We start from the raw sequence: 71,454 nt of genomic DNA on the forward strand, positions 1-71,454 counted from the left end.
AAACAAATGTGGATTACTTTTTTCTTTTGTGAGATACTTTCCGGTTCATATAAACTGTCAGGTTTCGTTGCTGTTGGTTTTAGGCGCAGTATGTTTTCTGCAGTATTGTTTCAGCTTTCTGGAAACTCACTCCAAGGAATATTTAGGATTTTGAGTCAAATCTTGCTGTTACATGCTCTCAAGATCATCTGATAATGTATACACACTGCTGAGCAACTAAATACATTTAATTATATGCACTATTATTTACACATTAAAAGAAAAATAGTGGACCTGAATTGCTGAACTTGAGCTATCTTACTGCGTCTAATAATTGTCCGTTTTATTGAACCAAATGTGCTTTAAAAATTTATAGCCAAAAGAAACACAATCACAGAACAGTGAAAGTGGAACATTTCTGGAACATTTACACTTTTGGAACATTACACCCAACAAAAGAGATTGAAAATTAACATTAAATGAAGGAGGGAAAAAAAAATGTGGGGTCTCCTGAGCCAAAGTAACTAACGGAAAATCCCATGATGTCATAAAGTGAAATAACAGGACCAAACAAAAGTACAGGACTTTACACAAAAGGATGGGTTAAAAGTGGTGGAAGTTTCCTCCAAGCTTCCATAGTGATGATCGAGAGAAGAGCTGACAGAGACACCAATTTATGACGTTATTACTTTGCAGTTGCTCTTTCACCTCAATGTTGTGGCTTCATGACCCAGAACTTGCAATGTGTACTACCCCCATCAGGCCATTTTTTTTTAGCTGCAGCTCAACACAGCCGTATTTTTAACCATCAAGACTTTTAGCCACAATAGATGTGGCTGTTTGAGTCGAAATAAGAGTTAAACGTTCGATTTTAACACGTTTCCACTCTGTGTGTCCTGCTTCTTCACTCGTCCCTTCTTCATTCAGCAAAAGAGTACCTGGATTCGGACCCGTCTGGTCGCAAAGGATTGGCCATCACCACCATCAAACAGGGAGCAGAGCCTCCAACCTTTACTGGCTGGTTCCAGGGTTGGGATGCCAAGATGTGGGACACGGATCCATTGGAAAGAATCCGGGCCAATTTCTGAACACGACACTCCGCCCCCCCCCCCCTCACCTCTAAGCACTCCCTGTTTTGCCTTCTTACATTGTGGTACATCTTGATTCTAATCCCCAAGTGCCAAAACCAATGATGTCACTGTTATCAGACTGAATGACGGCCTCTCTGCCTTGATCCCCGTGCAGTGCACCGGGCTTCATAAAACACATCCCATCAGTAGTCAAGTGATGTCCTCTCGGGGCATTTTCTTTAATTGGGAGAAATGCGTTATTGATCTGTTGCCTTCACATCTCAAGCAAATGCCCCACTGAAGTCCTCGTACGAATAGGGAAAAAAAAGAAAGAAAAGAAAACAGGAAAGCCATTTCAGACTGTCCGAGAGATTCCAGATCCTTTACTGAGTGCACTTGTGTTCAGAAGAAACCACAATGCTTTCCTTTCTATGATTTACTGTTTGCTTTTCCAAGATGAACTAGTACAGCATGGCGAATAGCTTGCACCCCCCCCCCCCCCCCCCCCACACACACACACACACACACACACTGACAGGCATTCTGTTCATGCATCGGTGGTGCTGCAGGACTTTGCACTCATTAGAGGTAGCATGCTGCATGTTTTTGTTTTTTTGTTTGTTTTTAAATCATATTCTGTGCTTGTGAAAAAGACACGTAGCGTGTCATTTGTGTCAACTCTTTCGTAAACAATCCAGAAATGTTCCCATGAATCGCTTCTCAATAAACTCTTCATATTTACGACCCGGAGTTTTCTAACAGGATTTACACAGATCTGCACTTCACCACCAGCATGTCGACAACTTTTACATACCGTCAGAGTGTGTATCTGCCAGATCTGAGCCCCTCTCCTCTCTCAGGAAGAGAGAATGGGATGTTGTCGTGGCTCAAAGCATCTGTCGAAGCCCGAGGATGACATGAAAGCTCTGCTCACAGCTGTGGTGTCCTCCCGGACGTGCAAACGCAGGTTTTCTCAGACTTTCTTAGTTTCCAGGTGTGCGTTGCTGTTCACTATATGCCTTCTAGTTTTTGCAGTATTAGCAACTGATCACTTCAGCAATCCGTGTTGATGAAATCTACATTAATGCACAGATGTAGTGTCTGATGCTTTTAGATTCAAACAACCATTCTAGAAAGACAGCTCTAATATGCAATTTGTTATGTAGAAGTTTTTTTTATTAGAAAATCTTTGAGGGCTGTTTTTTAGAGTAAAAGTAAAGCCAGATAGAGATACACATGGATTGTTTTGGGCTGCAATCATTCATCTAAACACGCCATAATATAAATCAGTCTTTCCTTCTATGACATCTGTTATGCACACTTGGTACTTTAGCTATTACTGACAATATCATGTTGAAAAGTGAGAAGAGACTAAAAACAACAGTTATACTTCCCTCTTCTATACCTCTTGTCCACTTGAGTTGTTGGGGTACCGGAGCTGATTGCAGCTGACTATAGGTAGAGGCAGAGTACACCTTGGAGAGAGCAGCGGTCCATCACAGACATACAGAGACCGACAAACAGACGTTGAGTCACAAAATAATATCAAACACATGTTTATGGGAAGAAACCGGGAAAAGCCAGACATGCCCAGAGAGAACATGCACATGAACAAACTCCACACGAAAAGGTCCAATAGCTCAGACTCAAGACATTGACATGAGGCCAGTGTGCTAACCACTCTACCTTTGTACACTCTAAAGATATATTATTAGGAATAGCATCATTTATACTGGTATGACAGCAGCAATTGATAGCAATGCAGTGAAATCAACTTTACGAAGTCAGAATCTATATTTAAAATATTGGGATTACATGAACATGAAAACAAAGGGACCTAGTGTTACAAGGTAATTTAAAATAAGAGAAAAAAATGACAGAGTCAGAAGCCAGAATACTCAAAGTAATGAAACATCTAACAAAATAAAACAAAATAAAGTAAATTTTCAGTTTTAAGGCTCAGTTTACAGTTGCTGATGTGGGAAGTTGTAAATGTTGTCCCAATTGTACTAAAATTACTGTTTATAAGGCAGGGCTGTCAAACTAGTATATAATTATATACTTTATGATATACTTTACTACATTACACTTCATAATCAAATAACAATAATGTACATTGAGCTATCATTTTAAGAAACCTGAAAATTGAATAAAACAGCTGAAATGTCAACCTTAAGCCTCAGGTCATCATTTACACATGCGCTGTACAACTTATAGATCACATTGGACATTTATTACACTATTTACAACTTCAAAAACAAGAAACATTTAGCCACATCTAGCTGGAGCTGAAAAAATATGTTAGGCTGGTTCATATTATGATCAAAATAACCGGTTAAAATCTCGAAATTAACTATAATGTAGACACATTTCTACATGTGCGGAATCCTGATCACCTGAACTGATTATACATACAGCAGTACAAGCTAGAGTGCGCCCCTGGTGGTCAAATAAACGCATTGCAGTTAATGTCATAATTTCGTCACGGCTGGCTAATTTCATCTTTTGGGCCTGATTGGACTCTGGATGGACCAGCACTGACCTGCTGGAACCTGTTTGGTATCCCTGATCTAATCACTTATTCAGATTTTTTATTTTTATTTTCCCAGGGAAGAATTAAATGCAGCTTTTAACATCTTGGCATCCAGTCTGCACTCAGTCCACTTTTTTTCCCTTTCAGTTTGGACATTTTGTTTGCAAGTTTGCAGGTTTTTTTTTTTTGTATTTACTGTTGGATGCACCACTTTCTACATTTGCTGCTGAAATGCTGGAGAGGAAAAGGGACAACACAATGGAGCCACTCTTTCAAATAACCTTTGTTTTGTAAACCAAAATGTGCCGTCATATTGTGTACGGTTCATATCTGTTATTGCAGCATCGGCACCTGCGTGTTCTTCCTCCCCTGGTTCCCGAGGACAGGCCAAATACTGGAGTACGGGCTAAAGACACACTCAGCCAGAAGAAAAGAACGCGACCACAAGGTCACTCTTTTTGATGCTGTTTTCTTTTTGTAAGCCTGTCAAAAACATGAAAACTCAAAACTGCAGTGAAATTGTGTTTAGTGTAACCCATGGCTCCTTCTTCTCCCACTGAACTGAGGATGGGCTGAATGCTGCAGTGTCACCACAATATCTTGATGAACAAATATGTGATTATGGCACTAAAACTAATATACATTTATTTAGGATTATAAAGCTGTATGGATTATGTCATATATTCCTTTTTTTAAATTTATTTATGATAATTTTTGGGGAATTAGAAACTTGTAATGCTGTTAAAGCCCTTAAATCCTGATATTAAATCATACAATATTACAGAGTATGATATTTGTTACAAATCGGCATCGTAACAACCTGCTGCTTCTTTATTTTCCTTAAATGAGAAAAGCCTGGGGTAGGGGGCTGCACAAACAGAGGCAAGTGGAAAAATCTGGAGCTGTCAGGGATGCTATTTCTCAACTGGATTAAAAAAAAAAAAGTTCCCCTTGAGAGGAAATCCAGAGCGCCACACAGCGAGAAGGTTGTGGGTTGAAATACTGGCTGTGTGGAGTTTGCAAGTTCTCCTATAGGTGCTCCAGTTTCCTCCCACAGTCCAAAAAACATGCATGTGAGGTTCACTGGTGGCATTAAAATTGCGAATGGTTGTTCCTGTGATAGAATGCAACCTGCCCAGGGTGTATTCTGCCCTCGTCCATTGTCATGAGAGCCATGGGGCTTTGTGGCTGGGTGGAATGTGATTTAACCTCTGTGATGGACAGGGGAGGGGGGGGGGGGGGGGGGGGTTCATCCTTGAATTTAAGGACAGACGAGACCAGACTCCAGTCAAACAGTGTTACAAAATTAGGCAGATTAACCTAATCTTTTCGTGACGATACTTTTGTGTCATCAGAAGCTGTAAACCAGTGTCAAACTGCATTTTGTAGTGACACCCCTATTTTGAGTCGGATTAAGTATAGATTGTGAAGGACAATGCGTTGACGGTCTTTAAAAGCACCAAACATGAGATGGGACTTCTAAAACCTGCCTTTAAATAGCTCTGCAGGCACAACAGGGGCGCTATTATGAGGCGTTCAATGACACGGTAACCTGCATTACTCCATTGCAATGCAGTCTCTCTCTCCCTCCCTCTCTCTCTCTCTCTCTGTTCGGGGATAAGGCTGAGCGCTGTTCGGTCATGTGATTCCTGTTTTTTTTTTTTTTTTTTCCTTTCCTCCTCTCTTTCCTCCTTCGAAGTTGAAAAGCAGGAGCAGAGCGGCAGAGGGGGCCCAGCTTTTGCTTTCCTACTCGCTGTGGATGCAGCCTTGTCGTCCCATTTTTTTCCGCCACATTACTGTGTTTTTTCCCCCTGTCTCGTTCGGCGTGTTATCTTGGACTCCTGCGTCTCCTTCGCCATGGCGGGGGCTATCATTGAGAACATGAGCACCAAAAAGTTGGTGATAGTGGGAGTTACTCTGCTTTTGTTTCAGGCGTTTACCTTCATGGTCGGCGGTTTAATTGGTAAGTTGTTTTTTTCCCCCAATTCCTCCTCATCGCCCACTTTTGGCTTACCTTGTTTCGCACGCGCGCGCCTCTTTGCGCGTGCGTAAAAAAGCAAAAAAAAACAAAAACGTTGTGCGTAAAAAGTGTTCGCGTGGTAATGGAAGAAAAGTTGTCAATTGTTGGGATGCACCTTCCTCGCGGCGCTTCTGGTCGCTTCACCAGACACAAAGGACGGTGGACGCCAAACTTTTTTTTGGAGCTGTATTTTATTATTTTTTTTAACCTTTTCCTCGGCCTCGCGCTGGGACAACGCAGCCTCAGTTGCACCTCGGATAAATCACTGCTGTTCTATCAAGGTGTTTGCTCTCCGCGCGCTGGCGTCTATAAATAACGCGGGACGGCGCGCTTTAATGGCTCAAATGTGGATTGAGGCTGCAGGCAAATTCCTGCAACCTGTCGTGTTTTCTTCTTCTTCTTCTTCTTCTTCTTCTCCCACTTCTTTGATCCAAACTCGACTGTTCCTACCCCCTTTTTTTGTCCCTCCTCCCCATATATATATATATATATATATATATTGTATAAAATGCCTGTCTGCTGTGAGGGGCCCCAGGCAGCATCTCTACCTTCCTTTCACTCCTTCTACCTCCTCCTCCTCCCCCTTTATGTCTCTCCCTTTTCCCCCCAAATCCCTATTGCCTGGCAGGCAGAGGCGTTCATACCCCCCCTCCCATTCCTCCTCCCCCCCCCCCACACACCACCACTACTCCAATTTCATTTGTATTGAGACAGACAGTGATGCACAAGAACACACACACTGCTGTCAAAAGTAGCATTTTTCGCCTGGAGGTTTGTGTTGGAGTTGCTGTCAAGTTTCTTCAAATCCGCCCACGCACAGTCGGCAGAAGTTGAGTTCATGCGAAAGATGTCTTGTGCCTTTCTTCCAGGGGGCTGAATCTGGGAAACGATCCACCAGCCGGGTCCCCATCAGTCCCTCTCGCTCCCTGCAACGGCTGATAAATTAGCTTGTTTGGTTCGTTCTTGGCTGAGATGGTTTTAATGAAGCCGGATTCCTTTGTGTTTGCTCGGTGGCCAGGGGCGGCGGGGGTAATTGAGTAGAAAGGGGTTTTTCTCCCCTTGTTTCCCGACAAACCCGGGAACACGGCATGGGGTCAGCGGGCTGAGGGCTTGGCTATTATTCTGGACACACTGCGGCGGAGACTGGAGGAGCCGCTGGACGCACAGGGTCACTTGATAATTGAACTCCGAGGGGTTCCAGATAACTAGATTTAATTCCGTTTGATGTGTCTCCTTTCTTGTTTTGTGCCTTTTTTTGTTGTTGTTGCTGCTAAACCATTGAAATGACTGCCCCAGTTTTTAGTTTCATGTTGCCCTCCTATCTTCCCTACAGGTGTGTCAATCTGTGGCATCTGCCCTTTAGCTCTCTGTTCTGAGGAACAGATACGATTGGAAGTTGAGATAAGAAACACGGTCGTTCAGATTCTAATCTGCTTACTTGCACAAGATTTTTGATGGTTGTTTCTTTAGGAACATAAAAAAATCCCTCAAATCTTTGGTGTCTCTTCTTGTTGCTTGCCGGTGGAGAAGCAGTGACGTCGATGGCAGCTTTAAATCTTCCTACACGTTACTAATCCTTTTCCTGAGCTGGATCTGAAAACTCAGGGCTTTCATGTACACCACCACCCCCACCCCCCCCTTTCCCGTCCCTGTGAGCCTGTACACTCCCTACAAGTACCCTCGACAATGATTACAGCTTATGGAGTCTTCCTGGGTGCGTCACCATCGACTTCATGCTGAACTCATTCAGAGCTGGAGTGCTTCTTCCATATTGCTCACAGGCTGTTTCATGCAACTGAGACTGGCAAATACAGATTCTCTTTCTCCGGGTTTAAGGTGGATGTGGCCATACGAGGACTTCCACATGCAGGTTTTGAAGGCATTTCAAAGTTGTTTTGCCAGTATGAGTAGAGTCGGTTTACTGTTGACGTGCACCATTATTCCAATCACAGGACGACAAGGACGTCTTGTCTTTTGTTGAAACTGTCTCGGTGTGGTAATGTTGTGCGTCTGGGAGCAGCCATAGTTTCTTTCCTTTTCTATAGAGTGTCGAGTCTAATCTCTACTCACAAACTCCAGATCACTTCCATTGATGCCTGTATTAGGACTGCAACTAATACTCACTATAAATAGTGTGGGTTGCGATTTCAAACCAACAAATAATTTGCCCCATACCAGCACTGAATAAATGTATTTTAATGTTTGTATTTTCTTTATGGCTTTTTTCATGTGGACTAAGCTGCAAAGAAAATGGATGGATTATGGCTAGGCCTCTTTGCATTGCAAGAAGAGTCTTCAGGCTCATGGCACCCGAATTTGGATAAATTGGGTGTAGAAGATAATTTACAAGTCTTACTCTGATTCGTTTTGGTCTGAATGATACCTGGTTAGACTTGGTGCCATGTCTGTTATCCCCGACATCTGTGACAAAGGATTTATTGGAGTGAAACAATTTAGCACATCGCAGCAAGGTCTCTTTACAAAGAAAGGCCGAGACATTGCAAATGGTCTTGGAGTGATGCATGCAAGTGTTACCTTGGATATTCAAAGGTTAATATTTCAACAAATTCAGTTTGAGCTTCCAGTTGTAGTTTTTAACCCATGTTCGGCGATACTCCCTCATTTGTTTTCTCATGAAAGTGATTTGTGTGACGAATCGGGAGAGCATGTCAAGAGTGATAAGACTCAATCAGGAAGTAAACATGGGTGTCGCTTTTAGAGGTTTTATCTCGACACGTAGAGTTTTCAGAGTGAATCTTGGGCCGTGGCTTTGAAAGCGGTGGCGACGCGGCAAAGGTCGCGCATTTAAAAGTTGCTAATGAATCACTGCGGCGACAGTCTTCAAGCCTGTCGGGTGTCGTTCACACCAGACCGCGAGCTTTCACAACGGGAGACCAAAAGTTTTTGTCTTCTCATGATGATTACAGATCAGATCGCAAGCGTTTCAGGGGAAAAAAAAAAAAAAACCTCCTGTGAGCCCGAGACTACAAACGACCGTCTCGTCAAGCTCATGAATCTCAATGCGTAAACAGTGTAATTGGTGCCTGAGAGCTTTCGGGAATTTTCCCTCCCCGTCACTTCAGACTGGGAGAAAGGGGGCGAGCGAAGGAGCCTTTGCTTCCAGGCATTTCTCTAAACAGTGTTAAAAGTAATTGCCAAAGTGTTTGGATGGATTTTGGCACCAACTCCAAACGGTGACTGTTGTTAATGGTTGCTAAGATATTGATATGGCCAGTGCATACTTCAGTCCACAGCCCAAAGTTTTATTTATTGATTCTTATTCCAACCTGGAAAGGGAAGTTCGGTTTGGCAGGATCTTGAAATGCTTCGCTGCGGCATTTCAACATCACGCGCCGGCTCTTATGTCTCTCTCACCCTGTGTCTCGTCTCGCCAGCTCCCAGCCCCACCACGGCGGTCCCCTACTTGGCCACCAAGTGCGTAGACACGATCAAGCACCGGCAAGAATCAAAATGGTTCATGCCTTGGGGTCCCAACCAGTGTGACAAGATCCGGTCCTTCGACGAGGCCATGGCCAAGAAGATCGAGGCCAACAACATCGTCTTCGCCGTCCACATCCCCCTCCCCAACAAGGAGATGAGCTCCTGGTTCCAGTTCATGCTGGTCATCCTGCAGTTTGGACATCGCATTCAAGATGTACAACCAGATAGGTGAGGACCAACCACTTTTTCCTCTTGGGTTTTAAAAAAGAAAAAAGAAATGGATTGTTAACGTGGTGAACTGTGACTCTAAAGTGCTTCTCCTTTGCTCCTACCGTCCTCGCACAGCTTTTCTCCATGGTGTTTAGGCCTGCGATGCGTCAACATTTTTGTCTCTGTGGTATTTCTTGTTTCACAATGTTAAAGGGAGTGTTTGCAGGGATTCCTTGTGATCAAGCCAGCCGCTGACTTATTCACATTCATTGTCACTTTTAATCACTCCCATCCTAGAACAGATAGTTTCAGTTGGCCAACAATGCTTAACGGTATTTGTCTTTATATTCCCATTTCTTTGCAAATGTCCAGACAGGGACATTGCTTGACGGTTCTTTGTTTTGAATCTCACTCAGCCCAGTGACGGCCTTTGGGAATTCGTGGGCCTGGGTCTTGTTCAGTAGATTGGGTTTTCTGTTACCCTGAAAGGCAGCAAACAATGATGGATGTCCTGCTGGTTGTTCTCTATAGGCAGATAGACCTCCGGGGTTTTGTCAGGACCGGCAATGTAAGGAGAGGAGAATTGTAACCTGGACTCATTCTGTGTTAATGCAGGAAAATTCACTGGTTTGAAGGCAACCGGGACTTGCAACACTTTGACAAAATGTCAGATATACGATTATCTTGATTATTCTTGCAAGATAAGATATCTGCTTATCCATTATCTGCTACTATCTGGCAGATAATGGATAAGCAGATATAAGATTCTCTCAGATGTTTTTTTTTTTTTTGAACATTTATTTGTTTTGCATATTTCACTGTGCATCATTTTGCTCGTGAAACTGTAAAATTGGATTAGTCGAAGTGTCAAGCATGTCGTCATAATGTTGGTCTATACATTGTTATGTTTGTGCGCGTTTGTGTGCATAATTGCTCAGTGTTTGATGTAAACATGTGACGTCAGTTCTAATCTAAAGCTTTGAAGAGTGTTGCCACGTTTTATCCCGGGTTATCTAAACAGTCACGGTACAATGGCAGCCTACTCATCTTCAGCATCCTTTTTATTTGTTCTCATTTCGGGGCTTTTGTGGGAAAATGTGTCAGAGGTGCTGTGGGTTGTTTACTGCCCGTTTGTCTGTCTGTGGGCCACGGTGAATCACACACCCATCAGTCTGACGGACGTGTCTTTGTGGCAGATGCTGCCGACTCATTTTCATCTTTCTGCACTCCATGAGTTTTTTTTTTATTTAAATAAGTGGATGCTGGGGAGAGTCGAGTGCTCTAGCTGTGATTTATACAACATGTGTAAAAGACAAATATCCTATTTCCTGATTTTCATTTCATAACTATCAAATACCTTTGCATCTGGCTGTGACTTCATGTAATAGGAGGATCAAATTCCCAATGAAGTGACCGAGAGGTGAGAGAAGCGAACTTGGAGCGCACTCTCCATTGACCATTGATGGTAGAAAGTGGGCGGGACGTGAACTTCTAAACCTTCCAGGTGGACTGTGGTCTATCAAAGGAAAGTGTGTGCAGATGTGTGTGTGTGTACGCACGGCTTTACTGATCCAAATGGTTTTTTGCCGCACGGACATTTTTAGCAGGACTCCCGACGCAATGTTTTATAAATGAGTCCCCCCCCCCCCCCAGAGCAGCTGCGTCTCGGTGGATAAAGAAGCTCTTCTTCCTTGATCACACCTTATCTGTGGGACGGTTCAGGAGACGAGCGTCGCCCCTATCAAACACCCCGGGCCTCCACCCTGCACCAAGCACCCCTTGGCCTGAGTCCAGCAATAACACAGCTGCTGAGGAGGCTTAGTTTCTGTGGTGATGGCGGCTGGACTGAAGTGGAATGTTTGCATGAAGCGAGTTGACATTTGAAGGGCATCGGGCTGGACCAATGGCAGAGAGGAAGGCATTAACAGAGACAGTCTGCTGCCAGGTTTTCATCTGGTTCCCTCCCCCCTTCCTCTCGCTCACGGCCTCTTTTTTTTTTTTTTTTTTCTCCCACCTCTTTTCTTCCAGCACAGGCCACTGGGTTTCTTTCTCTTCACTCCAGCTTGTTTCATAACGGCAACAAGAGGCACTCTGGAGAGCTGGATGAGAGAACACTTGGCTTTGTAATGTGATCTAAAGATGCAATTTTAATAGCTTGGCTGTGGATCTTTTCTGTCGGATTTGCCGGGCTGTGCTGTTTAGACGCCAGCTCAAGGTCTTGTCGAAGTTCCCGGCGAGCAGAAAAGCAACCTAGATTCAGTGGAGATTTACATTTTGAGGAGTAATCCTTTTAGTGCTTCAGGTTCAGACGAGTCCCAGAGAGCGGCACCTCATATTGACGCGTTGGAGGTAAATTAGCATCTGAAATACAAGCGCGTGAAGAGGAAGATTTGCAGACGGTGGTGGTGGATTGGTGTTCTCGCAGTGCTCTGTTCACCGGTCTTGCAGTGAAAGTGCTCGCGACTGTCTGTCACCGGGACTTAATTTGGCCTCGGCGCTAGCGTTGCAACAGGCTGCAGGTTTTGTGAAGCACAAAAGGAATAAAACACATTTAAATATAAGCAGATTAATGCATTATTCAGTTCCCCTTTGCCTGGCATACCATTTGTTACTTTGTGGGTTATTTAATTGTGTTTCTGCATATTGCTGCATATACAGTTTTCTAGCTGGAGTGGTTGAATGTAATACTGATTTGATGACCCCCCCCCCCCTCTCCCTCCACAGAGGATGGATCAATGGTCACCATTGACGTTGGCCTGGCTTACAGAGACGACACGGTCAGCGAATGGACGGAGATGGCTCATTCTTTTGAGCAGAGGAGGCTCAGCTGTAACTTCACCACCACTAAGGTAACGAGATGACACCTTGTGCCTCGACGTAACTCGTCTTTTTAAACATTCTTGGAGGATTTCACATTGTGTTATGATTTCTGATGGATACAGAATCACTAAACTTGATTTCCCCGAGTGTGTGATTTTTTTTTTTTTTTGGTCCATAGTACTGGGAGCCCAGCTTCTTAAAGACCTTCTCTCTGGAACAAAGTACTGACTATAAATTAGAATACAATCACCTAGTGGTGCAAAGAAGGAATGCTTATTTAGTCTTAATTAAAACGGTTGAAATGATTCCGAAATTGCCATTTGTGACTTTGCTTGCAGCATTTCAGGCTGTGGTGATGTCTGAAATTGCCGGTACTGTGCAGAGGTGATGCTCAGCAGCCACGTTTTTGGGAATATATGAACCTTAAGTGAAAGTTGTACATTTTGCTGCATGCAAGAATGCCAGATGGAGTGGAAATCAAAACAAAAAAAAACTGGACCAAAGGAAAGCAGCTTAAATATAACATTTGAGGAATATGATAGAAATATCAAAACTTTAAAAGCGCACAACTCGTCAAATCTAAATGGAGTACACAAAGAGGATTAAAAGGTTGAGGTCAGAGGTTTTGCACTTCCCACAGTCAGAAGTTTTTCAGTTTTTTTTTTGGGAGGGGGGGGGGGGGGGGTAACATGACATTAGGGTTTAACTCTAATAACCTTGATAATATTGGTGCTTTGTTTCAGCTTGATCCACATGGAAATATCTTCAACTCATTCTGTGTATCTCCAGAAACTATTCTAGATAACATTATACATAGAACACTTTCCACCATGTAGATAATAGGTCTGTAATCTGTATTAGTCAAATTCATACAACCGTGGTGTAATTTCATGTTGCGCAACAAGAATTTCTAAAAAAAAGCTCCCGACTGGTCTTTATAGACGTTATCTACTTACTTCCCCAAAAACAAAACAAAAAAGTCTCTTGTCTGAAAACATTGGCTCTGTGCAGCCTTGCCTTTCCTCTCTGTTATCAGTCATGTCCCGGCTGGTTGAAGACCCCCTGCTGGTTCATGGTCTCGCTTTCTCAACCAATAAATACCATTTCACCTCTGATTGTCTCAAGCTAATGGGACATAGTGTTTGTTGAAGGCTGCCAAAATCTGAGCAGTACCAGATTGTTTTAGCTACATTATGTTGGAGCATTGTATCTATTTCTATTGGACTCCGATGCATTTTCACATTTCCAAGATTTCTTATACCTTGAGCAATTCAGACATCAAACATAAAGACACGGTTATGTAACTGAAACCTGTCAGTTTTCCTGTGAACATTGCCTCCTATTAACTACAGGTAACTTTATTTATGATAAATTACATAATTTCCGATTCAATGCAAGTCGATTGGAATTCTGTATTATAACATTTCTCTGAAAGCTGTTTCATTTGTTTACACTTTTGTAAACAAACTTTGTCAAACATCGTTAGGGATGATTCTGAAAATGTGTACTTGGGTACATCTACTGTTACTTCCTTGAAATTATACTCTTATGAGTGAAAGTGTGAAAAATACTACGTACTGAAACGTACTAAACAGTCTGCTTCCGAAGTACTCGGCGAGCAAGTTACTTTTTAACTGCATTTCCAACAATGTGCTCTGAATGTAAATATTTTACAAGGTACATACAAATGTAACTGTGAATTAATTTTATAAACGACAGAAAATGTAAGCGAGAATGTATTTGTAAAAAAAAAAGATATCTTGCTCCTGTACTTGTGATTAAAAAAAACCCAACAAAGTAGATGAAATCGTGTATTGACCTGTTGTTGTTTTCTATCATCTTTGTCCAGACCTTTGAGAACGAGGGGCGCTACTACGAGTGTGACCTGATGCCATTCATGGAGGTGGGGAGTGTGTCGCATAAATATTACCTTCTCAACATGCGTCTGCCTGTGAATGAGCGCAAGAAGGTCAACGTGGGGATCGGAGAAATCAAGGACATTCGCCTTGTTGTAAGTTTTCTTGACCGCCTCTTGTTTACTGTTTTGAGCACAGAGCTGAGAAGCTTTTCCAGGTTTCACAGTGGGGAAAAAAAAAACATGGAATGTGGTACAGTTGTGTTGTATTTGTAGATATTAAATGGAATATTTAGTGTCTGCCTCCATTGTAAATATAAGTCTTAACTTGTTTTTTTTTTTTTTATAAATGCATTAGCGTTGAAAATATGTGCAGATATTACAGCACATATAAACTTGGAAAGATGTCCGTTTGTGCATTTTGGAGTGAGTGAGTGAATGGAAACTCTTGACTGTACACAACAGAAATACTTTATATTGACATGCCGTTTGTTTTCATTTTCCTCCAAGAGCATCCATCAAAACGGAGGCTTCACCCAAGTCTGGTTCGCCATGAAGACCTTCCTCACTCCCAGCATCCTCATCATCATGATCTGGTACTGGAGGCGCATCACCCTGATGAGTAGACCCCCTGTCCTCCTGGAGAAGTAAGACCATTATTACAGGATTAAATGATTTTTGATTTTCTAGACTTCTGAATCATCCACGGATTCATTAGAACAATTTGCTCAATCTGACTGAAGGATAGTTGACGGTTCAGGTGGATTAACTCTAGTAACAGTTGTGCTGGAATGCACAGTGTCTCTTTACTACGCCTGCTGTTTGAAAGCACTTATTAACTATAGATGAAATCTACAAGTAGGTCACGCTGACTGTGTGCAGCACAGGTCACCAAGATCAGAGGGAGTTGTTAAAAGAGACGTCCGTGGAGGAATGTTATCCAGGGATAAACACCAGATGACATCCAGCTTCAGTCACTGAGCAGTCAATTTCTATGCTTGGGGCACAATTGGTGGTTACAATCAAAAAGTCCCCAAAATCCTCAGACTCAAGACTATTTGTGTTGTAATGAAAGTTCCAAAAAACGAAAATTCAAATCTGTCTATATTCAGCAAACTCTTGGCAATTCAAGCTCAAACGCAGGCATATGTGACTGAAATGGTAGAAAATCTGTGCTGTAAAAACTTCTAGCTTCATTCTGAGCCCAGTGTTTGTCTAACCCCCTGCTGTGCGGGGGACGACGGATCTACAAGAGCCAGTGCTCGGCGCCGCAGGAAGCGCCTGGCGAAGCGTGAAACCCGTTACAAAATCTCGACTGACACATGCTGCACACACACAGGACAGAAACACGGCAGCGAGCAAGATGCCACATTTATACACAGACACACACACACACACACACACTCAAAAGTCTCTCGCTTTCATTCTGCCTTTTCCGGCTCACAGCTTTTATTCCCAGATGACCGGCGAGCTCTCAGGAAGTGCGACTCGAAACCCTATTTGTGGACAGCGGATGATTTTTTCATGTTGTAAAAGCTTCGCTGGAGTCTCTCGTCGCGCTCGCACCACAGAGGTGTCCGAATGGCGAACCTCAGATTTTTTCCTATAAACCTGGAGGACGGGGGGGGGGGGGAGGGGAGGAGGCAGAGTGAATTTAGCTCAGTGTGGCGTGACTCATAAAGTGAGGAAAATCACTGGACGGGACACTGTGTTTACCTTGTGAAACAAACATAAACACACGCAGCGTGCACCGCAACTGTCTGCAGCGAGAGAAGTCTTGGCGGGATTAAAAACATTTGCGACGCCTCACTTCACGTCTGGGAACGGGCTCACCCGCATGGAATGCAGACATGATCCATGTTCTTAAGTTGCACCTTTTCCTGCCGTTTTTACGCCAAAAATGTCGAATTAAAAAGGATCTCCGTCGCATTGGCTTTACCGGTTTTCAGCGTTTTTAGAGTGTCGTGCCCACGCAGACGGACTTGACGGAGAAATGTGGCGGCCCCAGTTCTCCCGTCTGTGTCTGACGGCGCTCGGAGCGCATTCTCCGCATACCATTCAAATGTGGTTTCACTCTGCGAAATGCCGCTGACGACGCGTCTGAAGTGGATTAGCCTCGAATCTGTACTGCATTACTGAAAAGGCCTGTGCTGACTTGTTTGAAGTTACTTTTATCTTTTGCTTCTTTTCTCTTATGCCCCCTCTCGCCTCTATAGTTCCAATAACCCTTTGATCTGCGTGTGGCATGTAGGGACCTGCTCGCGTTACCAGAAAGACGAGCGCCATTATTACTTTGAGCCGCTTGTTTTTTTTTCTTTTCTTTCCAAATGTCATAAGGGGAAGCAAAGTCGTCTTTAGCAATAAGGTCGATGAATTCTCTCGAAGTGGAGGAGTCGGTCTTCTGTGGCTACTTAATGTCCTCGTTGCTGAATAGATAATTTAATCAATAACGTCCCGAGAATCTAATGAGCCTCCTTCAGAAAACACAGATGTTGCCGTTTTCCTTACAACGTTTATTGGATTTGGTGAAAAGATGTCGGGCCTGAATGAAGCTCCTGCATGTTCTAAACCTACAATGTGGCCTCTATTGAAATCAACAATTCACATGGATCTAAACTTGTTTAGCGTTGCTGGTTTATACAAGACCTATAAATGGGTGGCGAGAGTTGTGCTGGAATTTTAAGCTATGTAACATCACTATCCAATGTGCTGTGCAAAAGGTTTGCGCTGTTGTGTCATGAAAGAGCAATTATGAAAGATTTTGAATTGTTTTTAATTTGAACAAAAACGCTTAATGGTAAAGAAATCGGTATTTGTTGTGACGACCCAAAGAGGATCAGCTCTTTTCAGCAAACTTTGCACAGTTTTTGAAGCCCAGATCTTCTCGTGTGTCGTCTCTTCATGGAAATCCCCACAGACTAGATAATTTAAATCACTTGCAGGACCCTTTGTTCTTCTTTACACCAAAGGTAGTGCTTGTGAAAACGTTGGATTTGGGGGATATTTACTTAAATCTGAGGCCTTCCTGCTGATATTGAACGACAACAAGTACGGCTGCTCAATGTGTCTCACATTTCTCGTTATCCTAATTTCAATCTGAGCAATATATGTACATTTTGCAAAAAGCTGAACTTGCTGTGTTTTATTCATTCTCCGCGGTCAACATGGTAGACGGAGCCCAGTTTCCCTTGCTCCCGACCTTTTGTGTTGACGCCAGTGGCGAAGATGACAAATGTGTACTGTGAGGAAAAGCGACAGGACAGATGAGCGTACATGTTGTCAGGGAAATGTTTTTGTGGCTTTCGGAACGCGTGCAGGTATTTGGAAGCATGGAATTAAGACGCAAAGAAATTGACGTCGATAAACAAATGCATATATATACATCATCACTGCTCATATCTTCTCAAGGCCAAGCCACTTGCTGATCAAACCAACCCTTGTGTCTTGCGCAGAGTGATCCTGGCACTGGGCATCTCCATGACCTTCATCAACATCCCGGTGGAGTGGTTCTCCATCAGCTTCAACTGGACCTGGATGCTGCTTTTCGGAGACATCAGGCAGGGCATCTTCTACTCCATGCTGCTCTCCTTCTGGATCATCTTCTGCGGGGAGCACCTCATGGTACGCTACATTTTCTCCTCGGTCCTTGGCATGCTCGGTGGTTTCTCTGGCTGACCTGCGGGCTCGCTTGCCAACTGTGATCTCACTCCGAGCCACTGAGGACTGAACCCGTCTCCGCTCGCAGCTCGTCTGGGGCCATTTTATTTTTTATGGTGTTGGAAGCGGAAAGATTAATTGCTGCTCAAAACAAAATGAAAGCGAGTGCTTGCTGAGAGTAATGGTCCAGGGACTTCATCAGTTTGTCTTTCTATCCATTTTATAAATTAAAAGAGCATGGCTCATTTCACTGAACGGTCAAATGACTTTGAATATTCTGTTTTCATCATGGAAGATTGAATTGTACAGGTTGGCCAACAGGATATCATGATGGGAGTGTCTTTTATTTTTTTTGTTGTTGTTATTTTGATACGTCCCACTGGGCCACGCTGCACTCTCGTCTCAGCAAGGAGATTTATGGTTTAACTCCAGGTTTGAAAGTTCTCAGCGAGAGAGTGTGTGCGAGTGTGTGAGAGAGGATTTTCCCAGGTACCGCAGCCTGATCCCACAATCCAAAAACAAGTATTTTGGGCAAACTTTGTTACCCTAAATTGGCCTAAAAGTGTGAATATGAGACTCTGTGATTCTCTCTTTCGCTCCGTTTGCCCTTTTGATGGACGAGCTGATCCGTCAGTTGGTACCACCTCCAGCATTCAAGGGGGTACAGTGGATAAAGCAGAACAAGCTTTTTAACCTTTTAGTGGAGATATACCTCTGTGCTCGCAGCTTCTTGGGGCCTCTTTCGCACCGTCTTCATCAGGTCTGTGGACGTCGTTGTAGACTGGAGCTCTCCGATGACCTCACTGCGTCCGCAGAGGAAACCACTGAACTCAAAGTGGCTGCTGAATTTGGGTTCGCCTGTGCTGGTCAATCCATCTAGAAGTTTATTGTTTTTTTGTTTTGTTATTCTATAAAGACTCCGTTTTGCACATTCCAGTCACAAAACCAAATATTACATCATTTCAAATACTGTGCTAATTTACCTCTCAGGCGCTAATATGAGACGTAACGACACGGTTTGTCTCCATAAGTCCATGTCAACGGATTAAAAGTGAATCTGGGTGCTTTTTTTTTTTTGGCTGAAGGTTCTGCGTCCCATCTTATTTATCAACCACTGTTGTTTTTGTCCAGGAAACCCAGTTCTTTGAGGCACTGGTTCTGGGCAGAGGAGAACTGAAGATGTGTGTGAGCTGTGTACCAGCCATCAAAATCTTCCCTGACCTTGACCTTCATCCCACAAAAACCTTGCAGGTCATTTTTCTTCTGACATCTCAACTTTGGCCCGGATTGGGGCAGTCATGGAGATAGTCAGCCCTCAGTACCCCCCCCCTCCCAGAGCGTCCTAAAAGTTAGTGACGTGTTTGATGAGCTCCATGTCTGCCTCAGACGGGACAGTTGTGTCCTTCACCACTCCTCAGGACTGGACTGCACTGCTCAGTCGCTTCTCTCCGTGTCTGCCTTGAGTTTGCTCGACCTGCTTGTGTGAAACGAGTCCATTCGCTTCTGTGCTTCCAAGTAAATCTGCACTCCCGACTTGATGCTGCAGTGTTTTTACACCATAACAATGAATCTATTTTAACTTTCTCTGTTCCTCAGCTGAATTGCCAGTTGTTTCTTCTTGTGGGTTCCCAGTCAACACGCTATTGTCTTTAAACCGCTGTGTCTGCTTATTGTAGTGTCGTCGCCCAATTTAAAAAATTTTATGTGTGTGTCTGCGCGTGCCACTGATGTGGCGTTTCATGTGGATTTGCATGACGTGCACCAGTGCTTGGTTGTAGCCTTTGAACATGTTTTCTAAATTATTTTTCTCCTCTCTTTGCTTTTGTGAACAGTTCATCTTTTTTTTTTTTATCTCTTTATTGAGTACCTTCTATATTATATATATATATATTTAGATAATTAGTGGAGTTAGCCAACATGGAGTTGAAATAGCCCAGTTTTCATGGTACACTCGATATTATAACTGATTTTCCAGGATGCATCCTTTGTGTCTGTGTTTGTGCAGATTTCGTGTGCTGACTATTGTGGTGCATGTTCTTGATGTACGCTGACCTAAATCAAGCTTTTTCTCCTTCTCAACAATCTCGGCCGCAAGAAATAATGTATAATGTATAACCACCACTCATGATTTGTATTGAGGCTTTTTTTGTTGTTGCTTTCTTTCTGAAGAAATGCTGGAATTGACAGTTAATTTTGATGCAGACACCTCAAAATAAGATGCACAATCTCTCGGTGTAATGTTGTCTTTGTTCAAATTATATTTTGAACTTAAAACCATTAGACGAGGCTTAGGTCAACATCATTGATTTGTTGCCGTTTTCAAACTTGGACACTCGAACGTCTCCTGGTGGAAAAGAATCCAGCAAGGAGTTGTAAAACACTCATTTTGATTAAAGCGTTTTTTTTGTTTTTTTTAAACTGTAAAATATATAACCTTAGTTTTAAAAGAAGGTTTTGAGTGCCACCTACAGCAGGAACCAGAGTACATCTCCTCTTCACGTTTCTGTTTCTGTTTCTCGTCTCTTCCTCAGGACCAGACGGAAAGGAATCGTTTCTCGGTGTACTGGAAGCAGGTCGGACCCATCGTGTTTGGCTCTTTCTGCCTCTTCATCTTTGACATGTGCGAAAGGTGAGATATCTTCCGTTGAGTTCTATCCGGGCGCACGACACGACGGTCTGCTGCACTTTCTCTAACCTTCTGCCTTCTCTTTCCCACAGGGGTGTCCAGCTAACAAATCCTTTCTACAGCATCTGGGCGTCTGACGTAGGAACTGAGCTGGCTGTATCCTTTCAATTAGGAAAAAAAAAAAAAAAAGAACCTGTCTTTCTGCTGTTTATTTCAAGCTCCTCTTTTTTTCTTGGCTCGGTCATTAGTTGGAAGCGGTGATCTCTAGGCTAATCTGATGACAAATTATTCAGTGGTGCCATATGTTAAAGCTCTGCCCAGGGTTTTGGGACGATACTACTTGATACAAAATTCCTCATCGTACCAACTTTTAATCTCTCCTTCCTTTTTAGATTTTACGAACTGATTCAGTAAAAAAAAAAAAAAAAAAAACAGAGTGCTATATAAGCTCAAAACATAAAATAAAATACAATTCCTAAAACGTTTTCAATTAATTGCACATCATTTTAAACCTTCTATTTTTAGCATGTATGTACGGTATAAACACATTATCTATGTCATTAAAATGAAAACACTGTATCCTTAAATGTTATATTTAATCAAATGTTTTTTTCTTTTTATTCCCATTATTCCATCATAATCGCAAACACATTAGTAAAGTATGACTCAGCTTTTTAAGTTTATGATTGTAGAAAAAAATGGACAAATTTACTTTTCAATTATATAATTTTTGAGCATGATTGTTCTGTACATCCACTTCTCTACTCCACAAGTGATCAGTACATTTGTCTTTCCAATCATGAGTGTGCAGGACCTTTTTTATTTTCCAGCCCTTAAAACATTGAAACTCCTGAAACTTGCCTTCCCACTTGTTGCTCGGTACGACCTTGACTAATATTTCCTCAGATGGCGTTCATCATCGTCGCCGGGATCTGTGCCTGTCTCTACTTCCTTTTCCTTTGCTTCATGGTCTTTCAGGTGTTCCGTAACATCAGCGGCAAGAGGACGTCCCTGCCTGCCATGTCGAAGGCCAGACGCCTGCACTATGAGGTCTGTGACGTTTGATGCTATTGGTTTTCAGTCACTTGCACGTGGTGACCAATAATAACGCTCTGAGTTTTCAATTTTTCATGCTGAATTATCAAATTAACTTGCTTCCTTCTTTGTGCGCATGGTCCTGTTGGTCTTTAATGTGGTGTGGTCGTACATATTGCCACTGGTAAACAAGTGGATGGCACAGATTGGGTTAAAGTGGTATTCAGAAGTCCAACACTTTGCTTGTGACTCACTGTTTTTTTTTTTTTAATCAGGACTTGCTTTTAATTCTTTCCAGCTGTAAGAAAAAAAAAAAAAACCCCAATAAGTCCAAATAGACCCAAGTTGTGTCCAGGGCCTCAATCATGTGCTAATATAATATAGATTGTTTAATTGATGAGACGCTTTGCTAAGCATTCCTCTTTTATCACCCTTCAGGGTCTGATTTTCAGATTCAAGTTCCTGATGATGGTCACTTTGATCTGTGCTGCCATGACGGTGATCTTCTTCATCATCAGTCAGGTGAGCGTCTCTACGAAAGAGGTTTTAAAGCTGCTCGCGTGTCGCCCACTCCTTGTCTTTTTCAAATACAATACTGGCAAAAATCTACTGGCTACACTTGCTATCAGGGTGTAGTTTGTGGAAAGGTGTCGTATCACACTATTTGAAATTGAAGATTTCAAAATGACGTCTTATCAAAAGTCAACAATGGGCTTTATGAACCTATTTGCTTAAGTCTTCGGCTTTTTTTATTTTTTTATTAAAACGTATCCAGAGCCGTGACGGCAGATTGCCGTGCGTGTCGCCACACAAAAGGTGACTTTCTGTTTGGCTTTGCAGGTAAACGAGGGTCACTGGCACTGGGGGGAGCACACGGTGCAGGTGAACAGCGCCTTTTTCACCGGCATCTACGGCATGTGGAACCTGTACGTCTTCGCCATCATGTTCCTCTACGCGCCGTCTCACAAACGTTACGGGGACGAGCAGTCGAGTGGTCAGTGCATCACCGGTAACTACAGGTTTTTTTGTTTGTTGCTTTTTGACAGTCTCATTTGCATATTCTCTTGTCAGTGAGTGTGCCACGATTACTTTTACTTTCTGTAGTGTGGTGCCGACGACTGCACTGCTCTATTTTCTTTTTCTAGCTTTTAAAGAAGAGTGTGAATTTAGTAGTAGTACTTTTACCCCAAACGAGTCACTGTATTATTATTTTTATGTGTCCTTAATCGTCCACACATTTTAAAACTGGTTGGATGAATAGGCAGCTTTACAAGCAGAGAGAGAGAGAGAGACATCAGAGAATTAGAGCTCCTGGAGACAATTCAATTCAAGGTTTGCTTTCAAGAGGTGAGGGCTGGAAGGGGGTGGGGGGTGGGACTGGGACTGCGATTGAGAAGGACCCAGATTTCCCAGGGGAATAAAGGTCTCTTTGGCCCTGGAGGGGGATTCTAATGGACACCAGGCGTCCTTCCAGGCAGAGAAGCAAGGGAACAGTGACTAGAAAAGGAAGTGGGCGTAGTGAGAGGAGGTAATGAGAACCATCCGTCTCCTGACGTCAGTGACGCCAAGAGAGGAAAGGAAAAGAAGAAAAAAAAAAAAAAAGAGGCTGTAGTGCATCAGGCTTCCATCTCTGTCTTGCTTTTAATTTCTAAACTTCGGACATCAACTTCCTTTTTTTTTTTTTTTTAGCAAAACTGGAATTTTTGACGAAATCTAGTTGGACTCATTGTGTGTGCAAAGCCTGTCGTAAAACCACTCTGAACAAGGCAGCGTATGGGATTTGTTCTGATGATGTGATAAATGTGTGCAGGTGATGCTGGAGCGAACAGCGGGGAGGACATCCAGCTGACCACTACTATCACTCATGTCGATGGTCCCACTGAGATCTACAAGATGACAGGCAAAGAAGCCCAGGAATAGATTTCACACTGTCACCGAGACCCCCCCCCCCCCCCCCCCCCTCCACTGCTACGATGCCATATATGTAATCAAACGTGCTGTTTTTGTTTTTGTTCCTTTGCTCCCTCTGGCCCTGAAACTGCATCAACAGTCCACCTTCCGGGTAACTAACACTCTTGCAGTCGCTGCCCCTCGTAAAGCTCGTTTACACTCCATTCCCAAGGCCCAAAGTTGTATTTGTTAAGGCTGAAAATTAATACTCCTACCAGTCCTCGTCATTTCACGGTGGAAGTTCTTACATTTCGTGCTCTATTTCAACTTCCTTGTTTCTAAATGTCACACAATGCCTTTTCCACCAAGCCAGGTATTGAAAAGCTGCTTTAACAAGACATTCAAGTGTAAAGTAAAGAATTTGTTTGTGGTCAAAAGGTGAACTCTGCAGTCGTCAGTTTTTTTTTTTTTAAGTGCAGTGGTTAAAGTATGTTGTGTGTAAAAGACCTGAAGTGGCTGCTTTGGCCATCTTGCTCAGTGGAATTTCTTTTTCTTTTTTTTTTTTTCTGTCTCATTCAAAGCTTTTCAATCTATCACCAAGTGTATCATGTGAAGTACTGCTGTCACTTACAGTCCTTTTTATTGTTTATTTTTATATATATCACTGGGGAAAATGTACAAAACACATAGCCACTTTGGGAAAAAAAAACATACTGTACGTTCATGTTACAATGTAGATATCTATTTTTTATAAAGTGCTCATTTTCAACTTCACAAAACATACACATCAAGCTGTTTCAATATTGCTGAAGTTGACTGTAGCCTATTACACATGGTTTTTAGTTTTTTTTTTTTTTCCTTTTTATGCTAATTTAAATAAAAGAACCTTTTACTTATTGTTTGTGATTTGCCATATTTTCTTCTTGTGGATTCTGAGTTGATCATTGTATGTATACTGCACCCTATATTCAGTTTTGTGTTTTTAAACCACTTTTGATAAACACAGTCCATTAACAGACCGCCATTGAGGGTTCACATCTCCCCAATCCCACCACCCAATGAGTCACCGACTCTATTGACCTATAATGGCTTGAGCATTCAGTCATTTACCAATAATGAAGGATTTTCTAATTATTTCAACGGATAAGAAATCCCAGCATCTTTGATCTCATTGCAATGTGAAAATCTGACCGTGAGCAGTCGGGTTAGGAAATTGCGCCCCTCGAAGGCCTAAAGAAGAACCACAGGAAAGCTCTCACTTTTCTCACTTCTGTCAAGTTCCTGAAGTTAAGGATGAGACCCCGGAAGTACAGATTCTTCTTTATTAAAGGAAATAATTTATCTATTCAACTATTTTTACACCGAAAGTCTTTCCAGGAGGAGAAATTCTCTTACACACACACACACACGATAGGAAAAACATACAATACATTTCCTGCATTTTAATATTTCATTTTTAACTAATATTTTAGTTTTTAGATTGCGGCAGCCTCCAATTATTTTATTCAGATGGATTATTTAACATGTGCACACACGAGGCCACAAGGAGAAGCAGAACAATGATTTGGACAAAGAACACCCACTAAATGGGCAAAACATGCTAAATAAAGTGCAGTAAACAGAAGTAGAAAGAGACAAAACCTGAACCGAAAAGTAAAGGCAAACAGAAAACTCAAAAGATGCCAAAAATAATACTATATCTCAAAAACGTAGACAAAAGATCACAAAAGATGTAAAGTGACCAAAAAGAAAGAAAGAAACAAAAAAAACCCAACAACATACAAGCACTATACTACAAGGAGATGCAACATTGGTTTTAAAAGGTACAGAAATCAACTACTGGTAAAAAATCTCTGTCAAAAAATAAAGTATTAAAAAGACAAATTAACTGCAAAAAGACACAAAATGGCACAAACTGCCACAATGCTGTGAAATTGTGTTTCTGTTGTGGCATGTGTTTGCTTTTGCAACAGATACATCACATGCATAAAAATACATTTTCCTTAGTGGGTGAAGAAAGAGCTGCAATTTTAATAAGATTTTTTTTCCCATTCAGATCAGATACATGGTGCAAATGCTTTCACAATGACAAAACAAATAAATAAATAAAAAACAAACATGAATTGAGAGCTTGGAAACATTTTATTTTAACCAACCGGAAGTGGAGTGGTTGCCGTCTTCCGGCTTGACGCCTGGGACTCGGTCGATCCGCCTGTCTCCTCCCGACTCAACTCGGCAGTTCTCGTCGAGAAGCGTCCAAGTGGAGGAGGAAAAGGAAAGGAAAGGGGAGGTCGGTCGCACTGGGGGAAACAAGCAAAAGTAAACGAGCATTAGATACCAACAGCCACCGTCATTGTAGAGTGTGATCGGCTGGAGGGTTTTTGTTTTTTATTTTTTTTGAAGTGGACCAGGAGGCGTGAGAGCGGCTGCCTTTTCCTCCGCCTGTGTTGTAAACACAGTGTGTAGTTGTGACATCGCGCCGTGAGCGACAGAGCAGAAGAGGGGAAAAGAAAAAAAAAAAAAAGAAAAGGGTCTCCTCCCAGTCTGTTGACGGACACGGAGCGCGGAGACGACCGCAGCGCTTCATCCCCACCCCTCCCCTCCGGCCAGGTAAGACTGCCATGTGTCGATCAAACGTCTCGTTATAACAGACGGCGAAAACGCTCTATCGTCGGCTGAAGCAACAGTTGGGTGTCTCGGTCTGCTTCCCTGCGAGAGAGACACACGTCCACTGCTCCGGATCCCCACAGACCTTCCTCCCGCCTAAGTCGGTGGCACCGGCCTCCGCAGACGTGGAGGGTGTTCAACAGGTGAAAGCTGCAGCCTGGGCCTCCTGCCCTCGCTTTGCCACACAGGGAGTCATTGAGAAGACAGACACTTCCTTCACGTCCACGCTTGACAACAATTGCCAGCGTGACCCAACGTGAACCAGTTGTGTTTAGGAGGCTGGTGTGATGGCTTGGGGGTGGAGGAGGGCCCCCACACCGGGAAGAGAGCTGAGATGTTTACATGTTGCTCCTGTTGATGTCCCCTTTTGGCCATTAAGGAGGACGGAACACAGACCAGCCATTGATGAGGCCAACTCATTAGTACCCTGTTCACCACCATCAAAGCCTCCTCTCGAACACCCATGGCCACCAGTGGGCCTCCACACTGGAGGCTAAGGGACCCCCCCCCCCCCCCAATTCTGAGGATGACCGAGAGATCTGGGTCTTGGTGTGATCAGTTTTTGTTTTTGTTTTTTTCTGTTGTAGGAGAGAAAGAGGCTCCAGGCCACGGGGGAAGTGACCCAGACTTTCAGAGGGAATGACGACAGGGGAAAGCAGTCGGTGTCAGGGCTTTATTCTCGGCATGTACCGCCTCGTACGGCGACGGCGTCTTTCAAATAAAGACGTTGACGTGCAGCTGCAATTTCACGACCGAAACGCATATCAAGAGTCCGTACAGTCGCCAGAGCTGTTGATTCTTTTCTACATCAGGACACTTTATTGAGACGTTCCATGTTTGTGACCTTTGACGGACCACATTTCTAAAAGTCACCCCCCCCACCCCCCCACCCTCTCTCTCTCTGCCAGGTTTTTCATACCATATGCTGCAATTGCTCTTGTGCGAGTAGGTTCGCCCGCATTGCTGGCAGGCTTTAACGTGACGTGCGATGCATGTCAATTGATTAGTTCCAGAAAGAGGGGAAGTGGGTGGTTGGTGGCCAAGATGGGAACAATGTCCTGTTCAATGTGGCGGCGTGATGAGGGGAGAAAAGGGCAAAGGAAGGGGGAACTCCCTGATCCCGAGAGGAGGATCGATTCTTATCTCCTTCTCCTGGCTCAACATGAGTTTAACTCGTGGAACAAGGGGCAAGCTGTTTCGGATCATGTGGGATGGTGCAGATGTACAGCAGGGCTGCAGTAGCTCTTCGGTCCTGGAAGCGGCGATGGTTTTCCTTCCCGAGGCAGAATGAATGCTGCTCGACTCGATCGGCGGCTCCGCAGACCAGTTTTCTTTTCTTTTTGGACAGGCTCTTCGGTCGTGGAGAAAGACGAGGGTGGCGGCCACCTTCTGAGCCCCCACCACCTCTTTCGTCATCCGTGGATTTCCTGCAGTGGAGAGTTTGCTGAAGTAGGAGTTGGTCTGTTGTATTACGTGCTGGTGTTTTCTTGCTTCAGCGTCTTCTCTGTAATCGCACGACTTCCTTTACTGGCCTTGAGTGATTCACACATTTTCTCAACATGTCGCGCACACAGCCACCAGCCAAGTGCTATAAAGTAGAGTACCTTTTTAAAAAGTGTATGTTACCTCATTCCTTCCTCTCAGGGTTAGTCAACTTTTGGTTTATCATAATAAACGCTTCAAAAATGGCGATACAATGAATGTAAATGTGAATATTTTAAGGCTCTTGTATAGAATTATCTGATTATCAAACAGGAACCTCAGAATGCAGCTCAGAATCTATAAAGTATTTTTTGTTTTTTACAACATCTGATATTTGTAAGACCACAAATTAATTAAAAAATAGCTGCCAGAATAACCAATAATAGGGATGACTTGTACTTGCAGCTCTAATTTAAAGATGTGACTGCAGTCCCATTATGTAAGAAGTGAGAAGTAAACAGACAATTCAAGTATTGCATTTTTTTTTCTCCAAATACTGGTTCACACTTGGTTTGTCTTTACAGTTTTATTTGAATATGTGTTTATTATATATAGTATTGAAACTGGAATACACATCACTCCTGGCTAAAACACTGCCAGCAGTAATTGTTTACGGCAACGGCTACTTACAAACAACTAATATACTAATTATTTACAATCAATAACATCTCACTCATTCAGATATTTAATACTTCAGATATATATATTAACTTGGCACAACACTATGTATTGCTAACTTCCATAGAAGTGAGCAATTGTGTAATTTAATTAAACATTATGAGATGATGATGAAGTCCTGATTTAGAAACAGTCGTTCTGATTGTATTATACACAATAATTATCTTTCACTTGTATGGGGGTGGATGATTTTCCATCCCTGCATCAATAAGAGGAAAAATAGTTTTATTTTGCACATTTTCTAGTCAAACTCCAGCTCCATGTTTGTATATATAAGGCCCCATGAAATCACCCCCCCCCCCCCCCCCCCCATAACAAAACGTTGGGTTCTTCAATGATTAAAAAAAAAAAAAAAAGTCCGAACTACACACAAACCAACACAGCTCTCTTGACCTGTACGTACTTTTACTACATTTCAGAGGTATATAAAGATAAGCTGAGGCCCCAGAGAGCTTTCCCAGCTTGGTGCGTGTGTGCGTGTGTGTGTGCGCGTGCGTGCGTGCGTGCGTGCGTTGGTAGTCACAAGGCCTGGCCCACCGTGTCTGGTTTGCCCGACCTCCACCCTGCCCAGGGGCAGATGTACTGCGAGGAGTGGTGGTGACGCCGCCGACATACAGTCACACCCATCCGTTGGCTTGGCAGCAGAATGAGCTTACTTTATGAAATACCGAGCGTCTTTTTTTTTTACCGGTGTGATTCTGCACTGCAGCTCCCTGGAACAAGCCGAACTGTGACGGCACGGAGACGAACGAGCAGAGAGAGAGAGAGAGAGAGAGACAAGGCGGCACGTTTCACCGCTGGCCTCAAGGAAGCCGGGCGCCGTTGCTGCTCGTGTGCTGTAATCGGGTTGACTTCAACCTCGGATGTACACGTTTACCAAGCCAGGAAGTGTTGTCGTGGCAACCGGGCCTCAGATAGGTAGGGAAAAAAAGGTCCCAATTTCCCCTCGTTTCTGCAAATGTGTCAAGATTGTTTGATCAAGATTCAGCGTCACGCCCCCGGCCTCTGGCTGCCTGCCTTTCATTTTTCAGACTGACTGGTCTTTAAAGTAGCGTTTGGCGTGGGGGGGTGTTGTCAGTCTGCGTGGAGGAGGCCGCTGACAGACAGAAAGGTAGAACTGGTGTGTCCGCCCCACTCTTGGAATCCACGTGGGAGGAGAAAGCATGGAGTACTTAATTCCCTCTTTTTCAGCTCTACTCAAAGGACCAGGGTGCATGATTTTATTTACATTTTTGTTTTTTTCCTCAGTAAAGTGGCAAACCATCCAAACCCCTATACCCCGTAGATATGTGAAGAGATGCCCCCAAAAAAGCTCCATCCAATGTTTCCAGTTTGTGTGTTTCTTGGTCGTGATGCAGGTCAGACACTTTCCCTCTGTATCTAGAAGAAGAAGAGTGGATCATCAGCCGACAAATGCAACTTCAAGTTGATTATGCAAATAAGGACGTTTAGAAAATGATACTTAACTCTCTTCTCAAATTCTCAATTCTTTTGTGTTCATTTATGATCAGTTGAAGTATAAAATAAGCTCTGAACTATATTCAGTGTTTATAGTAGAAAAACTCTGAACTGTACTCTTTTGTACTGAACAGTTCATGTGAGAGTCTTCCAAGTATTTGAATGTATTCTGGTAATTAAACAGGAGCTCCGTTCCCGTGACTTTTCCTCAAGACGGCTCATTAATTTGAGCGTGGCTGTATCTGTAGCCTCCGAGTTCATTCCTCTCTCTGGATCAAGCTGTCGTTGCTGCGTGTTCAACAGCACTGCTGCTGAACCTACATAGTCAGGTTCCTGTAATTTGACACAGCCTCGTGGCCTACAGGTTTCTGTGTCTGGAGCTATTGATCGTATTAAAGGAATCCACAACAAGCGGCGGTCGGTTTATACAACCTCGATCCCAACTGACCCAAAAACAGGTGGATGTTTTTGTTACTAATGTGACGGTACAACGGTGAAACTTATGCCGAGTTTGACGTCTTCATCGTGTCGTCATGTGATAAAGGGTATGTTGTGACCTGTTTGTGCCGACACAGCACTCAGATCCTCTTGATTACATGTTGAGATCCAAACGGGGGGGGGGGGGGGAATCCAAAATCCCCCTGTAAGGGAAACACAGGCATTTACTTGGAATATTTTTAGACGCATGGGAGTCTACCGAGTGAAACGAGACAGGGATTTTGAGGCAGTAGTTTTTGTTGACGTGCGCCAAACAGCAAATTACAGTGGGAGTCTGTGAACAAGTTAACTCTATCTCCACCCTGGGTTTATGTGTCTTTGTCATGTTTTTGTTTTTTTGCTTTTGGTTAAAGGGGCTATTTTTAATTTTTTTTTTTTATAAAGATCCATGGTCTTCACACAACATCCACACATAAGGCTCTGCTTGATAAACTTCTCGGACTGTATTATTTATATATATGACAAAAAAAAAAGAATTGTGTGGAAGCGCTTCACTTTAGAAGACGCCACTTAACTCACCCCATGAGTACAAAAATTAAACTTGTGTTTTATTGAAGTTGCAGGGGGATCTGATTGGACGGTAGGAGAGACACAGATAACAGAGCAGTGTTTGGAGTGTAAACTGTGTCCAAGGTTGAATGTTCTCCCAGACACTGATCTGAGGTCAGATGTAAGCCGAAGGAGCCTGCCAGCGTTTGTGTCAGTCTGCCGGTCAGCAAGGTGTCACAGCACATTTTGTGATCTCCAATTATAATCAAATTATATATAGTTTTGCTTCCCTTTTTTACTGGAAGGATTGCCATGATTACAATGACATTAAAATCCAGAATAATTAAAGAAAACAACAAATTAAATATGAAAATATAAAGAGCAAATATGGAACCCTGAGTGGAATTTTCCTTTTCTCGGCTCCTAAAATGCCATTTAGATTGTAGCTTTTCCTTTTGATCTTTGCATGACTGAGACGACAAATCAAATCAGATTTTAGTTTCGTGTGAAAGCACCGACACGCCACGCTGCACGTAGCCGCGGCCTCCGTCGCAACACACGCAGCTCACTTTTCGCTAAGTGACAGGGGAACACAGCAGAGACTCTGCCGATGGCTTTATTAAATTCCACAATACCATCGTGTGTTTTTACAGCTGATGCGCTTCAAGTGGAACACAAAAGCAGGGCCGAGAAACTGGAGCGGCTGAAGGGAATTTGGCTCACTGGAAGTCCTTTGTTTCTCCTTCTTCGCAGCCGGCGAATCCCCCAGTTTTGAGTCTGGGCTGTTTCTCTCTGTGCAGAGAAATCGAAACGCAGCTCTTTAAAAGGGCAATGCAGCTTCTTACTTTCAAGATAGTTTGTGTAAAACAAAAGGCAGAAACAACATGAACTGTTTTAATAAGTGTGTTGTCAATATAAAGTGGCAGAGCCGGTCAGTGTGGTAGTTGTCTTTGAAAATTGGCTTACTGTTTCTTCTACTATTGTTATCTAACCTATTAATAAATATAACATTTTTAAAAAAAAGAAGCAAGAGTAAAAATGTAAAAACACCAACAGGCTTATTGAAAATCTTAATAGGCTTCAAAGAGGGTGTCATAACATGACATAATATATTGCTTTACTAAAAGACATATATATATATTTATTTATTTATGTTCAAAGAGTGAGGGGTTTATTTTGTAGGAAGCACAAAATGACATGCGACGTGTGAGAAGAAAAGGCAGAAAAGGGTTTTGTTTATAAATCAGCGGTGACAATAGACTATTTTTAGGCCCTTCAAGCTGCCACATGCAGAGACCCACCTGTTGTCCCACTTGACCCTGTGACAGGGTGGCAGTACGGGGGCGTGTTTGGGAGGAAAGCGGTGCCTCTTTTTGTTTTACATGCGTAGCTTTTTCCATCACAGCTGGAATTTTTTCTGGTTTCCAGCGTCTCAAAAAACCAAAAAACAAAACAAAACGTCCCGGCCCGATCAGCAGGCAGACGTGTCTTCTGGCTTTGTGTTTGCCAGACGCTGCGCTTCCTCCCCCCCCGGGGTTCATGTCACAGGAGCGGCTGATGTTCAGCAGCGTCCTCGCAGCCAGCAGCTCACAGCAAGAACAAATAAACACTGTTCGTCTCCCAGAACGTCGGCTCTCGCAGCACATTTTGAGGCTTTCCTCCCTTTTCAGAGCTCTTGTCTTTGTGTGAGGAATGACCGCATGCTCCCGGAGGAATGTGTTTCAGTGGTATTCAACTGTTGAGTGCATTTAAATGCACAGTGGGATGCTTTTAACCAGTGTGAAATACTTCTGAACACTGCAGTAGAAACTGTGGGATTTGGGACCACTGGAGAAAGACGATGTGAAGCAAAAACACAAGTACTGTGTTGATTTTAGTCATGAATGCAGTACCTCCTTTCGGCCACGTGGTGGTGCTCTCGTACTGCTTTTTTTTGGCCTCCCTCGTGTTGCTGGGGGACCTTAAAAGACTTGCATTTCTGCTGCTTAGGCAAAAGCACACATTCGACAAGCTGCTGTAGTGTAGTTTTTAGGCCACGGGCTTGACTTGAAGTTGAATTGAAAGTGTTTGCATGACGCCAACTTTCCCCTGTGGCCATTTCTACCCCCCCCCCCCCCCCCCCCCCCTTCAAATAATGATTAGTAACCCCCTTATCGGTGCTCCACACACTCTCTCCCCTCACACACATGCACCATCTGTCATGCTGGCACTGCCAGGTGGCCCAAACATACTGTAAACTCATCCATTGTATTTAACCGTCTCTTCTCACGAGAAAGAATACGTGTGTGTGTGAAAGAGGTCCTTTTCACGCAGGGTGACAGCATTTTTTTCGTGTGTTTTTGTGTAGTTTACGCTTTGTCATGCGATCCGGGTTTCAGTTATTCGTCACCGTCACTGGGCTCAGGTGCAGCGTGCAGCACCCTGCAGATCGTATTGCTGCCCGGGTTATTTACGGTAAGGACTCTATAGTAACCGGCACATGCTTGAATACAAGGGCTGGACAGATGAGCTTCGCTCTGTTGATGATTTGATGTGTGATGGTAACGACACTTGTAGGTGCAACACTGGTAGTGATGGCAATAACAATGAGTATGCATTTTTTTTTTTTTTTGCCTAAAACTATATTCTAGTATTTTAAAGCAATAAAGAAATGATCACGCATTTGAACAGAAGTGAAATTAGATGAGGAGAAACTACAGTACAGTTTTAACTTAATTTCCATAGTTTCCACTGTGTTTATTTTGTGGACTTCAGTTGAGGACTCCTTAGTTTCAGCCAGTTTTCCAGACCAATACATATTTTTTGGATTATTTGAGTCACTGTGAACAAATTTCACCACTTGATGTGAAGACTGACTGTGAAGTTTGTTTTATGTTTCTACTAGACTGCTAAAAAGAAGTGCTGATCATCCTCTTTGCAGAAGACGGCCAAAGCAAATAGCTGCCAATGGGTCCACACTTTTCCGTAGAAGTAAAAGCAAAACTTGCAGACTTATCTTACCTATTCATGTTTGTCTTGCATGTTCTTCCTAAGTTTTATTATCTTATTCTCACAAAACTTTATTCATTCAGCTATTGTGCTTGAGTGCAAAAATGATTTGCATTTATATTTCGGCACATTAATTGATAGTAAAGGTAACTGTGTTGGTCACAATAATCTGAAGGTGTATGTGAAACTTTCATACTGTTCCTCAGTTTGATCACAGGGATTGTTGCACATAGGATTTTTCCTCATGCTTGTGTTTGCAAAAGAGACTTTACATCGTTGTGGCATCACTGGACGCGTTTTATTTTTTACTCCCACTCACAGGAAGACATACCTTTTGCAATGTGTCCTCTAGTATTTCCTCTGACATGCATTGGATTTCATAAGACTGTTGACCATATATGGGCATATCCTGTCAGAAGAGAGAGTCCAGCCAAGAAAAACCTGCTTCCTGTCAGACAGGTAAGGGATACCGTGAAAGGGTATGACTAGCTTTGAGGCATTACGCATTAACAAGCCCTTATTAAGCTCACGTTGGCAGAATGCCAGCGGGCCGTCAGCAACATGTGCTTTTCCACGAAATGAATGGATGTTTAAGATCTAACAAAAGGATGCAGATCGACTTTAAGGCTCTGACGACAAATGAATCATTCATAAACGCTGAGAGTAGCATCAGCAAGTCAACTTAGACGTGTGTGTTTGCGTGCGTGCGTGCGTGCGTGCGTGCGTGCGTGTGTGTTTGTGTGTGTGTGTGTGTGCAAGTGGGCTGATGAAACAGTGTCACTTTGATGGATTCTTTAATTTCTTTGGAGCCCTTTATGAGTCAATGGGGAAGTTTGCTGGCATCCCAGACAAAGACGTGTGTGTGTGTGTGTTTGTGTGCGTGTGTGTTTCCTTACTAAGGCCAAGTAGGGACATCTGGGGGGGGGGGACACCTGTAGCAAAGGGCCACGCATCCACAAGCGTCCCAGCTGTGTGTGAGAGAAGAAAGTTTTTTTATTGGAACTCGTCGGGGCCCCACTTTTTTTTTTGTCCCAATTCTTTTGCCGTGTTTCTCTGTTTGGGGCAGAAGCAGGTGTCCCAGAGATGGACAATCTCCCGCCTGTTCCTTTCGTCCACAGTCTCCGTGTCTCCTCGTTTGCTCAGATCAGGTGTCTCATTCACACACTGTCAAATTCGTTCACTTTAAAAGCTCTCCAAAGCTGGCGTTTGTCCATGATTTCCAGTCATTCTCTCCCTCCCTGTACGTCTGCAGGCCTCACATGTTGTCCAGGGATAATATTCCCGTACAGTGGCTTCTTGTGCAGTTGCCTCTCCGAACTGTTCTGATTAGGCAGCGTTCCCTCCCCACACACTTCTGACTGGAGAACACGACCGCTATCTGATTGTGTGCAACATTTTTCTTCTTGCTCACTGAGAGCAATCGGCCTCAGAATCTGCAATTCAGACATTTCATATGGGCCCTGTTGGAGGAACAAAAAACAATGACATCTCTTGTGTACACCCTCTTATATGTTCACGCCCTATATATTTTTTTAAAATTTCATTCCACTTTCTGCTTTCAGATGACCTCATGGCACAGCTCAGAAAAACACACTCCTCTGTGTATTGTTCTGACTGTGGACATATTTGATTTAAACTTCAATAAAAGTGTCCGCCATGCGTTTTAGAATAAACACTTGCATGAATGTGCCAGGTGGACCTGATGACCTGGTCGGGCTGAAGAATCGATAGAGCACAGCACAGAGAGAGCGCGAGAGAGAGAGGAAGTCAAAGGAGGATGAGGAGGAGGCAAACATCAATTTTTTATTTTTTTTTTGAAGGATTCAGGGTGGGCTGCAGAGGAAGTAACCTCAGTATGACCCACACTGAGCCTCTTTCCTCCAGCCGGCACGTCTTTGAAACTGTGAGACGAACAGAGTCGCGGTGGTTGGAGGGAGGTGCAGCCATTCATGTGGCCCCTGATTAATAGTAACGCAGACTCCTTTGTGTGTGTGTGTGTGTGTGTGTGTGTGTGTGTGTGTGTGTGTGTGTGTGTGTGTGTGTGTGTGTGTGTGTGTGTGTGTGTGTGTGTGTGTGTGTGTGTGTGTGTGTGTGTGTGTGTGTGTGTGTGTGTGTGTGAGAGTCAATGGGTCAGTCTGCCTCAGCTCGTCGTGCCATTTCACTTACATCATTTCAATTTTTAGGCCCCGGAACAACAATGAATCAACTGACTTTCTCTGATCTAAACGTGCACCGGGGGAAATCCACACATTCTTTTCTTTTCTTCTCTGTAACTCTACTGAGGTTTCAAAAACAAAAACCAAAAAGTAATTTTCACTTACCAGTATGATCAGTATTTTTCCCCCCTTCTATGGTCGTTGTAGATTTCCCCAGAGCAGCGACATCATTAGTAGATTGTTTTATCACTGTTGGGGTTTTTTTTTTTTTTTTTTTTGTTTAGCAGGACTTTGAGCTGTTCTAATGAAATTCCTTCTGCACGTTTTTTTTGTGTTTTTTTTTTTAAGCTGAATGAGACTCCACTCCTTTCACATACTTCAGCGTGTTCATCATAAGGAGCATCATGGTAATTGAGTTTGACCTTTGATGAATCTAGAATGTACGACGTCTTTGTAACTCCCCTACTTTGACTCACATGGAGTTGCAGTTACCATGTGGTACATTGACTTTAGGGCATTTTCACATGCATTTCTCAGATGATCGACCACATGGACTCATTCACGCACACATCGTTCGCACAACAATTGTCACATGCAAGTGGCTTGCAAAACTGTGAGTTGCCATATGGACGGGGGGGGGTGGGGGGGGACGGGGGGGGGATGAACAGCCACCCTCTGGATTAGAAGACGACCCGCTGGACCAACTGCTTGTTTTGCATATCGTTATACTACTTTTCTAAGTCACTGTGGCGATACCGTTTGCCATTGCAGTAGTTTTGATTTAGTTTGAAGGTAATTTTGTCTTGTCTATAGATGGTTTACCTCTTTTTTTAAATAACCGTTCGAGTATCTGTGTTCATTTTACGTCAATTTTGGTTATGTGACTTCTTTCCTTTGGTTTTTTTGGGTAATATTTGGGCTTTGTGTTTGTTTATTTTGCATAAAGAATAATCGCCGTGACCCTAATTTGCTTATTTCTTGCAAATCCAAACCTGTTACTTCAATTAGAAGACACTTGTGGTATTTCTTTAGTTCCTTTTGTCAGAGCCGTGTGACACAAGGTTGCGTCTCTGTTTGCATCAATGATTTAACTGACCTTCTGTCCGGATGTCGTCCCTCTTCCCGCTCAGCTGTCGTCGAAGTTTTCAGCTCTGTTGTAATAATGATCACGACCTCAGTCACCTGGACTTTGCAACAGCAGAACAATAAATACAGTCACAGTTTCCTGTGAAAATGTCCACATGTCCTAGTTAATGCTAATGAGGTTGGAATGAGCCATCTATCAGTGAACATTAAACCCCCATATTTTGTATTGATGTCAAAATACGTAGTGCTGCGCGTTTGTCAGGATGACTTGTACATTTTTGTAGCGATAACCCTCGTAATGGAACATCAGCACTTCCAGCGGGCCTCTGCAGAAACTTTCTGATGACTCCTTCCTGTTTTCTGTGCGCCTGCACTCGTGTGCACATTCGCAAGGATTTCTTCTTGTCATGCAACTGGTCCTCGAGTGGTCTCACGTGCAATGGTCTGTCCGCCGTCCACATGCCTGTCATTCCTGTCCTTGTTTGTTCAGAAAAGTCCCTTCTTCCTTCCAGATAACATGGTCTGAACCATATATAGTCATTGCTGGAGATAATGACACTCGGGTCACATGCTTTGTCGATGCATGCATCTCCTCCTCCGCGGTGCCGTTTGCAGTAAGGTTATCACATTACTTGCAGTTAGTAGTCCGTAACCACACCAGTGGATATTCACATGTCTTAATGCTTATTCCCACCCATGGACTTTCAAAAAAAAAACCCGTGAAAGACTGACAACTGCATTTATTTACCCATTCATTGATCAGATTGGGCTACTTTCCCATTTCTTCATATTTCAATAAAGGCTTGATGGTTAATAACAATTACATGATCAAATTGGTTTCAAATACGACAACTGATGGTTCGTCTGCCCCGAACTTGACCTTTTAAAGGCTGGAAAAAATGTTTCGTACTGTCTTCAATATATAATCAAAAACAAAACCATGGCTTGTCATAATGTTGAGGTTTTAACTGACATTATATATTGTTGTTCAAGTACTCAATAATATTGCACAGCAAAAAAAATGCATCACATTGCTTTTTACATTTTTGATATAAATTCTTAAACAGCGATCATTTTTGGTCAGTTTTACACTTTAATACCAAACTAAGTTTAAATTCTGCATCATTAGCCGTGTGCAACATGTACGTCCTTTGCTGAAGTCCACCGATGACAAAATCCTACATTTGATGTTTAAATTACAGAAACAAAACTTATCAGTTCAGTTTTGTGAACTGGTTCTTGAAGTAGAGATCACATGTGCAGTTGAGCATTTTGTTTTAAATAATGCTTGTCAGAGGTGTCTTCGGTGAGTTTTATAATTAGACATTTTCTTTTACACACGCCCTCTCACTGTCAGTTGGTTTCAGGTTTCACCTGCTCTGCGTTAATATCCGTAGCCTTCACTTTAACTGATTCCCACATCCTAGTTTCCCTTTCTAAAGAAGCAGTTCAGATAGAAAAGATCCCCCACTGTCCCACCTCGCCTGTTGAACTTTGCCTTACGAGGACAAAGGTCATGAGTTTGTAGACAAATAAATATCTCCGTGGGCGGGACACGGTAGAGTGGAGCTTCTCAAATAACCACTGCTGTAATGAAGCAGTGACAAAACATTGACGTATGTGTCATGTGGCGCGCTGGGAAAAAGTGGATACAGGTGATCTCTGTTCATTCTTCTTCAGCTCAGTTTCAGTTATTCCACATTTGCATCTACTGGAGACGCCCAGCTGGTGTCGGAGGAGCAAATATCTGTAAAATTGCAGTAATAAACAGAAGCCACGTATAAAATGGAGTAACACGTATGCACTTACATGCCCCAACACATACTTTCCACCGACACGTGGTACATTTTGCATACATACTTTGAAAACGGTGTCGTGAGAGAGCGTCTGTGCGTTCTGCAGGGCGAACGGAGAAAACTTCAGTACATGTGTACATGCATTTACAACACTTTTCTCTGCTGCATTTTGATTAATAAGATTTTTTGATTGATAAAATTGTCTAGTAATTGTCTACTGGAGTGAAGGGCAGTCACCCAAAAAAATTACATGTTTATGGTACAAGTTGCAAAGCAATGCTGCGGTGACTCCAGGGGAAGAGGAACGTTCTTACTTTATTTGCAGAAACATTGTCCCATGGTGACGGAGCAATAAAAGCTTAACTGTGTTCATGATTCAATCAGGTTTAGATGTTCTAAAATGTGGAAAATATTTCAGGGATACCACCTGACTTGGTTACGCTGCAAATTCCACAGTAACTTGTGTTCCACAGTGAATTCAGTCATCATTTTGAGGTCCCCACCCTCTTTTCTGCATCATTGAAATGAAAAGGACCTGCCCTTGTCCTTCGCACGGCGTACGTCACTCTGCGGCTTTGGGAGGATTTTCCTTTCTCAGAAATGCATGCATTGTATGGCGAAACCGCCAGAGTGTCTCATACACAGTAAAAACACAATTTACCGAAACTTCAATGCGCGATTTATGTGACTTTTTAAATGAAAGGTTATTTTGTTGAACCCCCCCACCCCGTGTCTTTCTAACCTGCGTTTCTGAAAAGAGGAACCCATGCCGCCTGCATTCTTCCACCACTAATCCTGTCATCCTTGTTCTGTAACGGTTGGTTGCTGCTATTGATTCTAGGGCTGATTTCTTTGGTCTGTAATAGTTTTTTTTTTCCTCTGTTTATTTTTACAATGCGTCTATTTTTAGCACTGAATCAATACACAATATAACACACGGTATTCAATACAAATGTCTTCCTTTTTTTTGCGTTAAACATGTTTTGCATTCACCTGAATAGAATAAAAAGTTAAACTGGATGTCTACTGGTTGAGGGGAACTTTGGAATTTCTGACCTAGATGGACTTTGTCTCGCCTGCGCCATCCTGTTTTATGTCACGGTGTGACTAATCCTATTTCCTACTTGGGAAAACAAACTCCTTTACGACCTTTACGCTGTTTTCGAATGAGTCCTGTGACGTCCAAGCCACTATCAGTCATTCCGGCCATGATCGGTGTTGCTTAACCTTTCCCAGCGAGGATGCTGGGTGATGTGGGAATGAACCGGCCGGCAGACCTGCGGCCCGGTGCCGGTTCACCTCTGCAGTAGTATTAACGTGCATGCGGGGGAGTCCTGCCCAGGGGAGGAGACTGGAAAGACTGAATACGTTTGTTTATTGTTCCATATAGGCAGGGCAGTGTTTGACCAGAAACGGAGATCCATTGTGTGCTATCTCTCTGCCCCCGTCATGAATAGTAGCTTTCACGGGCCAGAGGGGCTGAAGCGAGAGGCTCGAGCATTCAACAATAGCTTTAAGTTTTATAGCGTTCCCTGTCGCCGGCAGCAGACTTTTGGCATGAGACCAAACGCAACATACACACAGCTGCACGGCCCGCTTTCTCCAGCTGAACTCTCCATCTCTAGCAGACACACAAACTCTTATCTCTTGACTCGGGTCTCTGGGTCTCCAGCGCACTGCGACCACCATTCATTCTCTCCCGGCAGCCATTTCCAGCAAACTCCGCTCTGCTTTTTTTTGTGTGTGCCGTTTTTGGGACAACAATGCTTTTTGTTTTCTGAGGGCAGGGCTGCGAGATGCTGCCAGGCTGCCTCGCCGTTTGCGTCGCCCCGTGTCTCCTACATGTCGCTCCCCGTGCGTCTGCAGTGACGTCCGGAGGGCACTATCTGCCTGTAGGCCTCTTGTTTGTTTTCGGCCTGCTCATGGCCCTGATAATGGCCCCATTACTGGGGAACCAGACGCTCGCAGGCACCGGCGGTGGAAACTGCGGGGCCCTCGCTAACCTGGACGGCACCCAGCTGGCGTTCGCCGTGGTCAAGACTTCGAGGGCGGTATTTTCGCTGAAATCGACAGCAGCGCAGCAGCAACAGACATGCCGGGCTATTTTTAGCACTGTACTCCAACCGCTAATGATATCACCGAGGAGCTGGCGGGCCTCCGCGTCACTTTGCGTCCTGCAGTCTATGTTGACGTTAGACATCCTGCTCGTGAAGCTGGGAGTCGTGTCTAAAGTCTTGTACATCAACAAACTGTTTTATATAATTAGCTCATTTGCTCCTCCTCGAGAAGGAATGCATTGAAGAACTAACACCCAGTACAATCTGTAATTTTTTTTCTCCCCGTCGCCACTCTGTCTTGCTAATAAAATAGCCACTTGTGATGCCAACGGAATCATTTTATCTGTGTCGTTACATTTTTATGCCTCACTATGAGCTGATATGAAAGGTTGCTCGAAGGTGGAGCTCACTTTTGTCCCTGAGTGTTTTCTAGATGCTTACTCTCTCACATAACGTCCTTTTGGCCAAAGCATTTTAAATATACATTAGAGTGTTATATATTTAGCATCCCCCCCCCCGCTACCCACCCTCCAGTGCCTGCTTAATCCTTAACTTATTTATGTTGCAGTTGACACCCCCCCCCCCCCCCCCCCAACATTTAAATAACACTTCACCCACATTTAGGATTACACAACATATCATTTGCTATCTTAACAATAGGTTAAGAGTGTGACATAAACCGGCCTGCTGAGTAGTACGGAGGCCAGATTTCACCTCCTGATGTACAAGAGGTCAAATGAGTTGAGAGCAACGTAGTTTTTTTTTGACGTCATCAGTAAACACCCATGATTCATCTGTCTGTGCATGTGCATCAATCTAAAAATAATTGTCGCGTTCGTCACGAGCAAGCTGCAAAAAAGATCGAGGAGAAAATGACCCGCCGTGCCTATTTTCCCATCTGTTTTGTTTCTTGCAGACTGGCATGTAACTTGTGTTATCTGTTCTCTGTCAGGCAGGCGGACGTCCGAACACACGGCTCCTCTCCACTGTGTCACATCTGGGTATGCCGTCGCACCATCCTGTCCCCAAAAAAACAAAACAAAAAACAAAACATCATGTCTTCTGAATGTAACCAGTTTATCTTGCGTGACATGCAGCCTTGCCTCCGTTGCCGGGAGTCTTCATGCACATTTGAATAAATGAACTCGGCCGACTTGCAATTCCTGCAGCAGAACTTGTCAGCCATCTCGTCTCTGCTTGAAACAAGGAATCATTCATAGCTTATTTGGACAGGAATGAGCCTCAAGTAATTGCGCATGAATTTAGGATTTAGAAATCCTGGAGAAATGAGTCTGGTCTAGTCTGATGTCTAGACACTGTGCAACTGTGCTGCCGTGCGCTACAGTATGCCGCATTGTGTTTTTATCCTGTTCGAGGTTCAAAACCGAGCGGGATTGTATGGCCCGATTCTGAGAAGCCCCCGTCGTGTGGTTTTAACTTTAACTCAGACCTCTGCGCAGCGCTTCAGAAATAACACGGAGTTGTGTTACTTGTCGCGCCGCATGTTTAACCTGAACAACTTTCCATTAACCTTTGCACAGTCCTGCAGCTTTTTCCTGGAAATGTTTGCTCGCGCAAGGAATAATGCACAGCTGTCAGCCAATCACAATGGAGCTTGACTTGAAGCAAGCAGTGGATTTCCTAGTATCCCCTTTGTGCTGTGCGTGAAGCCAGTGGCCTGGGTGGGGTCCTGTCAGCCTCTCTTATCTCGGCAGCCATACCTGCAGCTGTGGGGGTGGCGCACTGGTCACAGTCCTCTTTACAGCGTGCACGATCTCCATTCTTCCTCTGTCTGTTGTTCACTTTCAATTTCATGCCTGCAAGTGATAAATGCAGAGTTCTAGTGCTCGGCGGCTCCAAACTGAAAGAGAACGGGGAGTAAAATGGCATTATTACTATCTGTTGAATCACAGAGCTTTATTTCTCCATCACTTTGAAATCATCAGAATCAAAATAGTTTTATTGTCATTATACAATGTTTAAGGAAATTGGAACCGCAACTTGTTCTCTTAAAATCAACATATACACATATTAACAGAAGAATATGTACACTAATAAAACTAACAGTATACAGTGATAAAAAGATGGCACTATAAAAAAGTATCTTATTGGATGACAGGTTTGGCTTATTTATACAACATACTGCAATTTCTCTGTAGGTGCAGTTGTTGTGAAAAGAACTGTGTGAAAACGACCTTCTAAACTTGCTCTGCTTTGAAGAGGAATGTCAGTTCTTAGCCTGTGAAAAACAATAATTGTCTATGTCTTCCAGGACATAGAATGTTTTGATAGTTTGGAAAAATTATAGAGTATATATATAACAGTATATATTGCGTTACAAAAATATAATCCCAACTTAAGTGTGAGCTTAAATGTCCTGTTGTTGTGATCAGCCCATAAGCTAAAAACAGAGGAATAGTGTTTGTAGTGAAGGATGAAAATCGGTGTCAGAGTTGTTCTGGATACCGTAGTTGTTTTTTCTTTAACTGACTAGTCAACAAAAGAATATATTTTAGCTTTACTGTAAACTGTGCAGGTAAGATTTGAGATGTATGTGTGTGTGAATAAAGTCCACGCAGAAACTAATTGCATCAATATTGAGTAGTTTTGCAGAAGAACCTCATATTATTCCCACGGTTTGCGGTGGATCTCGACTTTTGATACCACCACTTCTGATGATCCTGGGAAACGCGACCTCCGCGATATTTGCAGTATTAACTACATTACGTCGGCTGCCAGACAAACCGGGGCTCAACAGTTACTCCTTTCTTCTTTCTTCTTTCTGGTGGGAAAGTAGTGATGTCACACGTAGCGCTTCTCACAGTCTGAACCAGCGCAGATCCCACAGCCGTCTCCACGCCGCCTCGCCCTCGCACAGGCCCGAGGAACTCCGCGGCCTGCCGTCGACGTCTGCTAAACACAATCCCACTTTGCTCAGCATCAGGACTGATGACTGAGGAATACAGGGTTTGATAAGCAGGGTAAAGCAGGTGAGAACGCGGCAGTGTTTATAGTAACGCAGGGCACAGCGTCTCTGATGCGATCAGCATCAACCCCCCCCCGGAGTTCCAGGGTCGTGTTGTTTAAGCAGCGAGAGACGGTTTGTCGTTCATCTGGAAAAGTGCTGACTTGGAAAACGGGAGAGCATGAGAGCTACTTTTGGCTTTGCTTGCCAAGTGGGAAACTCCTGCTCACAGCGGGGGGGGGGGGGGGGGGGGGGAAACGCACCGGAGAAAGAAGGAGAGATAACATAAGTATGTGTGTGGATACTCTGGGGGAGGGGGGTGGGACGACGAACCACAACCAGCATGCTGGTTTGAAGCTGCAGCAGCAGGTCTTTGAACTCTTTTGTTCAAAGCTGCAGACGTCTGTCTGCGTGTTTCCTTTCCACAGTTCCTCGCTTGTCAGTTGATTTGCAAAGGCGAACACAAAGCAAAAAATATTTCACCGGGCGCGTCATCGACGGGAGCGTAACATGCATTTACGTGTTAACTTTTGACTTGCACCGTGGCAGATCACAATATCTTGTTCCTGGGCATGGTCCTTCTCGGTGCATGTGTGAGTAATGGCAGCAAGCAGTGGTTCAAGCCCTCCAGGAAACCTGCAAGCTTTTCAGGAAGAAAATGGAAAAGAATCCTGTTTATCTTGCTTATCGTTCTGGGGGGAAAAAAAAGAAGAAAAAAAAAAGAAGGAAGGTTGTTAGTAGTTGTTGCCTTGATCTGCTTTCATGAATCATTCTCCATGAGCTCGCTGGACACTAAAGCAACTGCTTTACTACTCGGTAATAAAAAGATTTATGGAAATTATGGAAGCTAATCTTATCTACAAGCTCTCTAATTTTGTGCTTTCGCTGGATTTGTTTTTCCAACTTGACATAATTGTGAGCATTGCAGTAACTTGGGAGTAATTCCATTTGATATACCTGGTTGAAATGTGCTTTAATTGACCAGCATTTCACGTTTTAATTGGCGAATAAAAAAATGTATCACATATGGTCTGCAGGTCACCATTTGCTCGTGTCTGCTCTTAACTTTTCCAGCCTTGGTGAGATCTCTTTGGAGGTTGGTCCTTCTTTCTTTATTACAGACAAAAAAGAAGAAGAAGGAAAAAAAAAAAAACCCTGACTTTTGCACTGCCATGGGCATAAAACAGAATATGTGCAGATGAAGACTAAACGACTGATGCAGACAGCATATGCCAGTCATTTACTGCATTCGTCTATTCTCACATTTGTGAAGAACCACTTCACTGCAACTCATTTACTGTCTTCTCACTACCGTTGTCATTAACTCTCCACGCGGTTTGTCAAAGCACTAATTACATGGGGAGTTCACGCTGGGACGCGTCTCTGGCGTGGGAGCATTTGTTTAAGTTGATTTAGCTGTCGCTTTATTTTCGCGTTGGGGAAAGTTTTCAGTGAAGTTCAGTGTCAAAGTTCCATCCCCACAACCATTGCGTGGAGCCTGTGGGTTCCTGTGGGATATTCTTCACTTCTTCTGTAGCCTCCAGTCACTCCTCTGTACGCAGGGTCAATTACATGCATCTTTTGAAGAAGAACTTCTTCCAGGACTTCTCTCGGGTTATTTAGGTTATTAAGAAAAATAACATTCTACAATTTTTTTTTTTCTCTGAAACCTTAAATAGAGGCAGTCATGCTTTGAGTTTTTATAGTCCTACAAACCACATCAGGGCGGGTAGAAAAGAACCAATCTGTTATTTAGGGCTAGGCTAAATGGGAGGCTTTAGATTTCTTTTTTGGGTGCCTTGATGGCTGCCTAACGCTCCAAGTAAATGTAAATGCATCCAGCAAGGCAAAAGCCTTGGAGTACAAGTTTTATCACAAAACTCCTCAAATCTGAAAACCCTCAGATGCTCACAGAAGAGACCTCATGTACTGTACGGTTGTACGGGACACACTCTTCTTCAGTCTTTCATGGCCGTGCGACGGGACGAGACTCCGTTTCTCATCTCGGGGAGTCTTGGTGTTAATGGCATTGACTCATAAAGGTTCCCTGTTCTCGGCACTTTGAACACTGTGCTAATGAATCACATGTGTGCGGGTGGGTTTGTGTGTCTAAGGTAGAGCAGGGCGGTGGGGCCGACGCCGCTCTGTGCAGTAGGTGGTCCCACGTGTGTGTGTGTGTGTGTGTGTGTGTGTGTGTGTGTGTGTGTGTGTGTGTGTGTGTGTGTGTGTGTGTGTGTGTGTGTGTGTGTGTGTGTGTGTGTGTGTGTGTGTGTGTGTGTGTGTGTGTGTGTGTGTGTGTGTATTGTGCTTTAAAGGCGGTGGTCTTTTTTTTTTTCTGATCTTTGGAGGTGACTTTTTTTTTTTTCTTCTTCTTTCCACAAGACTCCTATATGTACATGGTGGTGCTTCATGCCACACACTCACACGTTTAGTGCCCTCCCATAGAGCTTCAGCCAGACTGCTTGTAGCTGGCATCACATCACACAGGCTGCACAATTTCACTGAGGTTTCTCGCTGTGGATGCTGTGCCTGTAAAAAGAAAAAAGAAAAAAATCACTTCTCAGTGCTGGTGGCATTTAAGACCTGCCTCCTTCATCTCCACATGCTGGTGGAACTGAAGCTTTGGCGCCAGAGAGAACGAGACACTTAACGCCATCCTACCCCAATCTTAAATTATAGACGTGGCGGCATTTCTCCCCTTGATAAAACAAGAATAGGTTAAAAAGATCTTGCTGTATTTCATGTCAAATTATTCCACTGCAACATTTTGCCCCAGGTTTCTTCAGTTTCCTCTATTACTTCATAGCTACTACGTTCATCGGATTAGCACACACAAACTGTGCCAACCAGGAAGGACAATGTGTTTTTTGTGTATATTTCTTTAGAGAAGTATTTCCAGCAATCATGATTTAGCAATTATGGTTAAATTGTGTGTTGTATTAGCCAGAGGTGACCTCATCTATGTTATACATGAATAGGCTGACAACAACAACTGCTGAGTCACACACGGATATGTTGAAGTATTTTTGCGCTAAACTTCTCATGGCAGCGCTGTAGAAAAGAAAAATAATTATAAGATGGAAATTTCACCGCGCAGGTCAAGAAACGCAAAACAAAAACATTACGAGTTGCGTAACATAACTCCATGTGAATTTTAAACTGTGCCTCGCATCTACGTTGACCTGATTGTGTTTTTTTTTTTCCAAAGTGTGGGGAGGGTCTCTCCCCCCGGGAAGCACCAGAGAGTTTCGGTGGCTCACAGCAGCAGGAAAAGTCTGCAGATCAGGTCTGATAACATACAGTAATGGCGTCAAACTTGTTTTAATATGACAGGAGACTCAATTTGATCTCGAGTGGGCCCAAATTGGGCTGACGGTTGCATGATTACCTATAAACAAGGGCAACGTCAAATGACTTGTCTCTTAGTGAGATGTGAAAAACAAATGCTCCAAAGTCCATTTAAAAAACAAAATTGCAACAAGTGACACATCTCAGTGCTTTAATGGTCTTCAAATATCCAGAATGATGTGAATCATACTTTCCGTGGTTGTTTCTCTGGCTGAACCTTGTCTTCCTCTCAGGCTGTGCTATGATCCCACGTGTTCATCCTCACAACATGCTGAAGACACGTCCACAACTTTTACTTAAATCCCCACTGAATGAAATATAATCAGGAGTCTACTCTCAAAACAGATCAATTAAATTGATCCATTGTGAACACCCGGGGTCGGGCCTCAGGGGTTCTATCAGTTGCCCACACGTCTCCTGGTTAGAAACTGAAGAGCACACTTTGTTTCATTGCAGCAACGCCCCCCCCCCCCCCCCCCCCCCCCCCCGCCAAACCAGCTGCTCACGCTCATTCTTGGTTAATAAGAGTGTAATTCAGTTTTATTTGTGGTTATGATCTATGATTAGAAACCCCTTTATTGTTTTGTACAGTTAAAAGTTAATTGGTTGGTAAAATGGGTGCAGTCTTTAATCCAAGTCCTTGAATCTCTACGGCTCGACGGCCTCCAGGAGAAAGGAGTTCTTTGCAGTCGTCCCGTTTTGTAAAGCATGTTTAGCATTTCTCCCTTCGTCCCTTCATTCGTTGCTGCACCTGATCAGTTAGTTTCCACTCGCTCCGTGTTTGCATATTACAACAACTCACAAGGTATGCGGTCCGGTGTGTTTGGTGGTGCTGAGACGGTGTGATTGCCTGGTAGCAGGAAGTTGCCAGCTCAGAAAAAGATTTTGGAGGAGCTGAAGAACAAATTAAAAAGCAATGACTAAACTGTTTTCTATTTGCTGGATTGTTCTGCAGATTCCCAGTCAACCGCCACAGCAACTCAATTATTGGTTAAAACAAAAAAAAATAGGATCTGTGAAACCTTTCAAATTATATAATGAAACTCTTGTGGTCTGTTTTGAAAGTCTGCCTTGCAAACAAGCGTTCAGCCGGAGAACACCCGACGCAGGTATCCTTCATTTTTTTTTTTTTTTACGTAAATAAAGGCCTCCACTCATCGTGAAGAGATAAAAGGTGTTTTCATCTTTTTGACCTGTGGCGCCTCTCCTTCGTGAGTAAGCTGAGAAAGTTTTCTTAGGGTGGTTGTTCAAGCAGCGATCTGCTCCAACACCCTTTCATGTCTCGCTCACATGTCGCCAGTGACATTTCAGCCCTTTGAGTCATCCCCTGGCTCCGTTTCCCTCAGGATGAGCTCTTATCAGCAGAGAGGTCAAACTCTACCCAGGCAGTCTGCATGAGAAGACTGGAAAAGGAAATCCTCCCTCCTGTTTTATGCCCGTTCTTTTCTTTTTTTTCTTCTTCCTTCTCTTTGTAGTTGAAATGAAGTATATTGATAGTCGCTGTGTAGGCGGGAGGGGCTCCAAACCTGCAGATTGAACACGGTAAACATGCAGCCCAACGTGTTGTTCTTTACTATAAAAAGAGCTGCTGTTTATGGCTGTGTGCTCTTCTGTGTCAACTTCAACTGTTCTGCCCTACATTTTACTGTGTTTTCACTGCCATTTACTGTTGATGTGACTGAAGCGTCATCACACCATCCGGCACACAGGTGAAATATACTTTAAAACTTCAATAAGCTCAACAAAAGTAATCATTTCAATGGACGTTTTCTTTTGGGATTAAATAAAATGCACTCGGTATTTTTACTTCGTTGAGCTTCGAAGCTGCAGTTGGAGCATCTAATGAGACCGTTGTCTTTTTCCAAGGAATGGAATTGAATTATCGTATAAATCATGTCGCCTCCACGAGATGGGTGGTGATGTGCTCCCTTTCACCTTTCTGGTTGACTTGCAATGTCACAGACCACAATCATAGTCATATATCAATGGCCGTGCGTGCATGTGTGTGTGTGTGTGCGCGTGTGTTTGTGTTTGTGTTTGTGTGTGTGTGTGTGTGTGTACAAGCTGTGTACAGCCTGCACGCTTTGGCTTCTGTTTTCTTTCTCGCTTTTTGCTCTATTTTTGGATTCTTTGAATTCAAGAATTTCCCTCTGGGAAATCTGTTCCATGAGTCAGGAGCATGAAGTGCTTTTCTGTGTCTGTCCAGAAATAAACTCCACTGGTTTAACATTTTTTTTTTTTTTTACCATGTTTACTATTAACAGTCAGCTGTTTTTTTTGTCTTTTTACTTGCAGCGTGGTCTCCCTTCAGTCCGGCTGCTCAGTGCACAAGCAGGAGTAAATCAACTTTTAACCGTATTATATGTATGTGTTGATCTGACTTTGAAAAACTTCATTTCAATCCAGGTCACATGTTAGCGTGTCCTTTTGAATTTAGGTTTCAGTCGGACTCACGCAATGATTAGTTTTTTTGTTTGCTTTTCTTTTGCGTCATGCAAATGTCGCGAGTGGCTCTGATCTCTGTTATTTCAGAGTCTTGGAACCTTGACAGCAGAAGCACAAATGGATTTTGTCTTTGGTGCAGAAACTGGGACAGTCAGGAGGCTCATTAACAACACCCTGGGAAAACGTAGTAACAATATGCAAATCGCATCAATTAATACTCGTAGTTCTTGTATGCATGTAATAAGGTGGACAGCTGCTGTTCTTATGCATTTCCAAAATGAAATCTTCTGAGAAGCCGAACATTGAAGCATCCTGTTCCCTGCTGAGAAGAGCCCGGGTGAAAGCGAAGGAGTGTCACAAGAAGCCAGTGCATTGCAAAGAAAAAAAAAAAAAAACTTGTTACAGGAAATGTGTGTGAGTTTATGAGAAACGCAGACAAGTGGCAGTAAAAGGAAGCGAGGGAGCAGTGGAGCCAGAGCTCTCACATGGACGGCAGGATGTGTTCAGGCTTGTTCCCATCCAGTCTGTTAATGATTAGCAGGAAGCAGAATCAAAACTCAGACTGTCCGCGGTGCCTCGACTTGCACACATCAGCTTTACACTCCGTTCGGGCCCTGAAAACCACGACACCGCTGAACCTCTGTGTATCTATTCCTCTTGTTTGTTGTCAGTTTACTTCGACTCTTGTCAGATTTACATGCAGACACAACCCTTAAATCCCTGGATCTTCCCCCCCTCCTGCGTGCTCTCACACAACTGAAACTTTGGCAAATAATGAATTTGCATTCGTATGAATGTGCCCCGGGCTCGTGTGTTTACTGACTGTTGGGCCTCGGTCCTGCAAGGCAAGAGGAACTATGCAGCAGAAGTTGTGGGCAAGATGTACCTGCAGTGCATGTCACAGTGTGACTCCCATTAAACCTCAGCGTGTAGTTTGTTCTTACTGATGTATTTCTTGGCACATTGTTGCTGAAATCATTGATTTAAACTCTCTGTACTTTACTTAATGGACATGCTCTATCAAAACCTGTACAGACTGAAAAGAACACGGCGCTCATCCCCAAATTGACTCAAAAGCAATTACACAAATTAGGTATGATACAAATGCCATTGTGCTCAGTCAGCACGCAAAAACCCGTTTGGTATCATAGCTGCATCCTCGCGAGGGCTAAATGTTTGTTTGTTCTCGTCTTTCCAGTGTAGCATTGCCCAGGATGTCTTCAAAGGCTCACAGTTCCAACAACATCGCCCTTGCCCGGAGGACGGTGCAGCAGCTGAGAATAGAAGCGAGCATTGAGAGGATAAAGGTACGACGCCACACAAAGCCATTTCACATGCACGCCCTCTCTCTCTCTTTCTCTCTCTCTCTCTCTCTCTCTCGCTCTCTCTCGCTCTCTCTCGCTCTCTGCTCATTCTTCTGTCTTCTTTAATGCTGTGTGCATCCTCCTTTTATTATCATTTCAGTCACTTTTATAATCATTCACCTCCATTTATATTTTATAAGTATATCAAGTACTGGAGATGATCCCAATGACATTTAGATTGAAAAGATCACTGAGTAATTTTGTAGAACGGCGTGTGCTCGGGAAGATTTCCTTAAAACAGGGGCGGTCGACACACGTGGTGCCTGCAAGGCTGCAGAGTCTGTTCTTATGAGAGTGATTATTGCAATTCTGCAGATATTTACTCAATAATCACAGATGTGATCACTGCCTTTCTAATGCATGCATATCACACACCAGCTGGCCTTTTCATCAACAAAAAGGATAAAGGTTTGGATGCATCGATGAAAAAGACCATATTTCATACCAAATGATCTGTGATGGACACAACCACAAAACTGACTTGTTTGTGCTGCAAACGTCATTAAAAAAAAAAAAGTCGATTTCTTTCAGGTAGTTTTCAGTCCCTCCAATATGATAAATCCTCGCAGTACTGGCTCTGATAACTGATAGTATTAAGGTACTTTGAGACTTGTGGTGGGGGATTGCCGCGGCCTGCGTCATAATTGGTAGTTTATTTCAGTAGCCTCGCACTCTTTCAAAATGCCAGCTTTCAAGAGTTTATTTTTTGCATACACATAAACACAGGTCATGTTTATCACTGCACTGGCTGATTATGTGTATAAGGATGAGAAGGAAGAAAAAAAAAAAAAAGAGTCTGGCTCTGAATTCCTCTTTGTTTTTTCTGCAGGTATCCAAGGCGTCTGCAGACCTCATGAACTACTGCAACGAACACGCCAGAAATGACCCTTTCCTTATGGGCATCCCCGCTTCAGACAATCCCTTCAAGGACAAAAAACCCTGCACTATATTGTAGTGGGTCCCACTTAGCCTCAATGTGTTGTGTTTTCATTTTTGTGTGTGTTTTTTTTTGCTTATTAATGTTGCTGTAATCGTTTTGTCGGGAGGATTGAGGGGGTGGACTGTGATGGTGTCTTTACCATGTGTTAACAATTCAACCATCTTTTTTTTTTTTTTCCCTCTTTCTTTTCTTTCTTTTAAAAGCCAATAAATGTTATGCAGCTGTCCTGTTCGCCTGTATTTCTCCCCCAAAAGCCATCGGCCTTCCCAGTGACACTATTCAGCTTGAGCTCTGACCACTAACGACCAACTTTTGGCTGCAGAGTTATTGTCTTTTAAATATCGGCGAATATTCTCACAGTGCTGGCTCTCCTCTGTGACGGATTCGATTCTTCATCTGTACAGTCTCATCTCCAGCGGGCAGTGACTGTTATATCTCTGTGATTTGCCTTAAATGGATTCGTACAGCCAAGGTTTCCACTGTGTTCTTTACAGGTAACGTTCCGGCGAGTATTACGTGTCTGTGTAGTTTCGATCACTGGGATCAGGGTTTACATTGAGCTCCATGTGCCACGACGCCGAACGGATGGCGGCAGTAGTGCATCGCGGTAAATAGAACTGTTGAAACTTCAAAAGTATTTGACAAGTCGTCACAGCTGCATGCAGCAGCTCCGACTGGCCCACGACAATCTGCATCCGATTGAATTCTGTGTTTCCTCCGTTTGCCGTTCGCAGTGTGACCACACTGTCGCTTCAAGCTGATGACATGATTTGCATACAAACATTGATCAGAGCTCGTCTTTGCTCAGATGCAGATTTCCGAGCTTTAGGGAAAACGCGTCGGCCATCGAGTCACAGTGAATGAAGACGACGTTAAACACAAGTCAACACTGTAAACAGAAAAAACCTCGGGTCCAAACCAAGTGATGCACTGCATGTATCTTAAAAACTCTCTCTGAACCCGGAGCCATTCCTTCGCAACACGTTATGTGGTACGAACATGTTTTCCTTTTGTTTGTTTTAATGAGGCTGATGACGCAAACTGTGCCACCAAGTATTAATCAACACTGTGAGTCTGGCCTGCTCGCCCAACACAAGTGTCTTAGTCATGTGAATGTGCACAGCGTCGTCCTCAAAAGTGCCTTTTGGCACCAGTGTTTGAGGTACGGACTCTGAAGTGTGTGTTGATTGGTAAAACCACTCTCCTTGAACTTCCCCCCCCCCCCCCCAAGTTATACCTGAACGTGTGTTGGCTGGAGAGCTCCGGTCGAACATGTCTTGCTTGTTGCTATTCGCTGGGAGAAAATCCCTTCTTTTGTAATTTTAACCAAAAAAAAGATTTTAAAAGAATTTGAATATATTAAGTATGATTTCAACTTTTTCCTCACTCTAAAGCCTTACTTATGTTTGCCTTGTGTCGTGAAGAAATCTCTAAATGAGAGTACTACTTTCTTATAGTAAAAAAAAAAAAAAAAGAATCTATTAAGTGTTTATCTGTGGGCTGGAAGTGATCTGTGACAATATTGTGCCATCTGTTTTGTCTACATGTTACTAGCAAATCATGTTCATTTGTCTTTCTTTTACCTGGTGCTCAGCTTTGCAGCGGTTTTGTTATTGTTGCCTTCTCCAAAGGGTACTTTCAGGTCTTCGACTCGGTAAGATCTCGTGTTAAAACCGGTCTGTATTTTTTTTATGATTGTGTCTCGCAGTCAGCTGTTCTTACTTGCAATAAAGCAAATCCTGTATGCCACCTAAGGAAGGAAAAAAAAAAATCAGATTACCACTGCCATGTTGTAATTTCTGTCCATTCACTGCAAATCTGTAACAGCATCTTTGTGCCATCGATAGATTAATTTAGCTCCGAATCTGCATTTTGATAAATGTCTTTATTAATGTACCAACATTTGTATGAAGACTTAAGATTAATAAAGTGAAGCATTCCTACAGTACAATAATGTACTAATATCTCAATAAAACATGTGCTACACAGCTGGAACATTTGCATGACCCCTGTCTTAATAATACCAGCGACAAAGTTACTTTGCTGTTGGGAGATTTATTTATTTTTTTAAATGTTTCCCTGCTGCAACACAGTTATTTCAAACTGGAATCTACAAGGTTCAATTCCCCAATTGCTCGAGCGATTTCAGTTGTGTGTAATCAGAATGTATAAAACAGTTGAAACATTTTTTTAAAAATTATTTGTTGTTAAAAATGAAAATAGAAGAACTCTAACAATTGACATCAGTTTTGTATGCTTCGTCAATAAAGGAGAAGTGTCCGATCCTGTACAGCCTATGCACATGGGGAGAACGTGCAAACTCCAAATAGAAATCCAGAATTCAATGCACAAGTTGCAACAAAACCATCTCATGATCACTGTGAGCGTCCCGACATGAGAGTGAAGGAGAAAATCTCGCTGAGAGGAAATCTCTGCAGGACCGGATGCAGGTTGGTGGTTATCCGCTGTACTGGGGGAGTTGGGAAACATAGAAGAGGGTGACTTGTATACAATTTTTGGTGTTCACATGACCTCAAAAATGAGAAGGTAAGTGCCAACGTTCAGCTTCACAGTGTCAAAAACAAGAGAGACGTCTGTGTCAAAAACACTGGAATTAAGAGCTATTCTGGAGACCACAAGGTGATTTACAATCCTCCCCACCAACCATCCGTAATGATGCAGGATTTCTGTGTCTAAATCTTTTAAGGTGCCTCCTTAAAAGCGGAGTTAAACATAACGACAGACGTTTGGTGTGAATTGGGGACAAGTCACCCTGCGTGACATCCCGACAATTTCAGGCCAAGCTGACAAACCTGGAGTTGAGCTTTCAGCCAACTTGGGCTGCAGAAGTTCCTCGTGTGTATCATATTTTCTCAAAAATGACTCGGTTGCATTTTTTTTTTGACGAGCATTACCTGAATGCTGTGTGCAATGAAAGTGTGCCAATCTTTCGAGCGATGTAAAATATGCACGGCAGGCAGTCCCAGAAGGAGGCTTCAGAAACCCTATTCTACTCACCATCACCTTGTCTCTTGTGATTGTGGTTGTGTTAGTTAGTGGTATATCTGGGGGGGTCCTGGAGCCTCTTTCTAGGCCTCTCACAAGCAAAAAAAAAAAAAGCACAGCAGCTAAATATAGAAAGCACCAAACCCTGATTTCCGCTCTTGGAGAGTGGAGTGAGTATTTTGGGAAAGTGTCTGCTTGAGAGTGTGTTTTCGTTCTCCGTCGGTGGCCGCTCGGGTCTCCCTGACCTCGCTCTCGGCCCAGATGGTGAACACACACAGCTTGGTGAATTTTCTGCTACACACAATAGGGGGGGGGGGGGGGGGGGTGGGAATCAGTTAGAGACGGGCAGCACATTGCCACCTATTGTAGAACCTGCAGAAACCCTGAGCAGGATGTGACAGTTCTCACACAATGAAGACGAGCAGTGGCGAACAACAATGCCAACTGTTATTTATTGTTCAAAACGTGAACTCGTTCCTCCTGCTGGTTTCTCACAGATTGTACTCAAAGATCAAATGTCAAAAGCAGGAAAATCTGGCGCATTGTTTTCCACCAATGCCTTCAATAAAAAAAAAAAAGAATAGTGAGCGTGTGTAGTAAAGATAGTCCTTGTGCAGCTGAAGTACAGTGGATGTTTTCCGTAAGCATGAATGCCCCTGAAGGCCAGCTCAGTCCAGCCTCGGCTGTAATCCCAGTCGGTCATTGTGAAGCGATGTGAGCAGCGGAGGGGGAGGCGGGGTCGCGCGGCCGACGGTTGGCGGGCCTAGCTCCGCCGCTCATGTGCCCCACTGTGAAAACCTGCACTGGCAGTTACAGTGTCAGTGTGCAGGAATGTGCTGATGTGGGGGAGGCAGGGGAGGACCGGCCAGGGGAGGGTGGGGAGGCTGCAGTGGCACCTCCGCTCCTCTGGTAGGCCGGCCCAGCTACATATTTAGCTCAACTGATGTCAGCCGTACCACCAGTTTTCCACAGACTTTTTTTTATTTTTTAAGTAGAGTTACAGGATAGTTTTCACAATAAGAAAGTCTCATCTGAATACAAGTTGTGAAGAATGTACATCTGCATAACTGATTGCACAGAAAAACAAGGTTTATATGAAAATATCTCGTTTTTTTTCTCGTCAGTTTATATAAAAGCATAATGTGCAATCGAGTTTCACCCAATTGCATTTTTAAATATCAATATTATTCTTCACCCTTTTATGAGTAGATTTTAAAATGTTCTAAAACATTAAGTGTTCAAATCAGCACCCCTTATTTTTTTTCTGATTCACTTTTGCCATTCAAATTGAAGGACCTCAGATACAGCTACAGAATTGTTAAGAATGTCAGTTACAGTTTTAAAGCAGCCGTGGCTGGAAATGATAGTGAACCCAGTTTGTTCAGTTTTACATGGTTGGTGTTTTTCAGTGATGATAATTACTCATTCAGGTCAGAGTGGTGTAAAGCTCTGCTGAGGCTTGGTGCACCTTTATTTTTTTAATTAGAAGTTGTTACTTGTTTAACAATTAAACCCATGAACATGAACAGCAACGTTGGGTATTTTGGGAGCAATCTTAACTTCCGCACAACACTTAAAGCTAATATACTTTGTATACGTGCATTTAATAATACGTACTGGTAAATGACCTTGTGGAGGACTTGCAGGGTGGTTGAAGGTGATGCATTGTTGCTTCAAGTGGTAGTTTGGATCGTGTAGGGCGGGGGTAAATGAGGTACATGTGGGTGTTTTTGTTCAGGAGTGGCATGTCCTCAGTTTGGATGTGCAGCACCAGCATGAATACCCGACAGTGTACCGCTGTGGAAAGCACACGGAGAAGCCTGGGAGTATACGTGTTATATTTGGAAGGTTGTCATTGCGTTCCTTGGTGCCGGACTGTCCTTTCCATGATCCCTCCCTTCGAAGCAATGCTGACATTCGCGGCAGGAAAGAACAAGCGCCTTAAAGCCAAAAATACGTTCTAAATTTAGTACACACATACACTGTTATTGTTTATTGAGGACTAAAAATGGCAGGATTCTCCCACGGATGAAGCTTCCAGCTCCTCCAAACTGTGGACACGCTGATCCTGCTGTATTGAAGGGAACTCAGTGGGAACTTGGTGAAACCCTGGACACCACGTTCAACTCTAGATATAACAAACTTTTTACAGTCACTGGGATGAATTCAGCTTTGAAATGCAGGGCGAAATGACTAAAATAACATCAAGGTAAACGTTTTATTGAAAAGCTGTGTGGAATCCATCAATGATTTCCTGAAAGCTTTGCAGTGTCATCATTAAGATATTGATTTTACCCCCCCCCCCCCCCCCCCCCTTCAAACAAACTTCCTTTTCAGGCAAAAATCATTGCAATTTTAGAAGCTGTTGCAGCTGTAATACACTTTTCAATATAAAGATTTCAAATAATTCCCAAAAAACTAGAAATGCCTCTAAAGCTGCATGAAGCTTTGCTACACACACAAAAAAAAATAGAATTTCTATTTTATAAGTGTTGCAGTTTTGCAATAGTATTATCTTAGCTTCACCTTCTTTTTCCTAATCTGAGCGGTGCACAGATTTCTGTAATGTTTGCCACGGTGACTGAGAACAATGCAGCCCTGAATACATTATGCTGAACACAGTATGTTCCCCGGGTTGCACCACAAACGACCATTCAAAGTACAGCGTGACTTATCAGATCATGAAATTCTGCTCTATTTTTATAACACACACATAATGCTGCACGTGAACTCTGACCTACACTGCAGCAGCGCGGTTGAGCCGGAGTGAATAACGGCTTCAACCCGACTGTCCAGAGTTTGGCTTTACAACACTTGCGCTCCTGTCTCTCCGCTGCTCCAGTCTTAAAATAACCTTTTTTTTTTTCCCTTTGAGCTAACAATGCCACATTACATCAATCGGCGTCACACCCTGTCGTCACACACCGGGCCACTTTTCACACAGTGCCAAGTTAAAACCACGGGGCCACAAGGAGCTTTTCTAGGGCACGGAAACATTTAGACACAGCAAACATTGTCGAGCCACATTCAAATAATTTCTGACTTCATGTAAGAACGTGTTGATATTTGCTTCTCTGTTTTGTTGTGTTACTTTGTCACTTAGACCTTGTGTGTTATCAGAGGTATCTGTGTGCTATACGCTTGTTGAACCCGGTACGGCATCCGAATTAATCTGGGTTATGTTTCACCCAGTGGGGTAGTGGTAGGCGTAGGTTTTCCTTGGATAGCTCAGTTTACTCCCAAAATCCAAAAAAACATCCATTTGAGGTGAGTTTCTGTGTGTCTTTGTCCTGCGAGGGAGAAACTTTCAAACATGCTTATTTAAATGTTAATGAGTGTGGAGCAGAACCGCTGTGGTCAGTTGTGTGCTGTAGCCATCAATTCATCAATCCATGCAGTGTTCTATAACACGGGCCCTGAGTGGCTACGACTGTGGGAATAGAGATAAATAATTGCACTGTAACATGAAACATTAATGAGGTCAGTGGTGATAATAGCACAAGTACAAAACAATGGAATTCTGCGAGATTAATTAATCATACTTCTGATTTCATTTGCTAGATTTCAGAGGAAATTCAGTAGCAGAATGTGATATCGTCACATGACCTCCGTTATGTGAAAAGCTCAGCTGGATTGTGCAACTCAAGGACAACTTCTGCTCGCGCCCTCCCTCCCGCGCTCTCTCTCTCTCTCTCTCTGTGTGTGTGACCATGACTCAACACTTTCAGAGGGGAATGCCCGCCTTACATCAAGCAGGTGACATCATGCAATTTCCAATCACCTGCCTGTGTGTGAGACATGAGACCTGGCTGTTTAAGAAAAGAGGTGGGCTCGCAGCGGGAGCAGCTGCTCAACAACCGTCAGGTCAAATCCCCGATTCTCCCAAATGTTCCAAGTGATTCCAGTCAGGTGCTGATCGCCCTGAGGGCAGAAGCGACCAGCAACACAATTAAAACGCGATCACCTGACGTAACCTTGCAGCCCCCAGTGAGAAAGAGCCGCCGGATGACAAAGAGTCTATAGACTTGCAATGTGTAAAAAAAAACAAAAAAACAACCCACGTCCACATGCGGTTCGTCACATGTCTCAGTCAGCTGGTGAGGACGGGACCTGAACTGTGCCACAAATCGCAGGGAATCGGTGAAAAGAGGAGCGCGTGTGGATGAATGAGCACGGTCCTGCTGACAGAGGCAGAAGCCCGTGGAGAGAGAGAGCTGAGGATTATTGTTCGCCGGCGAGGCCACAGAGGCCAGCGTGACCCCTGTGATCTGCACGTGACTCCTCTTTTACAGCTGGTAAAGTTTAGACTTCCTGCTCAGCCCTTGCTCAGGATTTTTAAAAATGAAAGAAAAGAAAAGAAATTCACATGCAGGTCTTGTTCCAAAAAAATACTCTTTTTTTATTGGCAGCAATACATATGTGTTTTTATTTGAATGTTGCAAATAGTTAATGTATAAAAGAAACATAAATACACTTAAATATAATTAGAAATAACTTAAATTGTAACAAAGGAACTATTTCACTTGTGGCAAAAAAAAAAAAATCTGGTATAAGAAACACCAAAATAAACAGAATGTCTTCACTGGATGTGTAGCCCTTCCCTTTGCTTTTCTTTTTTTTTAAATTATGACAATAGCAACACCAACATCAACAATTCTAATCAAATAAGTAAAATTGCAATAGGTCCAGTGTTTCAACAAGTGCTTTGTTTCTGCAGAGAGAGGCCGAAGCCTTGGTCCACTCAACAGCTCCGTGCTCTGGTTCCTCCTCACTCCTCTGACCGGTCACAGAGGCTTTACCAAACAAACACGTGATATAATCCTTCTGTACTGTTTCCGGATTCACATGAAAAAAAGCACAAATGCTTCCCCCCCTCCTCCCTCCTTCTCTCTCATCACTTCCACCTCACAACGGTACAAGAGCCTTGCCATCTCATCTCTGTTGCAATGGCTGACAGACGAAACTCCAAACAGTCCTGTCCAAAGTGGAGGTCCAACTCTCTCTGCGACTTTTTTCTTGTGAAGACTCCCCGCCCCCCCCTCCCCAACGCCAACGGCAGGGGTGTTTTTTTTTGTTTCCTTCAAAATTTTCATTTCCTGTCAGCAGTGCTTTGGAATTTGATCTCTGGGTGGTAATATGTGTCCATCAGGGTTCACACAACTCTTCCTGTGCAGATGCAATTCCTTTTTCTGGACAGTTCCTTTTTTTTGGGGGTTTCTTTTTCAACCGGGGGGGAAAAAAAAGTTCATCGTTCAGGCAGATTGATGATGGGCACCCACTGATCCATGCAGCGGCTCTCTCTGCAGAATCGGTTGAGTTTGCTCAGAGCAGGGTCTTTCCATGAAGTCGAGTGGGGACTCTGGAAAGCAAAGACAAAAAAAGAACACCGGATTTAGATGCAGAAGTGTCAGTTTCTGTTGGTTTGCACAGCACTAAGAAGAGAACAGTCCCCCATGCGTGTGCAGATGCAAGGTACTCCCTTCCACCGAAATTCCTCAGAAGTCATTAGAGGGAGGAGTCCTATTCATGTTTACCAAGTGCACAAGAGCGAGTACCGGCAAGTTCCCAAGAGTCAGTTCCACTCATGTGCATCAGAACTTTGTGTAAAGATCACAACATGACAGTATAACTTACAGAGACGAGGACGCAATGCAGGTCCATGGGTTCGCCCTGGGTCTGCTTTGCAGCTCCTACTCCGTCCAGGATCTGTGCCAGGCGCCTGGTGTTGTTCACTCTCAGGATGTTGATGTCGTTCTCGCAGCAGAAAGCCTGGATGAGGGTGAAGTGGATCTGCAGGGCCACGTCTTTAACGTCCTCGTCATCCGTGGCCAGGATGCACAAAACCACGTTGTCGGGGTCTCTGAGGGGGGGAGAAATAAAAAAGCAAAGACTCATTAGTACTACAGCCGGGCATGAGAGGCTTGCAAAAGTGTGTCAGGGGGTGTCATTATTCAGCGATAGCAGACGTAACCTTGTACTTACACGTTGAGAGACTTGGCAGCCTCGTAGACTCCGACTGTAATGCAGCCCTGCGACAGGGCGGAGGTGAGGACTTCTTCCAAAGCTTTCGCCATTGTATCCATTCTACACACATACACACACATAGAAGTCACGTTAAAACCACCGCAGACACACACACACACAGCTTCAGGACAGACGGTGAGATTAGCTCCAGCCTTGAACTCGGATCTGGAGCTCAACCGGGCAAGTTCCACCACGGAATAGACAACTTGAACTAACACCAATGTTCAAACCGCACACTATTACTAGGACATAGGAGTGTAAAAGTGAATTTCGGGCTGTTTCGACAATGGCAGCTTGCAGCGCAGCTCGCTGCTGCACAGTAAAGACTGACGGAAAAGAAAAAAAACAAGGCTGCTCGTCTTTTAATGCTCCTAGAGCAACACTTTTCACAGGTGGCAGCCACGAAGACACGACAGCATGCACATATACGCGTTTCTGCACATCACAATGCGATAATAAAAGAAAATAAGAATTTACCTTTCTTGAGAATAATCCCCATTTAGTTCCTCAAATGTCATGTTGTACATACAAACTAAATCCACCGGAAGGCAAACGGAGCGACACTGGCGACGTATCCTCGTATTTTCTCGACTCGACACGGTCTTTATCGTTAAGTCCCGGCGTGCTGCGACTGGGAGATAAATCTGGCAACTTCACATTAAAGCCGTCCGGGACAAAAGCGTGTCAGGCGGACATTTGCATGCCCTGCAGCCATTGGCTGTATGCTAATGTCGCCGCGGCGCCATTGGACGGACTCACGGCAACGGGCGGGCCTTGTCTCCAGCTGAGCTCGAGCTCCTCTGCCCCGCTGCTTTACAACGTCCACGCACAGAAAATAAAGAAGAATTAACCCAGTGTCTCGCAAACAAGCTAAAAACAACTCGTACGTGCCTGCCACGTCCATAAAAAACGCCGGGAACCCCCCGAGGTTCGCTCAAAAAAACACTCCACATGTGCCGTCAAAGTGATGGACTCACCAGGACACAGAGTTTGAAGCGTGTCAACGCGAGTTTAACACACGAGAGGTCCGGAAGAGGGTTTGTGGCATTGAAGCGGGTGAGAGTCGTTGCAGGACTCACCCTCGGTGCTGCCGCACGGTTCAGCACGGGTCGGGACGGGACGGGACGGGGCGCTGCTCTCGACGACTGCCTGGCAACGGGACGCCGCCGAGCAGGAGCTGTCCTCTGATTGGTCCACGGTGGAGCGTGCCAAAACCCAGTGAAACCGGGCGCGAGATCCAAAGGACTGGCGCGAGAAAAGAAGTGATGGGGAGAGGAAGACACACACACACACACACACACACACACACACACACACACACACACACACACACACACACACACACACACACACACACACACACACACACACACACACACACACACACACACAAATATGATTTATAGGTATGATTTATTAATTCTGTTAATTCTTAAAGCTTAATCAATCTTCAGAATGACCAAAAAGACAACCAGGGACCTGATGTGTCTGCAGACCACAGTAACCAGGTGCACTGAGGAGTTGTCAACAGGAGTCTGCAGACCGAGATAAAGGCATTTCAGAAACAGCTGTAACACAAAAGCAACAAATAACTATCGCTCGTACAAGGACAGTTGTAAAATCAGCCTTCATAACAATGCACAAACTGTCAAAATGTACTTATGTGTGAATATTACCACGGGTGTCAGAAGTAAAAGGAGGCCACATCTGATACATTATTGAATGTTATGCTGCCGCTTGGTGGCAGAAACCAAAACAGACTGGCTGCACAGAGAGGAGGTTGGCAAAAGTACGATTTACTGAAATAGAAGCAGATTCGTCTACTTTTCTTGAGTAAAGTTAAAGGTTCTGAAATGCATTTAAGAACTTTATTAACATAAAAATACCTTGTATCAAGACATCTTCACAAAAATAAATAGTAATAAACATGGCAGACCTTATACAAAGTCCTAAATTCTATTTAGAGCTTTCCTTTTGGAGAGTTATTTTCAAACAGTAACAAAACCTCCCAACGGAAGGTACGGAGTTTGATGAGTTTACAAGTGATCATGTTCAAACAATGTTTAGTGAATGTCAAGATAAGATAAAGCATTCTCATCTTATTTAGTATTCAGTCATTGTTAACATAATGCCATCACTGTTCTATTCATCAAATTAATCCAATCTTCCAGACTGGATAAGTGTTTCTGTCAGCTCAGTTGATCTTTTCACTGACACTCTGAATCATCACTGTAGAGGTTGAAATAACGAACTCGGAAGTTTGAAGACTGAACAATGTGAAAAGAACATATATTTGAGCTCATTTGTTGGGAGCAAAAGGTAAAAGTCAACTGCAAGAGTGACACTCTCGTCATGTGATACCTGGAGAATACCTCAATACATTAATTAAGTATAGATACTGCTTACTTTGCCAAACATAGTAAAGAAAATGAAACAATGGAAACAAACCCATCAACCTTGTATTTATGACTGTCTACCTTTTATTTTTGGGGTGTTATACTCAAGGACAAACGGCCGGGGAAATGACCGATTGTCCTTCAAATTGTCTCCAGAAACTCGCTAGAATTATCTTCACACTCCAAACCCGTTTAGTACATCATCATAACATATAATAAGTGTATAATTAAATTATATCTGGAATTTTCCAATACCTGTTACCACATTAAATATATGATTTCACATATTGTCAGGTTCAATAGGAGGCGGCATCTTTTTCATATCATACAATAAGAATTACATTTCTATGTGTCTGTTCTCTTGCAGCTGATTAACTCTTCACGTACTTGATATTACTAAAATCTATTAGAACTGACCACCTGAAATCATTGTTCATTTTAGTATCCGTACTCAAAATGTTGAGAGGATGCATCAATTAAATCTAAAGCTAATCATGTCTGGAAATACCTGTAACTTCTTTTTGGTTATAATGTTTGAATTGTGAAATAATAAGGGCGTGATGTGTTAAAAAAATACAATTTATAATATATACCAAAAACTGAAATTTTAAATCAATGTGAATCAATAGTCTAATTGTTGATTTGGGTCTTTGTAAAAGCAGCAGTAGCAATTCTAAACTGTTGTGAGTCATTTGTGGACACTGTTATTTAGGCCCATGTTTTGGAGACGTATTATAAGTCTAAGATTATAACACATATGCACTCCACTTTAAAAAAAAAAAAAATCTCAGCAATAATCATCATCATACGATAGCAATAAACACGAGTGCATACTGACCTTATGGCGAGGGATTCTTTTGAATGTCAAGAGTACACCTGAACAAATAAAGAGCTGCTCATCGCCACTTGTTTCACCTGCAGGTTCACACACATTTGACTTGAATGGGTTCAGGTTTCCACTAAACCTCTGGTTGCGGCACAAAAGTTTTGTGTTTGTGTTTCCAAATATGAGTGAAATTCCTAACAATTTTGTGAATCCAGTTTTTTTTCTGAATGAATACATTTTTACTTTCCCCATACCATGTAGTTCTCTTCCTCACTATCTTGGTGTTAGTGACAACACAATTCTTAAAGATCTTTTTTTTTTGTATTTTGTATGCTTCATTTATCCCTCTTGAGGAAATGATTATTCCATGTTGAGTCTATCTTATTTCTCCGAGTGGTATCCTGCCACCATGCGGCGCCAGAGAGTAACTCAGAGACTCACAGTGGGATAGAAACCCGGAAAACCCCCACAGATATCAAGTCCACTTCTCCAACCTGGACGCCACCACGCGACACGTACCTTTGCAAAGCTAAGTGCATGTCTTGTAGAGAAGAGAGGCGTGTTGTATGCTTGCTGAGCAACACTAATTTAGAACTAAGAAAAATTAATGGCTTTTTTTTTTTTTTTTCAGTTACAGATTTATTTAGTGAAAACTATTTAGGGCACACCCCTCTTACTTGGCTTGTAATCAGCTTCATATTGATTTAAATTCATGTTTTGTTATTTTCTTCATCAGTAATAAATGTAGCTGAGTCCCAGGGAGGAAATGTTTTTATTATTTTTATTTTGGGTCTGGAGTTGTGAAGGTTTGAAAACCCTTGCTCTAAACAATACATGTCTGCTTATTGCATATAACATAAGAGATGAAATAGCTGCTTTCATCTTGTTGTTCTTATCCTCACGATCGCTCATTCACACAATCTACTAACATATTGTTGAAATGCGTATTAATATGTTGTTGCTGTGGCGTGACTACGGAGATGCATCAGCAGGACAGAAACTTAAGAAACCAGAAACTAAACTTGTTTCATTGCTAGATACCAATGCATGTTAAACCTGAGAAAACTTTCTCTTATACCACGAAAACCTTATCAACCCGTCTCTGAAAACAAATATTACATATCTGTAGAAACTCTAATGACTCAAATTGACCTTTGCTGTTGAACACGTCCAGATCTGGACTGCCTTCTTTTTAATGATAGTCTTTCTTTCACGAGACAGTGAGGTAGAAAATGCTTTAATATAATAATGATTTTTATGTCTTTTTCATAAAAGCTCATGGATTGTTTTATTTTGGACAACCACCTGCTTTTCTGTACCTGAATTGAGAACGACATGCTGTCTGTGCTTTTTTCCCCCCTTTCCCTTTGGACTTCCCACAAACACACCTGCAGCTATGGCTATAGATTATGTAATGGAAACAAAAATAACAGTGTTTATACCCACGATTTGTTTACCTGGAAGGTCCGACCACATCCACTTTGGACATACAGTATACCTGTCTTATATTCAAATGTCATCTTTTTCTTCCTTTATCACAATTATTTTTGAGAGAACATGATATATTTATCACATGTTTTAAATTAATTTGTCAGTTTTCTTTCAGTAAATAAAAAATTGGGTTGCTCAAACTATTCACCGGTTTAGTAATTTGACAACTGATTAGCTTTAGGTGAAAAGAACATCTATTTATTTCCGTTATTTAATCCACAGGATTGTCTAACAGCAGCTTGATGCAGCTACTTAATTTGTCCATTAGATGGCGACAGACACCAGATTTTAGATTCTTGTCCCGTGCTGGCAGCTGACGGGAGGACTAAAGACACCCGCACCAGACCTCCTGATGGGCGCAGTGATATTGTGAGAATTTTTCTTTTTTAGGTCAGATAGATTTTCCTGAAAGATCTAAAGTCATGCTTTAAGCTGATGTGTCGCTGGAACAACTCCACATAAAGGATTCAACATTAAAAAGACAGCCCTATCTGTATTTGGGAATGGAGTTAAAAATCTTCAAATTTCAATCACAGCAAACATTTTTTTTATTTTTAAATTGGGATTATAAGCCAGGTATTCACTCTTAGTTCTGTCAAACTTGGGTTAGATATCTTGTAAATATTCCTGTCTGAGAGAATAAAGTGTCTACTGGAGTTCCTTCAGAGTTGATTTATTAAAAGACATATTTCCTGGTGGGAATGATGCACAATTTCTATAACATGCACAAAATGTGACGTGTTATTGGCTCAAAATAGATTTTTACATACATATATGTACCAATTTGACAAAGTTCTGGTATAAAACTAATTTCAATGTTTGAAATTCAAACAAAACAAAACGTGTACTTTCACCATACCAGAGGTAGAAAAGAACCAGTTCAATATTCAATGTGTGTAAATAACGCATGAAGACTTATGGGAATGCACTGAGTATATTTTTCTCCAAATAAAATTTAATTGGTTTATGTAGACAGAACAGGGGATTTGTGATGAAGTCTCTATCCAGATGACTTGCACAGGATTTGATCTCAACACATGGAGTCGAGGAAAACCTGATTCATATTTCTCCCAGAAATACCCACGAAACACAAAACTAAACTCAACAGGAGTGAGAGATATAAAAAAAACAAAAACAACAACAACAACAACCAAACTAACATGGATATATACCTGACGTTGGAGCCCACCATTCATCAGGGGACATTCTCCAGTAATGTACTTTCCTTTTGCAAATTTAACATGGACCCACCACCGGGAGAAAAATGAGACAAGGAGCGCAAAGTGAAAGCCTTAAGAGTGTGTGACAACCGTGATAAATGCAGCAGAAGCTGACACCGACTACGGGAAAAGACAAAAGATACCTTTGTCTTGTCACAATAATCCTAATCTGTTTGAAGATGGGGGCCACATTAGAGAGGAATAGAAAAAGGAGGGGGTAAACCACACAGGAGTGGAGGCAGATTCCTGGTCAGCAGTGATGAATGTTGCTACATCAGAAATGAGGCTCAGTATGATGTTTCTCTCTAATGGCCTGATTGCTCAATTAATTCTGCGGCTCGTTCTTTGCCGGCCGCCTTTAATGTGGAAACGGCTATATTTTCTACCAGATTAGTATAGATACAGGCTGACAGTCTGCACTGCTCAAGGTATTTGCGAGGTATAATTCATTCATAATGCCACAATGTGCCCCATCTATCATCTCAGGTTTTTTCATCCGCTAACTTGCCGCTTGCTCCCTCCTCTCATTCCGAGCTCCTGGCTCTTCTGGGGCAGGTGGAGGCTGGAGGGTGGAGGGTGGAGGGTGGAGGGTGGAGGGGGACCCGGGCTACGTTTGGCCCCGGCTGGTGTGTGCATGTTTGTGTGCGTGCATACATGTGATTTGGAAATATGCAGGTCTGAGGTATGGAGAGGTGCTGAGATGTGAAATGTGTGTGCTTTACTGAGGGGGTTCTGGCTGCCGGGGCCATGCAAGGTTGTGAGGTCGGCAGCTTCTCTCCTCCTGATGAATTAGCTGGCATATGCAAGCGATGAATTACCAGGCAACGGGAGTCAATTATCCAAAAGAAGACGAAGAAGAAGAAGAAAAAAAGAGAAGAAACATAGACCCTGTGCTCGTGGCCCCAGGGTCCCTTTTCCAATTCAAAGAGTGATTTTCCTAAAATGTACAAGGGGAAGAGAAGAGAAGCAGCCTTGAAGGAGCGAAAGTGGGATGATGAGGGGTGGAAAAAAAAAAGAGAATGAATGAAACTACAATATATGTATGCATGAATGTGTGTGTGTGTGTGTGTGTGTGTGTGTGTGTGTGTGTGTGTGTGTGTGTGTGTGTGTGTGTGTGTGTGTGTCCCTCGTCTCACCCGCCTCACCTTTCTCCCCCTTCACTTTTCCCTCTCCCCCCCGATCAAATCCACAAGGCAAAGAGCAATGTGAAAATGCAAAAGGCTATTATCAGGCCTTCAGAGTACACAAATGCCACTTATGATGGATGAGTATGGGGTTTAGAAAGGCCTCCTGTCAAACACCAACTAGTTCCCCTCTATAAGTGGCCCTCTCTTTTGCTCACTTGTCTCTTATATCAAAACCACATCAGGCCCCTGGTTGAAACAGGCCTAAGTGGAAGACGCTGGTAATACATTGAAATGGGTCGTACACGCTCATGCGCAGTGTCCCCTGCTGTTCATGGCATTTAATTTGTAACCTCTTTAGGTGACGAATGAAAGATGGGGGTGCTGCCGGTGTGTAATGTTTAAAAGAAAAGTGTAGTAGTCACATCACTGGGAGGTTTTCTCCTGGTCGTTAAGAGTTTAACATGCAGCACCAACAAGGAGAGACAAAAAGCACAGCTCTTTTAAAAACATTTTTTTTTATCATTCGCTTCCTGAGGAAAAAAAAAAAAAAAGGGAAAAGTTGTATTTCACGAAACAAAAACAAAGTTCTGTACGGATAAAGAACAAAATGAAGAGATTTTCATTGAACTTAATTATATCCACTGACATAAATCCAAACCCGCCAGATGAATCTGACCGCAAGCACCATCTTTCATGGGGATGCATCAGATGGGCCAACTTAATCATAATAGTTGGACTTGCAGAGTAACCAAACTGCTTTAAGATCCGAAGGGGAAAAGAGGATGACGGAAGCTCAAAATGGGCATGCACAGCCGAATGTCATTAACAGTTTTAAGTCCTAAACTTTGTGACTGCCAAAGGAAAACAAAATGCCATTAACAAAAGATGCTTAAGTTAAAGGAATGAGTTGAGCTGGGAAATGTGCGTTGGAGCTTGGAGAGAGTTGCCAGTGAGATGGAAATGATGGTTATACGAATAAAACAAAAGACAGCTCCATCCTGAGGTTTGGCTGGCGCCACCACTGGCCTCTGAAAAGACTCTTATTGGGAGCAACACATGAAGCGCGAGTCCAGAAAACACAAGCCTTCTCGCCGCAGCGCGGCCACCAGATTAGATTCACAAATATTCAAATTACTGAGCTCATCAAATTTAGATATAGATTATCTTTTGTGACGCCATTATTCTCTCCACTGTGTCACACTCAAAGGAGGATTTGTAGTTTTGTTCTCTTCTACTTTTTATTATGTCTCTAGATGACCCATGTGTTACTGGTGCTCTATAAAGAAAACTGAATTGAATGAATATGCTGGGACAACAATATGTACTTATATGAAAAGGTACCTGTATGCATGTAATTTAATGCTGCTTTACTTTTCCCCCCACCAAACACATTATAGAATAAGTTATATAACACTGTTGACACTTTTTTAAAACAGCAACTGTAAGTTCAATACAAAATGCTGATGTAGTGCGATGTTTCTGCACATATTTGGGTTTTCAGACAATTAAAGACAGATTCATACAAAAATAAACAAAGAAATAACTAAATAGGTCTGATATGATGAGTCTTCATTTGACTGGATTTTACCACTATAATGCAACAGCCACTACAAAGGCCCCCTCAAATATGACCAGCATCACCTTTCTGTTTTATGTGCACCGTGCTTCTGTTCTAACCTGGTTTAGATTATACATTTCGGGAGTAATTTCAAGTTAAAACTGTCACTCAGGTCATCTGACTGAGAGGAAGCGCCTATCTCAGTGTTTTGCTGCCTTCATAATCGTCTGTTCTTTCAGAGTCTCCCAGCCACTGTTGGAAATTTGGAAGAAACGAGAAGAAGTGTGAAAGTTACCACAGATAAAGTGTTTAAATATCAAGCACAGTGGAGTGAACAAATAATGTATTATTAAACTAATCAGCATCGTGACATATATATATATATATAATAATTCAATACGTTTCTGGTCTTATGACCTCAATATTATGGCTGACATCCTGAAGTAATGCCATTTGTTTCCCATATTGCATATTTACACCTCCTTTTCCACTCGCTGATTTCAGTGCGGCTTTCCAGACTATCGGGGTCCATCTCTGTACAGTCAAGAGTTTTCCTCTGGGACTATCAGCCCCGTCACTTCCTCTATTACCCCCTCACACACCCTTACATCCTCCTACACACACCCTCTCACACACACACACACACATACACACACACATCATCTCCCTCCCGCCCTGCGGCGACATGCGCTCCACAATGGAGAACAGAGTGGTTTGGGAAATGATGGCCATTTATAACTGCCTCACGCCGTATTTCACCACACACACACACACACACACACACACACACACACACACACACACACACACACACACACACACACACACACACACACACACACACACACACACACACACACACACGCACACACAGTCTGGTGATTGGGTGGCAATAGAGAGGTAGGAGGAAACAGGAAGAACTGGATAATGGATAACTGCACAGATGAGCACTGTGCAAAACTGTCACTCTGTGTGTGTGTGTGTGTGTGTGTGTGTGTGTGTGTGTGTGTGTGTGTGTGTGTGTGTGTGTGTGTGTGTGTGTGTGTGTGTGTGTGTGTGTGTGTGTGTGTGTGTGTGTGTGTGTGTGTGTGTGTGTGTGTGCGCGCGGGCGCAAAATAAGGAGGACAATTTGATTACATGAAATAAAAAAGCTTTGCTTCAGCTCGTTCTCATGCTTCACTGCCAATTATTTGCATTATGATTAAAACAGCTTCTGAGCCTCGACCAGGCTCTGACGGATCATGTGAAGAAGTGAGTTGTGGTACACGTTTCAGGAATTGAACAAACACCAGAATTCCGATTTTTTTGATTAAGCATAAACTTTGCTTGTTTGTGGTTTAATGTTTTACTAGAGCAGTGTGGAGGTTCACTTCCTGAGTTTCAGTAGATTTCCAAATGCAGAAATGTAAGTTCAAAATGTCTGACGTCGGTGGTTTGTTTTTAAAGTTTGTTTTAAAGTTATTTCAGCCTGCCTCACCGATGCTTCGGGTCATGTTGCGTTGACTCAACACCAACTATGACTTTGTGTCGTGGAATTATTTAGCACGTGAAACATTTCTGGAACAACAGACCTACATTGTTTGTCAACATTTGTTGTTGTTCCTTGTGTCTTCTTGGATGTCTTCTCTCTGATAGCAGTCGAAGGTAAAACAGATTTATGGGCAGCAGGTGAGTTTTGTACTGCTAAATTCAGACTTCATGAGCCATAGAGATTGTGCCGCAGATGCGTTGCTTGTACAAATTAAAGAAATACTTCAAATAAACTGTACAGTTTAAAAAAAAATTATTAAAAAAACACCTCCCTTCTCAGTAATAACCACGTCCTCACTGGGGTCAAATGTCAGTACCGAATTGCTTTTCTTCTTCTTGGTGATATGGAGTTGAAGATGAGGGCAGATGACAGAGATCCAGTACTTTTATGTTAATCAGGCTGCTTGAGGAAGACTTCTATACAGACGTGAGTACTGTGGCGTGTACGTATTTGTATTAGCAGGACTGCACGTGTGCGTCTTTGAATGAGGCCTCGGCCTGTCGGGGTGCTGGATGGGCTGTCACTTTCTTAATTGCTCGAGCGTGACCTCGGCCCGCTCTCCTCAACTGGCTAATTACTGTGTCTTTCCAGCCAAGAGATTTGAAATGAATTTGACTCCGTTCAAGCTTCACTGGTATGAAAAGTGAGGTTACTGACATTGTCATGATACCGCACGGGTACAGGAGGGTTTTGTCCTTCTGGTGATATTTTTGCATTCTGAA

General features: G+C 43.1%; 4 protein-coding genes across 9 annotated transcripts in view; 3 read left to right on the forward strand and 1 right to left on the reverse strand.

The window, feature by feature from the left end:
• Positions 1-1,791, forward strand: part of scinlb (scinderin like b) — a 13,637-nt gene extending 11,846 nt beyond the window's left edge. For both annotated transcript variants that reach the window (XM_080503180.1, XM_080503181.1), the window contains exon 17: positions 907-1,791. In XM_080503180.1, the coding sequence (XP_080359306.1) occupies positions 907-1,067 (161 nt within the window). In that variant the 3' untranslated portion in view covers positions 1,068-1,791. The remainder of the gene's footprint in view (positions 1-906) is intronic.
• Positions 1,792-5,284: 3,493 nt separating this feature from the next.
• On the forward strand, positions 5,285-23,519 carry wls (Wnt ligand secretion mediator). The gene is given in 13 exon segments (XM_080503756.1): positions 5,285-5,545; positions 8,998-9,239; positions 9,241-9,271; positions 11,978-12,102; positions 13,923-14,084; positions 14,439-14,575; positions 17,381-17,549; positions 20,117-20,214; positions 20,304-20,367; positions 21,118-21,261; positions 21,685-21,768; positions 22,087-22,255; positions 23,057-23,519. Coding segments are annotated over 13 exon segments (1,641 nt in total). The 5' UTR covers positions 5,285-5,439; the 3' UTR covers positions 23,167-23,519.
• A 1,891-nt stretch (positions 23,520-25,410) lies between these two features.
• Positions 25,411-53,540, forward strand: gng12a (guanine nucleotide binding protein (G protein), gamma 12a). 5 transcript variants are annotated; one of them, XM_080504030.1, is made up of 5 exons: positions 25,411-25,946; positions 27,152-27,252; positions 46,665-46,742; positions 50,448-50,556; positions 51,443-53,540. In XM_080504030.1, the coding sequence occupies exons 4-5, from the start codon at positions 50,464-50,466 to the stop codon at positions 51,566-51,568; spliced, it is 219 nt and encodes a 72-aa protein (XP_080360156.1). In that variant the 5' UTR covers positions 25,411-25,946; positions 27,152-27,252; positions 46,665-46,742; positions 50,448-50,463; the 3' UTR covers positions 51,569-53,540. The 5 variants fall into 5 exon arrangements, with proteins under 5 accessions (XP_080360156.1, XP_080360158.1, XP_080360159.1 ...); XM_080504032.1 differs by having other exon boundaries at positions 25,411-25,746; XM_080504033.1 differs by lacking the exon at positions 27,152-27,252 and having other exon boundaries at positions 25,411-25,746.
• Positions 53,541-59,621: 6,081 nt separating this feature from the next.
• gadd45aa (growth arrest and DNA-damage-inducible, alpha, a) lies at positions 59,622-61,198 on the reverse strand. The gene is made up of 4 exons (XM_080503474.1): positions 61,061-61,198; positions 60,542-60,643; positions 60,194-60,419; positions 59,622-59,918 (listed from the first exon to the last, which is right to left on the reverse strand). Exons 1-4 carry the CDS (start codon positions 61,108-61,110, stop codon positions 59,805-59,807), a joined length of 492 nt encoding a protein of 163 aa, XP_080359600.1. The 5' UTR covers positions 61,111-61,198; the 3' UTR covers positions 59,622-59,804.
• Positions 61,199-71,454: the final 10,256 nt, after the last annotated feature.

The sequence above is a fragment of the Blennius ocellaris genome, assembly GCF_963422515.1.
Source record: "Blennius ocellaris genome assembly, chromosome: 10".
In the NCBI taxonomy this organism is placed as follows: Eukaryota; Metazoa; Chordata; class Actinopteri; order Blenniiformes; family Blenniidae; genus Blennius; species Blennius ocellaris.

Bases quoted from the DNA above. Each gene is read 5' to 3' on its own strand.
- gng12a (XM_080504030.1), top strand. From the start codon at position 50,464: ATGTCTTCAAAGGCTCACAGTTCCAACAACATCGCCCTTGCCCGGAGG. The intron at 50,557-51,442 runs GTACGACGCCAC...TTTTTTCTGCAG, and splicing joins CGAGCATTGAGAGGATAAAG to GTATCCAAGGCGTCTGCAGA.
- gadd45aa (XM_080503474.1), bottom strand. From the start codon at position 61,110: ATGTACAACATGACATTTGAGGAACTAAATGGGGATTATTCTCAAGAA. The intron at 60,644-61,060 runs GTAAATTCTTAT...GTATGTGTGTAG, and splicing joins GGGGATTATTCTCAAGAAAG to AATGGATACAATGGCGAAAG. The intron at 59,919-60,193 runs GTAAGTTATACT...TTTGCTTTCCAG, and splicing joins TGCATTGCGTCCTCGTCTCT to AGTCCCCACTCGACTTCATG.